Source organism: Engystomops pustulosus, chromosome 5, assembly GCF_040894005.1.
Source record: "Engystomops pustulosus chromosome 5, aEngPut4.maternal, whole genome shotgun sequence".
Classification (NCBI taxonomy): Eukaryota; Metazoa; Chordata; class Amphibia; order Anura; family Leptodactylidae; genus Engystomops; species Engystomops pustulosus.
In genome coordinates this window covers 201389892-201461980 of record NC_092415.1, presented here as the reverse complement: position 1 = coordinate 201461980, position 72089 = coordinate 201389892, and the positions used below count along the sequence as shown (strand labels likewise).

Here is a 72089-nt window from a genome sequence, read left to right as displayed (position 1 = left end):
AGTCTCCAAAAGACATTATTAGTTCTAAGCTAAAATTTACGCCTGGTCAGGGGCATCCATAGATTTTGTTTTTTTAGAAAAGTTGCAACTTTCACATATGGATTCAGGGGAATCATATACACAGAAGAATAGTCAAGACCGTGAGCCAAATATCGAAAAAGTAGAAGTATAGACGTGTAGCCAGCGAAGCACCGACAAGAAAACTAGTAAGAAAATCTTTAACCAGTAATCAGGATAACACAAGGAGTAGGGAGCCTGCTCCAGGTGAGAGGGGCGGAGCTCTGAGAATTAGAGTGTTAACCCTTGATAGTTCAAGTTTTCAGCTGCCGGGCCAGGTAGATTCAACCAGAAGCCATAGAGCACTGTTCACACTGCCCACTAGAAAGAACCAGATCGAATTCAGCACCTTCTCAGACTCATGGTAAGAACTGCAGAAGACCCAGACACAGATGTAATGAAAGGAATATACTGTAGATAGATAGATATGAGATAGATAGATAGATATGAGGTAGATAGATAGATATGAGATAGATAGATAGATAGATAGATAGATAGATAGATAGATATGAGATAGATAGATAGATAGATAGATAGATAGATAGATATGAGATAGATAGATAGATATGAGGTAGATAGATAAATATGAGATAGATAGATAGATAGATAGATATGAGATAGATAGATAGATAGATATGAGATGAATATGAGATAGATATGAGATAGATAGATAAATAGATAGATAGATAGATATGAGATAGATAGATAGATAGGAGATAGATAGATATGAGATGAATATGAGATAGATATGAGATAGATAGGTATGCGATAGCTAGATAGATTGATATAGATAGATAGATTGATATAGATAGATAGATAGATATAGATAGATATGAGATAGATAGATATGAGATAGATAGATAGATAGATATAGATAGATAGATATGAGATAGATATGAGATATATAGATAGATAGATATGAGATAGATAGAAAGATTGATATAGATAGATAGAGATAGATAGATATGAGATAGATAGATAGATAGATAGATAGATAGATATGAGATAGAGAGATAGATAGATAGATATGAGATAGATAGATAGATAGATAGATAGATAGATATAGATAGATAGATATGAGATAGATATGAGATATATAGATAGATAGATATGAGATAGATAGAAAGATTGATATAGATAGATAGAGATAGATAGATATGAGATAGATAGATAATAAGTAGGAGATTATAGATATGAAATAGATAGTAAAGAAAGACAGATATATAGATAGATTCTGTACATAGATAATTTGCAGTTCATTGTTGCTCTGCGTTTCCTCTCCTTCTTACACCAGTTCCTATTAATTAGCCGTCCACCTTGGTATAAGTGCATCTTATTTGCATATTAATGGGATATTGGGTGATTGCCATAGTAATGTATCCCGGCTCGGGGCCCGGAGGAGAAGTCTGGAAAGCACTTAATTAGATGGGCTATTTCTTCTCCTTGTTGTGTAGCACAGCAGGCCGGGGATTCTTCAGCCGGAGCCTCGGATATACTGACATATGTCTGTGCACAGATCTTCTCTAGGACTATTCTGTCCCATGACATGGCTTGTAGGAGAAGCACCATATGTGGTCCGTGCTGTAGGGGCTGCTGGACATATGGACATACGGTGAGGTGTGGGCTCCGCGTGTTACATGTATCCGGCTTTTATATGGAGGAGGTTGTGGTTTCCCAGAAACACACGGATACAATGTAACTTTCCATGTAATGTTAATTACTGTATAGGAACGTCTGATCTGCCGCCCGGCCAAGCGTTACAAGGAAACCTGTCATATCTTCAGCTAATTACCTCGTTACATATGCGCCGTGTAAATTAACAATTATTACAAATAAATTCCTATTATTCGATGTCGAACAATCCAGAAATTTAGCAAATCGGCAAGAAAGGTCTGGGGCAGAATCAGCAGATCTTATTTTGCTCTTGTGTGATGTTCTACTATGACTGATCCATAATCCAGGATATTTGATAATCCAGAACCTAAGGAATTAGTGCAGAATTACTTTCCATCAGGGCCGGCGCAGCACTAGGTATACCCGGGGCAACTGCTGGGGCCCAGGGCTGTTGGGGGGCCCACATGACTGATCTAAGTATATCATATAACCATGTAGGGCTGTATATAATTAATCTTTGAGGAGGCTGCATACAATATTACCATGAGAGGGCTGTATATAACATAGCCACAAGGGGCTGTATATAACATAGCCACAAGGGGCTGTATATAAAATAGCCACGAGGGGCTGTATATAAAATAGCCACGAGGGACTGTATATAAAATAGGCAGGAGGGGCTGTATATAAAATAGCCATGAGGGACTGTATATAAAATAGCCATGAGGGACTGTATATAAAATAGGCAGGAGGGGCTGTATATAAAATAGCCATGAGGGACTGTATATAAAATAGCCACGAGGGACTGTATATAAAATAGGCAGGAGGGGCTGTATATAAAATAGGCATGAGGGGCTGTATATAAAATAGGCAGGCGGGGCTGTATATAAAATAGGCATGAGGGGCTGTATATAAAATAGGCAGGCGGGGCTGTATATAAAATACCCATGAGGTGCTGTATATAAAATAGCCATGAGGTGCTGTATATAAAATAGCCATGAGGGGCTGTATATAAAATAGCCATGAGGGGCTGTATATAAAATAACCATGAGGGGCTGCATATAAAATAACCATCAGAGGGCTGTATATAAAATAGCCATGAGGGGCTATATATAAAATATCCATGAGGGGGCTCTATATAAAATAACCATGAGGGGGCTGTATATAAATTAACCATGAAAGGCTGTATATAAAATAACCATGAGGGGCTGTATATAAAATAACCACGAGGGGCTGTATATAAAATAACCATGAAAGGCTGTATATAAAATAACCATGAAAGGCTGTATATAAAATAACCATGAAGGGCTGTATATAAAATAACCATGAGGGGCTGTATATAAAATAACCATGAAAGGCTGTATATAAAATAACCATGAAAGGCTGTATATAAAATAACCATGAAGGGCTGTATATAAAATAACCATGAGGGGCTGTATATAAAATAACCATGAGGGACTGTATATAAAATAACCATGAGGGGCTGTATATAAAATAACCATGAGGCGCTGTATATAAAATAGCCATGAGGGGCTGTATATAAAATAACCATGAGGGGGCTGTATATAAAATAACCATGAGGGGCTGTATATAATATAACCATGAGGGGCTGTATATAAAATAACCATGAGGGGGCTGTATATAAAATAACCATGAGGGGCTGTATATAAAATAACCATGAGGGGGCTGTATATAAAATAACCATGAGGGGCTGTATATAAAATAGCCATGAGGGGCTGTATATAACATAACCATGAGGGGGCTGTATATAAAATAACCATGAGGGGGCTGTATATAAAATAACCATGAGGGGCTGTATATAAAATAGCCATGAGGGGCTGTATATAACATAACCATGAGGGGGCTGTATATAAAATAGCCATGAGGGGCTGTATATAACATAACCATGAGGGGGGCTGTATATAAAATAACCATGAGGGGCTGTATATAACATAACCATGAGGGGGGCTGTATATAAAATAGCCATGAGGGGCTGTATATAACATAACCATGAGGGGGCTGTATATAAAATAACCATGAGGGGCTGTATATAAAATAACCATGAGGGGGCTGTATATAAAATAGCCATGAGGGGGCTGTATATAAAATTGCCATGAGGGGTAAGTTTAGGTATCAGGAGACTGTTTTAGTTGCTGTATTCTTAATGTTGCCACATAAGTTCACTACAAAGGGGCCCACTGAGGCTCCGTCACCCAGGGGCCTCCTTGTTTCCAAACCAAATTGAATATTTGGAGTATATTTAGTCTCCTCCTGATGAGATCCAAAAGATTAGATTCTTACCTCTAATATGACACCAGCAGCTTGTTTCTAGATGGCACAGAAGCGGACATAAGGAAGTGTGAAGTGACCCTCCCCTTGCAGCCTCTAAACGTGACTCATCTCTGGCAAAATATGACTCTTCTCAGCTCAAATGGGTTACATTTCACATAAGAGAGAAAATTCTACAAAGGAAAAATGTTTCTGTAGTGGCAATGATGAAATTAAATATGATAATAATAATAATAAAAACAATAATAATAATAGTAGTAATAATAATAATAAATACTATACATTAATAATTAGGTGAATAATCTGGATACAGATACAAATCCTCTCCTTTGTACCATCATAGAGTTAAACAATAAATTTCCTTCGGTCTATCACAGCCACAAGGGAGAAAACATTGTAAATTTAATTAATTCTCCTACATAAAGAGCTCCCCCTAGTGGCAAGAATTTAGTCTGTGAATTCTATGGTTATTTTTTGGCATCTTTGAGATTCCATGTAGCATGTATGAGTGTGTATCAGACAGATATGTCAGCACCGGGTATTGTGCGCTGTATACAGTGTATTCTCCGTACTGTAATGGCGGATGATGAAATCCTAACACCCTCAGAGAAATTGTCCTTATTCCCTGAGTCTCCCGGCACACGCACATTCCCTTTATTGCGTCTCCGTGGAAGAATTGGATCATTCTTATCTCCCTCCTCCCCGGCTCGCAGATAACGTCCTCTCCATTCTATAAATATCTTCACTCCTTCCCAACAAAAAGCCGCCGTGATTCTCGCCAATCGCACATATTACCGACCATTGATGATCCGGTGTCCCTCCCCCCCCCATTCATCTCGTAATATAAAAGTCTCATTGTGCCGGCTCTCATCTTCAACAGGTGTTATGTAGATAAGCTCCTTTAGTGGGCGGCAAAATAAAGACACAAAATATGAAATATGAGCCGAGTTCTCAGGATCAGGAGGTGGCACAAAAGCCACTGTATCAGACGGACTCCATGAAACCACCAGCGCAAAATGTCATAGATGGATGTTATTGGTTGGTCATGGTGCCAAAACTCCTTGAAGGTTGAAGGTAATGGACGATGTTAGCTGATTAGTATCTTTCATAGCGTAGTAGTGACAGGTCTTCAATCATTGAAGGAAGCAGCTTGTTGCCTCTAGCACAGCAGAAGTCACAGCATTCTATCCAGCAGTGACTATAGGATCTGGGTATTGTAAATGAACAGCATTGCATGAAAAATAATAATTCCTAGTGCAACAGATTTAACCAGCAAGGTGATGATTTCTCAGTGTCCTTCAGTGTGTAATCTTGATCTCTTTCCAGACATTGTAGAAAGCAGACTGCTGCCTCTAACACAGCAGAAGTCACAGCATTCTATCCAGCAGTGACTATAGAATCTGGGTATTGTAAATGTGCAGCATTGCAAGGAAAATAATAACTCCTAGTGAAACGGATTTAACCAGCAAGGTGATGATTTATCAGTGTCTCTTTCCTGACATTGTAGGAAACAGACTGTTGCCTCTAGCACAGCAAGAAGTCACAGCATTATATCCACCAGTTACTTTAGGATCTCAGTATTGTAAATGTAAATCACCACCAGAGAGTTATTAATTCCTAGTGCAGCTGATTTACCATAAAGGCCAGCATTTATTGGTATCTTTCAGTGTATAAACTTAGTTTCTATATAGACTTTGAAAAAAGCATTTTTTTCCTCTAGCACAGCAGGAAGTCAAGGCATTATATACAGCCGTGAGATGGAAATATTAACTCCTAGTGCAGCAGATTAATTCACAAAGGTCAAGATATGTCAGTATCTGTGAGAGCGTAGTTAGGATATGTGTTCAATTATTGTAGGAAGCAGCTTGTTGCCTCTAGCACAGCAGAAGTCACAGCATTCTATCCAGCAGTGACTATAGGATCTGGGTATTGTAAATGTGCAGCATTGCAAGAAAAATAATAAATTCTAGTGCAACAGATTTAACCAGAAAGGTGATGATTTATCAGTGTCCTTCAGTGTGTAATCTTGATCTTTTTCCAGGCATTGTAGGAAGCAGACTGCTGCTTCTAGCACAGCAGGAAGTCACAGCATTGTATCCACCAGTTACTTCAGTATCTCAGTATTGTAAATGTTCAGCACCACAAGAGAGTTTCTAATTCGTAGGGCAGCTGATTTACCCGGAAGGACAGCATTTATTAGTATTAGTAGTATTCCTCTAGCACAGCAGGAAGTCACAGAGTTATATCCACCAGTTACTTCAGGATCTCAGTATTGTAAATGTACAGCACCACCAGAGAGTCATTAATTCCTAGTGCAGCTGATTTACCAGGAAGGCCAGCAATTATTAGTACCTTTCAGTGTATAAACTTGGTCTCTATTTACACATTGAAAAAAGCGTTTTTTTCCTCTAGCACAGCAGGAAGTCAAGGCATTATATACAGCCGTGAAATGGAAATATTAACTCCTAGTGCAGCAGATTAATTCACAAAGGTCAATATATATCAGTATATGTGAGAGCGTAGTGGGGATATGTGTTCAATTATTGTAGGAAGCAGCTTTTTGCCTCTAGCACAGAAGAAGTCACAGCATTCTATCCAGCAGTGACTATAGGATCTGGGTATTGTAAATGTGCAGCATTGCAAGAAAAATAATAAATTCTAGTGCAACAGATTTAACCAGAAAGGTGATGATTTATCAGTGTCCTTCAGTGTGTAATCTTGATCTTTTTCCAGACATTGTAGGAAGCAGACTGCTGCTTCTAGCACAGCAGGAAGTCACAGCATTATATCCACCAGTTACTTCAGTATCTCAGTATTGTAAATGTGCAGCACCACAAGAGAGTTATTAATTCCTAGTGCAGCTGATTTACCAGGAAGCTCAGTTTTTTTGTTTCTTTCAGTGTATAAACTTGGTCTCTATTTAGACATTGAAAAAAGCATTTTTTTCCTCTAGCACAGCAGGAAGTCACAGCATTATATACAGCTGTGACATGAAAATATTAACTCCTAGTGCAGCAGATTAATTCACAAAGGTCAGGGTATATCAGTATCTGTCAGAGCATAGTTAGGATATGTGTTCAATCATTGTAGGAAGCAGCTTGTTGCCTCTAGCACTGCAGAATTCACAGCATTCCATCCAGCAGTGACTATAGGATCTGGGTATTGTAAATGTGCAGCATTGCAAAAAAAATAATAAATTCTAGTGCAACAGATTTAACCAGAAAGGTTATGATTTATCAGTGTCCTTCAGTGTGTAATCTTGATCTTTTTCCAGGCATTGTAGGAAGCAGACTGCTGCTTCTAGCACAGCAGGAAGTCACAGGAAGTATCTCAGTATTGTAAATGTTCAGCACCACAAGAGAGTTTCTAATTCATAGGGCAGCTGATTTACCCGGAAGGACAGCATTTATTAGTATTAGTAGTATTCCTCTAGCACAGCAGGAAGTCACAGAGTTAAATCCACCAGTAACTTCAGGATCTCAGTATTGTAAATGTACAGCACCACCAGAGAGTCATTAATTCCTAGTGCAGCTGATTTACCAGGAAGGCCAGCAATTATTAGTACCTTTCAGTGTATAAACTTGGTCTCTATTTACACATTGAAAAAAGCGTTTTTTTCCTCTAGCACAGCAGGAAGTCAAGGCATTATATACAGCCGTGAAATGGAAATATTAACTCCTAGTGCAGCAGATTAATTCACAAAGGTCAATATATATCAGTATATGTGAGAGCGTAGTGGGGATATGTGTTCAATTATTGTAGGAAGCAGCTTTTTGCCTCTAGCACAGAAGAAGTCACAGCATTCTATCCAGCAGTGACTATAGGATCTGGGTATTGTAAATGTGCAGCATTGCAAGAAAAATAATAAATTCTAGTGCAACAGATTTAACCAGAAAGGTGATGATTTATCAGTGTCCTTCAGTGTGTAATCTTGATCTTTTTCCAGACATTGTAGGAAGCAGACTGCTGCTTCTAGCACAGCAGGAAGTCACAGCATTATATCCACCAGTTACTTCAGTATCTCAGTATTGTAAATGTGCAGCACCACAAGAGAGTTATTAATTCCTAGTGCAGCTGATTTACCAGGAAGCCCAGTTTTTTTGTTTCTTTCAGTGTATAAACTTGGTCTCTATTTAGACATTGAAAAAAGCATTTTTTTCCTCTAGCACAGCAGGAAGTCACAGCATTATATACAGCTGTGACATGAAAATATTAACTCCTAGTGCAGCAGATTAATTCACAAAGGTCAGGGTATATCAGTATCTGTCAGAGCATAGTTAGGATATGTGTTCAATCATTGTAGGAAGCAGCTTGTTGCCTCTAGCACTGCAGAATTCACAGCATTCCATCCAGCAGTGACTATAGGATCTGGGTATTGTAAATGTGCAGCATTGCAAAAAAAATAATAAATTCTAGCGCAACAGATTTAACCAGAAAGGTGATGATTTATCAGTGTCCTTCAGTGTGTAATCTTGATCTTTTTCCAGGCATTGTAGGAAGCAGACTGCTGCTTCTAGCACAGCAGGAAGTCACAGGAAGTATCTCAGTATTGTAAATGTTCAGCACCACAAGAGAGTTTCTAATTCATAGGGCAGCTGATTTACCCGGAAGGACAGCATTTATTAGTATTAGTAGTATTCCTCTAGCACAGCAGGAAGTCACAGAGTTATATCCACCAGTTACTTCAGGATCTCAGTATTGTAAATGTACAGCACCACAAGAGAGTTATTAATTCCTAGTACAGCTTATTTACCAGGAAGGCCAGCATTTATTAGTATCTTTGAAATTATAAACTTGGTCTCTATTTAGACATTGAAAAAAGCATTTTTTTCCTCTAGCACAGCAGGAAGTCACAGCATTATATACAGCTGTGAGATTGAAATATTAACTCCTAGTGCAGCAGATTAATTCACAAAGGTCAAGATATATCAGTATCTGTCAGAGCGTAGTTAGCATATGTGTTCAATCATTGAAGGAATCAGCTTGTTGCCTTTAGCACAGCAGGAAGTCACAGCATTAGTGTTCCAGTACTGACTATCGGATCTCAGTTTTGTAAATGTACAGCATTGCAAGGAAAATGCAACAGATTTAACCAGGAAGGTGATAATTTATCAGCATTTTCAATGTGTAATCTTGATCTCTCTCCAGACAATGAAACAAGTATGTTGTAGCCTCTAGCACAGCAGGAAGTCACAGCATTATTTCCAGCAGCTGCTTTACATCAAGCCAGCGAGCTACGTGCAAACAAACCCTATGAGTCTGTCCACACATTATCCTGTGAATGTATCATTCTGCCTATTGGCTCCAAACAAAAGTCTCAATGAAGTGAACATTATAGATATGACTAATCGTTTATGTCCCATTGATGATGTCTTTGGTGGTTGTACCTCTTCATTACAAGATTCTGCAGCCAGGAAACACTTCTGTGCCCAGAGGCGGCACAAATAAAGAAAAACATATTCACTATACAATTGTCTGTGTCTTGGCAGTGGCCTGACAGCCCGAACCATCCGGATATTGGAAAGATATAATATACAATGAACCGTGTGTGAATTGTAACCGAGCTGTAACATAAACCATGGCCGTCCCACTGATCTCATCAAACCCAACGTTATGTGACATTACAAGCCCGGTGCCATCAGCGTGACATTTATTCTTTCCAGAGCGAGGACATAATCGCACCCCAGACAGCACTATGACACCGGCTTCATGTGCCCGGCCCGAGCCGCCGGCTCCATCACATCTACACATTAACATTTAACTGTCCGACCACCAAATTAACACTGGGAAAGTCAATGCAGGGACATATGTCTACAAGAATGTCCGATATCTGCCAATAATAGCAAAGGTCACCTGTGCCAAACGCCATAATCCCAAATCAACATGAGACTATAAAGACGTCCGTGAAACAATAATATAACTACTATAATACTGCCCCCTATGTACAAGAATATAACTACTATAATACTGCCCCCTATGTACAAGAATATAACTACTATAATACTGCCCCCTATGTACTAGAATATAACTACTATAATACTGCCCCCTATGTACAGGAATATAACTACTATAAAACTGCCCCCTATGTACAGGAATATAACTACTATAATACTGCCTCCTATGTACAAGAATATAGCTACTATAATACTGCCCCCTATGTACAAGAATATAACTACTATAATACTGCCCCCTAAGTACAAGAATATAACTACTATAATACTGCCCCCTATGTACAAGAATATAACTACTATAATACTGCCCCTATGTACAAGAATATAACTACTATAATACTGTCCCCTATGTACAAGAATATAACTACTATAATACTGCCCCCTATGTACAAGAATATAACTACTATAATACTGCCCCTATGTACAAGAATATAACTATTATAATACTGCCCCTATGTACAAGAATATAACTACTATAATGCTGCCCCCTATGTACAAGAATATAACTACTATAATACTGCCCCCTACGTACAAGAATATAACTACTATAATACTGCCCCCTATGGACAAGAATATAACTACTATAATACTGCCCACTATGTACAAGAATATAACTACTATAATACTGCCCCATATGTACAGGAATATAACTACTATAATACTGCCCCCTATGTACAAGAATATAACTACTATAATACTGCCCCCTATGTACAAGAATATAACTACTATAATACTGCCCCCTATGTACAAGAATATAACTACTATAATACTGCCCCCTATGTACAAGAATATAACTACTATAATACTGCACCCTATGTACTAGAATATAACTACTATAATACTGCACCCTATGTACTAGAATATAACTACTATAATACTGCCCCCTATGTACAGGAATATAACTACTATAATACTGCCCCTATGTACAAGAATATAACTACTATAATACTGCCCCCTATGTACAAGAATATAACTACTATAATACTGCCCCCTATGTACAAGAATATAACTACTATAATACTGCCCCCTATGGACAAGAATATAACTACTATAATACTGCCCACTATGTACAAGAATATATCTACTATAATACTGCCCCCTATGTACAAGAATATAACTACTATAATACTGCCCCCTACGGACAAGAATATAACTACTATAATACTGCCCCATATGTACAGGAATATACCTACTATAATACTGCCCCCTATGTACAGGAATATACCTACTATAATACTGCCCCCTATGTACAAGAATATAACTACTATAATACTGCCCCCTATGGACAAGAATATAACTACTATAATACTGCCCCATATGTACAGGAATATACCTACTATAATACTGCCCCATATGTACAGGAATATACCTACTATAATACTGCCCCATATGTACAGGGATATAACTACTATAATACTGCCCCCTATGTACAAGAATATAACTACTATAATACTGCCCCCTATGTACAAGAATATAACTACTATAATACTTCCCCCTATGTACAAGAATATAACTACTATAATACTGCCCCCCATGTACAAGAATATAACTACTATAATCCTGCCCCCTATGTACAAGAATATAACTACTATAATACTTCCCCCTATGTACAGGAATATAACTACCATAATACTGCCCACTATGTACAAGAATATAACTACTATAATACTGCCCCCTATGTACAAGAATATAACTACTATAATACTGCCCCCTATGTACAAGAATATAACTACTATAATACTGCCCCCTATGGACAAGAATATAACTACTATAATACTGCCCACTATGTACAAGAATATAACTACTATAATACTGCCCCCTATGTACAAGAATATAACTACTATAATACTGCCCCCTATGTACAAGAATATAACTACTATAATACTGCCCCCTATGTACAAGAATATAACTACTATAATACTGCCCCCTATGGACAAGAATATAACTACTATAATACTGGCCACTATGTACAAGAATATAACTACTATAATACTGCTCCCTATGTACAAGAATATAACTACTATAATGCTGCCCCCTATGGACAAGAATATAACTACTATAATACTGGCCCATATGTACAGGAATATACCTACTATAATACTGCCCCCTATGTACAGGAATATACCTACTATAATACTGCCCCCTATGTACAAGAATATAACTACTATAATACTGCCCCCTATGGACAAGAATATAACTACTATAATACTGCCCCTTATGTACAGGAATATACCTACTATAATACTGCCCCATATGTACAGGAATATACCTACTATAATACTGCCCCCTATGTACAGGGATATAACTTCTATAATACTGCCCCCTATGTACAAGAATATAACTACTATAATACTGCCCCCTATGTACAAGAATATAACTACTATAATACTTCCCCCTATGTACAAGAATATAACTACTATAATACTGCCCCCCATGTACAAGAATATAACTACTATAATCCTGCCCCCTATGTACAAGAATATAACTACTATAATACTTCCCCCTATGTACAGGAATATAACTACCATAATACTGCCCACTATGTACAAGAATATAACTACTATAATACTGCCCCCTATGTACAAGAATATAACTACTATAATACTGCCCCCTATGTACAAGAATATAACTACTATAATACTGCCCCCTATGGACAAGAATATAACTACTATAATACTGCCCACTATGTACAAGAATATAACTACTATAATACTGCCCCCTATGTACAAGAATATAACTACTATAATACTGCCCCCTATGTACAAGAATATAACTACTATAATACTGCCCCCTATGTACAAGAATATAACTACTATAATACTGCCCCCTATGGACAAGAATATAACTACTATAATACTGGCCACTATGTACAAGAATATAACTACTATAATACTGCTCCCTATGTACAAGAATATAACTACTATAATGCTGCCCCCTATGGACAAGAATATAACTACTATAATACTGGCCCATATGTACAGGAATATACCTACTATAATACTGCCCCCTATGTACAGGAATATACCTACTATAATACTGCCCCCTATGTACAAGAATATAACTACTATAATACTGCCCCCTATGGACAAGAATATAACTACTATAATACTGCCCCTTATGTACAGGAATATACCTACTATAATACTGCCCCATATGTACAGGAATATACCTACTATAATACTGCCCCCTATGTACAGGGATATAACTTCTATAATACTGCCCCCTATGTACAAGAATATAACTACTATAATACTGCCCCCTATGTACAAGAATATAACTACTATAATACTTCCCCCTATGTACAATTATATAACTACTATAATACTGCCCCCCATGTACAAGAATATAACTACTATAATCCTGCCCCCTATGTACAAGAATATAACTACTATAATACTTCCCCCTATGTACAGGAATATAACTACCATAATACTGCCCACTATGTACAAGAATATAACTACTATAATACTGCCCCCTATGTACAAGAATATAACTACTATAATACTGCCCCCTATGTACAAGAATATAACTACTATAATACTGCCCCCTATGGACAAGAATATAACTACTATAATACTGCCCACTATGTACAAGAATATAACTACTATAATACTGCCCCCTATGTACAAGAATATAACTACTATAATACTGCCCCCTATGTACAAGAATATAACTACTATAATACTGCCCCCTATGTACAAGAATATAACTACTATAATACTGCCCCCTATGGACAAGAATATAACTACTATAATACTGGCCACTATGTACAAGAATATAACTACTATAATACTGCTCCCTATGTACAAGAATATAACTACTATAATGCTGCCCCCTATGGACAAGAATATAACTACTATAATACTGGCCCATATGTACAGGAATATACCTACTATAATACTGCCCCCTATGTACAGGAATATACCTACTATAATACTGCCCCCTACGTACAAGAATATAACTACTATAATACTGCCCCCTATGGACAAGAATATAACTACTATAATACTGCCCCTTATGTACAGGAATATACCTACTATAATACTGCCCCATATGTACAGGAATATACCTACTATAATACTGCCCCCTATGTACAGGGATATAACTTCTATAATACTGCCCCCTATGTACAAGAATATAACTACTATAATACTGCCCCCTATGTACAAGAATATAACTACTATAATACTTCCCCCTATGTACAAGAATATAACTACTATAATACTGCCCCCCATGTACAAGAATATAACTACTATAATCCTGCCCCCTATGTACAAGAATATAACTACTATAATACTTCCCCCTATGTACAGGAATATAACTACCATAATACTGCCCACTATGTACAAGAATATAACTACTATAATACTGCCCCCTATGTACAAGAATATAACTACTATAATACTGCCCCCTATGTACAAGAATATAACTACTATAATACTGCCCCCTATGGACAAGAATATAACTACTATAATACTGCCCACTATGTACAAGAATATAACTACTATAATACTGCCCCCTATGTACAAGAATATAACTACTATAATACTGCCCCCTATGTACAAGAATATAACTACTATAATACTGCCCCCTATGTACAAGAATATAACTACTATAATACTGCCCCCTATGGACAAGAATATAACTACTATAATACTGGCCACTATGTACAAGAATATAACTACTATAATACTGCTCCCTATGTACAAGAATATAACTACTATAATGCTGCCCCCTATGGACAAGAATATAACTACTATAATACTGGCCCATATGTACAGGAATATACCTACTATAATACTGCCCCCTATGTACAGGAATATACCTACTATAATACTGCCCCCTATGTACAAGAATATAACTACTATAATACTGCCCCCTATGGACAAGAATATAACTACTATAATACTGCCCCTTATGTACAGGAATATACCTACTATAATACTGCCCCATATGTACAGGAATATACCTACTATAATACTGCCCCCTATGTACAGGGATATAACTTCTATAATACTGCCCCCTATGTACAAGAATATAACTACTATAATACTTCCCCCTATGTACAATTATATAACTACTATAACACTGCCCCCCATGTACAAGAATATAACTACTATAATCCTGCCCCCTATGTACAAGAATATAACTACTATAATACTTCCCCCTATGTACAGGAATATAACTACCATAATACTGCCCTCTATGTACAAGAATATAACTACTATAATACTGCCCCCTATGTACAAGGATATAACTACTATAATACTGCCCCCTATGTACAAGGATATAACTACTATAATACTGCCCCCTATGTACAAGAATATAACTACTATAATACTGCCCCCTATGGACAAGAATATAACTACTATAATACTGCCCACTATGTACAAGAATATAACTACTATAATACTGCCCCCTATGTACAAGAATATAACTACTATAATACTGCCCCCTATGGACAGGAATATAACTACTATAATACTGCCCCATATGTACAGGAATATACCTACTATAATACTGCCCCCTATGTACAGGAATATACCTACTATAATACTGCCCCCTATGTACAAGAATATAACTACTATAATACTGCCCCCTATGGACAAGAATATAACTACTATAATACTGCCCCATATGTACAGGAATATACCTACTGTAATACTGCCCCATATGTACAGGAATATACCTACTATAATACTGCCCCCTATGTACAGGGATGTAACTACTGTAATACTGCCCCCTATGTACAAGAATATAACTACTATAATACTGCCCCCTATGTACAAGAATATAACTACTATAATACTGCCCCCTATGTACAAGAATATAACTACTATAATACTGCCCCCCATGTACAAGAATATTACTACTATAATACTGCCCCTATGTACAAGAATATAACTACTATAATACTTCCCCTATGTACAAGAATATAACTACTATAATACTGCCCCCTATGTACAGGAATATAACTACTATAATACTGCCCCCTATGTACAGGAATATAACTACTATAATACTGCCCCCTATGTACAAGAATATAACTACTATAATACTGCCCCCTATGTACAGGAATATAACTACTATAATACTGCCCCCTATGTACAGGAATATAACTACTATAATACTGCCCCCTATGTACAGGAATATAACTACTATAATACTGCCCTCTATGTACAGGAATATAACTACTATAATACTGCCCCCTATGTACAGGAATATAACTACTATAATACTGCCCTCTATGTACAGGAATATAACTACTATAATACTGCCCCCTATGTACAGGAATATAACTGCTATAATACTGCCCCCTATGTACAAGAATATAACTACTATAATACTGCCCCCTATGTACAGGAATATAACTGCTATAATACTGCCCCCTATGTACAAGAATATAACTGCTATAATACTGCCCCCTATGTACAAGAATATAACTACTATAATACTGCCCCCTATGTACAGGAATATAACTGCTATAATACTGCCCCCTATGTACAAGAATATAACTACTATAACACTGCCCCCTATGTACAAGAATATAACTACTATAATACTGCCCCCTATGTACAAGAATATAACTACTATAATACTGCCCCCTATGTACAAGAATATAACTACTATAATACTGCCCCCTATGTACAGGAATATAACTACTATAATACTGCCCCCTATGTACAGGAATATAACTACTATAATACTGCCCCTATGTACAAGAATAAATAGATATTTATCTAAAAATAAAATTTATACAACCTGTCCATATTCTGAAATACCTGCTATTGCCGCTGGGGGGCGCTTGGAGTTTTATTTATAAAATACATGCAGTTAGCGCCTCCCAGTGGAGAAGAAGTTGATATACACTCAATCACAGCAATTGTATGGTGTTACTTTCTGTTCTGTGATGATTATTAGGGTGATCTAATGCTCAAGTAAAGGAATTTCCTTGATCCTACACACTGAGCCATGGGGGACTGGTGCGCTGGGGGAGATAAATAAAGCAACGGTTTATTGGCATAAGGGGTGAATAAGTCAAAATTCCTGACTGTACAGCAATACAAAACTTGATACATTGTAGGAAAAGTTATCGCTGTAGTTACCCTGATTGACCACAAGGTGTCAGTATAGGATCAGAAAATAATAGAAGGAAAAGTTACTTTGTCTCATATTTATCTTTTATTTATTTTCTATCTTTTTATCCTTGTATTTTTCTATCGTCTCTGAGTTAAACGCTTCAGCAGCACAACTCTCCCTCCCGTACTAATAGTTTGTTACATTATATAAGCACAAGTTACATTTTTTTAGGTCCTGGTTATTCCTAGCAGACATGATGGTGTCAGGATGGCCGGCAGTGTGAGGCTCAAGCAAACAAATCTTAAAGGAATCTAACATCAAAATCCTTCATGATAAACCAGGGGCACTTACTCATAGATCCAGACACCATGAAGAGCTCCTGGGGGGTGTTACTAAAGCCCCTCCATGCTGTAGCTTCACGGGTTGTTACACGGTCTCCTCCTTCCCTCTCCTCCCTCTGCCAGATGTAATCTCACACAGTGGGAGGGGGAAGTGCTCCTGCACAGTTAAACAGCCTTTGAAGCTGCAGCAGGGGGGGGGGGGGCTTAGGTAACACCCTCTCATTTGCATAATTTTAAGAGTTGATTTTAGAAGAATGAAGACCATGTATAACAAATATAACTAGATTCCCACAGTCATGGTGCCTGGATCTATGTGTCTCTGGATTATCATGAAGGATTTGATGGTAGATTTCCTTTATGCACATTTTTTTTTGTGTTTTTTCTCTGGATATCAGAAGCACGAGGCAGAGACATGGACATTCTCTACTCTTCCTCATATTCATCAGTGAGGATAAGTGGCAGTAGAGGTGGTAGACTCCCCCTTACCTCAAACCTCCTGTTTTTAAAGATCACGGCTATTAATGCTCTGCTATATCTGACCAACTAAGCTCTGCTACGTCTGACCGCTTCAGCTCTGCTACGTCTGACCGCTTCAGCCCTGCTACGTCTGACCACTTCAGCTCTGCTACATCTTACCAACTTAGCTCTGCTATATCTGACCAACTAAGCCCTGCAATATCTGACCAACTAAACTCTGCTACATCTTACCAACTTAGCTCTGCTATATCTGACCAACTAAGCCCTGCAATATCTGACCAACTAAGCTCTGCTACATCTGACCAACTAAGCTCTTCTACATCTGACCAACTAAGCTTTGCTACATCTGACCAACTAAGCTCTGCTACATCTGACCAACTAAGCTCTGCTACATCTGACCAACTAAGTTCTGCTACATCTGACCAACTAAGCTCTGCTACATCTGACCAACTAAGCTCTGCTACATCTGACCAACTAAGCTCTGCTACATCTGACCAACTAAGCTCTGCTACATCTGACCAACTAAGCTCTGCTACACCTGACCAACTAAGCTCTGCAATATCTGACCAACTAAGGTCTGCTACATCTGTCCAACTAAGCTCTGCTACATCTGACCAACTAAGCACTGCTACATCTGACCAACTAAGCTCTGCTACATCTGACCAACTAAGCCCTGCAATATCTGACCAACTAAGGTCTGCTACATCTGTCCAACTAAGCCCTGCTACATCTGACCAACTAAGCTCTGCTACATCTGACCAACTAAGCTCTGCTACATCTGACCAACTAAGCTCTGCTACACCTGACCAACTAAGCTCTGCAATATCTGACCAACTAAGGTCTGCTACATCTGTCCAACTAAGCTCTGCTACATCTGACCAACTAAGCACTGCTACATCTGACCAACTAAGCTCTGCTACATCTGACCAACTAAGCCCTGCAATATCTGACCAACTAAGGTCTGCTACATCTGTCCAACTAAGCCCTGCTACATCTGACCAACTAAGGTCTGCTACATCTGTCCAACTAAGCCCTGCTACATCTGACCAACTAAGGTCTGCTACATCTGACCAACTAAGGTCTGCTACATCTGACCAACTAAGCTCTGTAATATCTGACCAACACAGCTCTGCTACATCTGACCACCTCAGTCCTGCTACATCTGACCAACTCAGCTCTGCTACATCTGACCACCTCAGTCCTGCTACATCTGACCACCTCAGTCCTGCTACATCTGACCACCTCAGCTCTGCTACGTCTTGCCAACTAAGCTCTGCTATATCTGACCACCTCAGCTCTGCTATGTCTTACCAACTAAGCTCTGTCACATCTGACCATCTAAGCTCTATTATGTCTGACCAGCTAATACCATGTGCAGCGCTGTCTCTGCTGTGTGAGCCCTTGACATCACGAAGAATCATGTGACTCCTCCCATCTCAGTGAACCTGCTGGTGTGGGGGGAGGGGAGCAGTCATCTGGGTGACATCAGACACCTGGGGACAGGTGGGAGGAAGAGACATCCCTGCACCTGCGGGAGATCCAGACCTTCCAGTGAGGTAAGTGGGTGAGAGGAACCACCATAGTGTAACAGCGCTGTCCAATATACAATGTATACATGATATAAAGTTACAAAACCGCATGACCGTCCCTTTAACTGGGTAAATAATTTCTAGAGAAATTCACATATCCCAATGAGTAAGATTAAGTGTCTAACAGTGTAGTTTAGCATTGCACTGCTTAAAGGGTCACCAGTTATGGTGTGTTGGGCATAGGGGTAAGGCAGGAGATCTCTCTGGGGCCCATAGTGATAAGGGGCCCGGCACTGAGCTGTTTCCCTGCTTGTTATAACCTGATTATAATCTCTATCCAAAGTTGCCACCAGGTGGAGCTCAAGGCAAATAGATTTACAAAGTTACCATAGAGTTGCCCGTTAGGGAGCCAAATCCAGATGCAGTTAGCTCCCCTTAGTGGTGCCTATAAAATGACAGAATTATACATCTCTATGAACATAAATGAAGAAGTCAGAGCAGAACTTTGCTGATGGTGTAGAATATTTGTGACATAATGTGAATATTCCTCAAATGTCAGGAAGTAAGAATTCTCCTTATGGAGACTTTGCCATTTTAGGCCGCCTTACAGGTGTGTGGAGATTTATAGCCATTGATGCTCCACTAGGGGATTCTGGGAAATATGAAAATTTGTTTTCTAGGATGGGACAAGGAAAGCAGATGTCATTAGGCTGAAGTCATGCTTGGTGTTAAAGGGGCGGACTATCAAGATAACAAAAAGAGGCTTTGTTTTCCTTGTCCCATCCTGAAAAACGTGTTCACGTATTTTCTCACATGTCTTTTTCAGACTCGTGGTGTCTTTGCCTTTAAATGAGCGGCTGCAGAATAAACAGGAGCCGCTTATCTCTCCTGGAAGCCGATATCTCCTGGAAGTGTTTTATGGCTCCTGGGAGAAGGTCATAAACACCAGATAAAGGCTGGAATGTGCACGAGGATTTCTAGCATAAAACCTTTTACAGCTTTCTCCATGGGCTCCAGGTGACTGCAGGAATATATATAAGTGACCACTAGGGGGAGATCACTACATACAGATTATACACCACCACTAGGAGGAGATCACTACATACAGATTATACACCACCACTAGGGGGAGCTCACTACATACAGATTATACACCACCACTAGGAGGAGCTAACTACATACAGATTATACATCACCACTAGGGGGAGATCACTACATACAGATTATACACCACCACTAGGGGGAGCTCACTACATACAGATTATACACCACCACTAGGAGGAGATCACTACATACACATTATACACCACCACTAGAAGGAGATCACTACATACAGATTATACACCACCACTAGGGGGAGATCACTACATACACATTATACACCACCACTAGGAGGAGATCACTACATACAGATTATACACCACCACTAGGGGGAGATCACTACATACAGATTATACACCACCACTAGGAGGAGATCACTACATACAGATTATACACCACCACTAGGGGGAGCTCACTACATACAGATTATACACCACCACTAGGGGGTGATCACTACATACAGATTATACACCACCACTAGGGGGAGCTCACTACATACAGATTATACACCACCACTAGGAGGAGATCACTACATACATATTATACACCACCACTAGGGGGAGATCACTACATACACATTATACACCACCACTAGGAGGAGATCACTACATACAGATTATACACCACCACTAGGGGGAGATCACTACATACAGATTATACACCACCACTAGGAGGAGATCACTACATACAGATTATACACCACCACTAGGAGGAGATCACTACATACAGATTATACACCACCACTAGGAGGAGATCACTACATACACATTATACACCACCACTAGGGGGAGATCACTACATAAAGATTATACACCACCACTAGGAGGAGATCACTACATACAGATTATACACCACCACTAGGGGGAGATCACTACATACAGATTATACACCACCACTAGGGGGAGATCACTACATACAGATTATACACCACCACTAGGGGGAGATCACTACATACAGATTATACACCACCACTAGGGGGAGATCACTACATACTGATTATACACCACCACTAGGGGGAGATCACTACATACTGATTATACACCACCACTACGGGGAGATCACTACATACAGATTATACACCACCACTAGGAGGAGATCACTACATACAGATTATACACCACCACTAGGGGGAGCTCACTATACACACAGATTATACACCACCACTAGGAGGAGCTCACTACATACAGATTATACACCACCACAAGGGGGAGCTCACTACATACAGATTATACACCACCACTAGTGGGAGCTCACTACATACAGATTATTAAGCCACCACTAGGGGGAGATCACTACATACAGATTATACACCACCACTAGGAGGAGATCACTACATACACATTATACATCACCACTAGGAGGAGATCACTACATACAGATTATACACCACCACTAGGGGGAGATCACTACATACAGATTATACACCACCATTAGGGGGAGCTCACTACATACAGATTATACACCACCACTAGGGGGAGATCACTACATACAGATTATACACCACCACTAGGGGGAGATCACTACATACAGATTATACACCACCACTAGGGGGGGATCACTACATACAGATTATACACCACCACTAGGAGGAGCTCACTACATACAGATTATACACCACCACTAGAGGGAGCTCACTACATACAGATTATACACCACCACTAGAGGGAGATCACTACATACAGATTATACACCACCACTAGGAGGAGCTCACTACATACAGATTATACACCACCACTAGGAGGAGCTCACTACATACAGATTATACACCACCACTAGGAGGAGCTCACTACATACAGATTATACACCACCACTAGGGGGAGATCACTACATACAGATTATACATCACCACTAGGGGGAGCTCACTACATACAGATTATACACCACCACTAGGAGGAGATCCCTACATACAGATTATACACCACCACTAGGAGGAGCTCACTACATACACATTATACACCACCACTAGGAGGAGATCACTACATACAGATTATACACCACCACTAGGGGGAGCACACTACATACAGATTATACACCACCACTAGGGGGAGCACACTACATACAGATTATACACCACCACTAGGAGGAGATCCCTACATACAGATTATACACCACCACTAGGAGGAGCTCACTACATACACATTATACACCACCACTAGGAGGAGATCACTACATACAGATTATACACCACCACTAGGGGGAGCTCACTACATACAGATTATAAACCACCACTAGGGGGAGATCACTACATACAGATTATACACCACCACTAGGAGGAGATCACTACATACAGATTATACACCACCACTAGGGGGAGCTCACTACATACAGATTATACACCACCACTAGGGGGAGATCACTACATACACATTATACACCACCACTAGGAGGAGATCACTACATACACATTATACACCACCACTAGGGGGAGCTCACTACATACACATTATACACCACCACTAGGGGGAGCTCACTACATACAGATTATACACCACCACTAGGAGGAGATCACTACATACACATTATACACCACCACTAGGAGGAGATCACTACATACACATTATACACCACCACTAGGGGGAGCTCACTACATACAGATTATACACCACCACTAGGGGGAGATCACTACATACAGATTATACATCACCACTAGGGGGAGCTCACTACATACAGATTATACACCACCACTAGGGGGGATCACTACATACAGATTATACACCACCACTAGGAGGAGCTCACTACATACAGATTATACACCACCACTAGAGGGAGCTCACTACATACAGATTATACACCACCACTAGGAGGAGCTCACTACATACACATTATACACCACCACTAGGAGGAGATCACTACATACAGATTATACACCACCACTAGGGGGAGCACACTACATACAGATTATACACCACCACTAGGGGGAGCACACTACATACAGATTATACACCACCACTAGGGGGAGCTCACTACATACAGATTATACACCACCACTAGGGGGAGATCACTACATACACATTATACACCACCACTAGGAGGAGATCACTACATACACATTATACACCACCACTAGGGGGAGCTCACTACATACACATTATACACCACCACTAGGGGGAGCTCACTACATACAGATTATACACCACCACTAGGAGGAGATCACTACATACACATTATACACCACCACTAGGAGGAGATCACTACATACACATTATACACCACCACTAGGGGGAGCTCACTACATACAGATTATACACCACCACTAGGGGGAGATCACTACATACAGATTATACATCACCACTAGGGGGAGCTCACTACATACAGATTATACACCACCACTAGGGGGGATCACTACATACAGATTATACACCACCACTAGGAGGAGCTCACTACATACAGATTATACACCACCACTAGAGGGAGCTCACTACATACAGATTATACACCACCACTAGGAGGAGCTCACTACATACACATTATACACCACCACTAGGAGGAGATCACTACATACAGATTATACACCACCACTAGGGGGAGCACACTACATACAGATTATACACCACCACTAGGGGGAGCACACTACATACAGATTATACACCACCACTAGGGGGAGCACACTACATACAGATTATACACCACCACTAGGAGGAGATCCCTACATACAGATTATACACCACCACTAGGAGGAGCTCACTACATACACATTATACACCACCACTAGGAGGAGATCACTACATACAGATTATACACCACCACTAGGGGGAGCTCACTACATACAGATTATACACCACCACTAGGGGGAGATCACTACATACAGATTATACACCACCACTAGGAGGAGATCACTACATACAGATTATACACCACCACTAGGGGGAGCTCACTACATACAGATTATACACCACCACTAGGGGGAGATCACTACATACACATTATACACCACCACTAGGAGGAGATCACTACATACACATTATACACCACCACTAGGGGGAGCTCACTACATACACATTATACACCACCACTAGGGGGAGCTCACTACATACAGATTATACACCACCACTAGGAGGAGATCACTACATACAGATTATACACCACCACTAGGGGGAGCTCACTACATACAGATTATACACCACCACTAGGGGGAGCTCACTACATACAGATTATACACCACCACTAGGAGGAGATCACTACATACAGATTATACACCACCACTACATACAGATCATACAACACCACTAGGGGGAGATCACTACATACAGATTATACAACACCACTAGGGGGAGATCACTACATACAGATTATACACCACCACTAGGGGAAGATCACTACATACAGATCATACACCACCACTAGGGGGAGCTCACTACATACAGATTATACACCACCACTAGGGGGAGATCACTACATACAGATCATACACCACCACTAGGGGGAGCTCACTACATACAGATTATACACCACCACTAGGGGGAGATCACTACATACAGATTATACACCACCACTAGGGGGAGGTCACTACATACACATTATACACCACCACTAGGGGGAGGTCACTACATACACATTATACACCACCACTAGGGGGAGATCACTACATACAGATTATACACCACCACTAGGGGGAGATCACTACATACAGATTATACACCACCACTAGGAGGAGATCACTACATACAGATTATACACCACCACTAGGGGGAAATCACTACATACAGATTATACACCACCACTAGGGGGAGATCACTACATACAGATTATACACCACCACTAGGGGGATTTTACTGATTTATATAGACCTGATTAGGTGGCTCCCCCAGTCAGCTACCCAAGTGGTAGCTGCAGGTAATGGTGTGTCCTAGTTGTGCTTTAGTTCTGTGCACTGCTCCATAACCCTCTGTTCTCAGTGATAGTAACATAATCTCAGATCCTGCTACAGCATTCACTCCAAGCAAATGTCAAGGACTGTGAAACAGTTCCGTGCACAGAGTACAGAAGTGTGAGGACACACTGCAACCCTTAGGAATAAAAATCTACAATTCAGAGTCCTGCTATTACTAACAACATGCACAAAGTTCTGATTACACATCTCTCCAGGGACAATACCTAACACCAGCTGCAGAGAGCACAGAGCACAGCAGTGTGAGGACACATTCCCCAGTGCACTTGGAGAAGTTACAATCCTGGAATATAAATCCATATATCACAGTCCTACTGCTACTAACAACATACACAAAGGTCTGATGACACATCTCTCCAGGGACAATACATTACACTGGCTGAAGAGAGCACAGTGCACAGCAGTGTGAAGTCTGATTACACATCTCTCCAGGGACAATACATAACACCAGCTTCAGAGAGCGCACAGCACAGCAGTGTGAGGACACATTTCCCAGTGCACTTGGAGAAGTTACAATGCCGGATTATAATTCCATATATAACAGTCCTGCTGCTACTAACAACATACACAAAGGTCTGATTACACATCTATCCAGGGACAATACATGACATTGGCTACAGAGAGCACAGAGCACAGCAGTGTGAGGTCTGATTATACATCTCTCTAGGGACAATACATAACACTGGCTGCAGAGAGCACAGTGCACAGCAGTGTGAAGTCTGATTACACATCTATCCAGGGACAATACATGACATTGGCTACAGAGAGCACAGAGCACAGCAGTGTGAGGTCTGATTATACATCTCTCTAGGGACAATACATAACACTGGATGCAGAGAGCACAGAGCACAGCAGTGTGAGGTCTGATTACACATCTATCCAGGGACAATACATGACATTGGCTACAGAGAGCACAGAGCACAGCAGTGTGAGGTCTGATTATACATCTCTCTAGGGACAATACATAACACTGGATGCAGAGAGCACAGAGCACAGCAGTGTGAGCTCTGATTACACATCTATCCAGGGACAATACATGACATTGGCTGCAGAGAGCCCAGAGCACAGCAGTGTGAGGCATGATTACACATCTCTCCAGGGACAGTACATAACCCTGGCTGCAGAGAGCACAGAGCACAGCAGTGTGAGCTCTGATTACACATCTATCCAGGGACAATATGCAACACCCTCGCCGATGCAATGGCGAGTGGGTGCTTGCGAATAAGCCCCATAACAATGTCATCACCTGACACCACATCACAAAGGGGAAATTGCAGTGGTTAATCCTGCCTGGCAAGGCAGATGTTAATCTGTGATGTAATAATGTCAATCAATATCTGTGTTACATCCTGTCTCTGTGAACTGAGAGGTAATTGGAGGAGCAGCCACCACCTGACCAAAGGGAGGTAATAAAACCCCCTGGCCAGGAATGTTCTAGAGAACACTCCGAGAGAAGCCTCTCTCAGGAGAGAGAGGAGAGCAGTCTCTCCCAGAAGGGAGAAGAGACCAGTCCTAGTCAGGCCCTCTGGGTCTGCAGGACGCAAGCAGAGAGTAGTTAGCTGAGCAGCAGCTCAGGAGTCTCTAGCATACCAGACCAGTGCAGGAAGAGCCTAGCCCCTGCCTGAAGTGGAGAATAAGAATAGAGTTAGTGTAGTGAGGAAAGGGGTATCATCCTACCTTCAAGGGTGATACCTGAAGAGATCCAGGACCGAGCTGAAGCCTCCTCTAAGGACCCAGCTGCCTCCCAGCCTGCCCTATACATCCAGGCTGGTGAACTACATCCTGTGGCTCCCTCCAAATACCTCTCCAGTACTCCACCATCTTGTTAAAGGCACGTTTGCTGCGGTTCCTGCGGTTCCAATAAAGAACTGTAAGGCCCCTTCTCCACTGGCGTTTTTCACGCGCGAGTTCTGCGCGTGCATTTGACGCGCAGAACTTGCATTGCACTCTGTCCCATTGTATTCAATGGGTCTTTCTTCATTTGCGTTGTTTTGCACGCGCGTGCTTGCGTTCGTTTGCATGCGCGTCAAAATCGCAGCATGCTCTATTTTTGCGATTCACGCGCATTTTTCACGCCCCATTCAAGTCTATGGGGACGTATCAAAAACGCATTGCACTCGCAAACATTGCAAGTGCAATGCGAGTGCAATGCGTTTTAAACGTAAGGGTTGCTAGGTGACCAGTATAACAGTATTTCCCCTGCTCGCGAACGATCATTTAATTAAAAAAACACAATGAAGAACAGTGAAGAATAGAATAAAAACAGTGAACACAGTGAACACAGGATCATTTAAGATAAAAACACAGTGCAGAACACAGTGCAGAATAGATTACAGATGTTCGGCACATCTGCTTACTTGTCGGGAGATACGCGCGGAGCGGTGCGAACAAAATAGCATGTGAAGAACAATATATATGTGTGAAGAAGACATTGCAGATGTATGGAAACATCTGCAATGTGTTCTTTACACACATATATATTGTTCTTCACATGCTATTTTGTTCGCACCGCTCCGCGCGTATCTCCCGACAAGTAAGCAGATGTGCCGAACATCTGTAATCTATTCTGCACTGTGTTCTGCACTGTGTTTTTATCTTAAATGATCCTGTGGTCACTGTGTTCACTGTGTTCACTGTTTTTATTCTATTCTTCACTGTTCTTCACATCTGCTAACTTGTCGGGAGATAATATACGCGCGCGGAACAGTGAAGAATAGATCGCAGATGTTTGCAACTTATCAGAAGACATTATTTTTCAATTAAATAAAACATTTTATTCCCGAACCTTGGTCCCTTTGAAAAAGTCCCATTGACTTAAAAAAACGCGCGTGAAAAACGCACCGAAAACGCAAAAAAACGCGAACAAAAATGAAACAAAAACGCAGCAAAAACGTCAGTTTTTCACGCATTGCACCCTGACGTGAAACGCAACGCTAGTGTGCAAGAGGCCTAAGTGTTTCTGTTCAACCTCTGCCTCCGTCTGGTCCCTGCTACTACCCCTGCCTTCATCACCGGCACCCTGTCCATCACCCAGAGACTCACACTCGGGACATTAAGGGGTTGCCCCAGGGAGATCCGCTATAGCAGCCTCTCCCTCATCATTTCTTGCCAACACCACCCTGCTGGAGACCTGCCAGGCTGTAGGACAGCCCTCCGGTTCCCCCGTACCAAGCACCGTGACAATAGCGTGCTTAGGCCGCAACCGCCAGCCACTCCGGTACAGCGGGCCCCGGCTGACTCCAGGCCTCACCGCAAAGGGCTAGGCCCCGGTGGGGGATGTTGCAAATACATAACACTGGCTGCAGAGAGCACAGAGCACAGCAGTTTGAGGCCTGATTACACATCTCTCCAGGGACAATACACAATACTGGCTGCAGAGAGCACAGAGCACAGTAGTGTGAGGTCTGATTATACATCTCTCTAGGGACAATACATAACACTGGCTGCAGAGAGCACAGAGCACAGCAGTGTGAGGTCTGATTACACATCTCTCCAGGGACAATACATAACACTGGCTGCAGAGAGCACAGAGCACAGCAGTGTGAGGTCTGATTATACATCTCTCTAGGGACAATACATAACACTGGCTGCAGAGAGCACAGAGCACAGCAGTTTGAGGCCTGATTACACATCTCTCCAGGGACAATACACAATACTGGCTGCAGAGAGCACAGAGCACAGTAGTGTGAGGTCTGATTATACATCTCTCTAGGGACAATACATAACACTGGCTGCAGAGAGCACAGAGCACAGCAGTGTGAGGTCTGATTACACATCTCTCCAGGGACAATACATAACACTGGCTGCAGAGAGCACAGAGCACAGCAGTGTGAGGTCTGATTATACATCTCTCTAGGGACAATACATAACACTGGCTGCAGAGAGCACAGAGCACAGCAGTGTGAGGTCTGATTACACATCTCTCCAGGGACAATACATAGCACTGGCTGCAGAGAGCACAGAGCACAGCAGTGTGAGGTCTGATTACACATCTCTCCAGGGACAATACATAGCACTGGCTGCAGTCTGCATGGTCACACCTGTGGACAGGTGTATGAGTCTCCTGTGCAGCTCCTCCTGTTCCCTGTGTATGTACCCGGAGTCTGGGCGTATATGAGGAGGAGTGTGCGCTCAGGCTCAGCTGACGTTGCATGGGATACACTCTGCTACTTCCTCCCCTGCACAGGATAAGCTCAGGGGATATAACCCGTCCCACCTGATGTCATCGCCCTGTGTGGCCCCCCAGGCAGCCGATATTAAGGTAATGGGGGTCATTCCTCTATGTAGATCATTATATATCACCCTATTAGCTGTGTCCCGTCCCTTTAAGAGTCATGTTACTGTGTGGGAAAGGTCCCGCCAGGTGTAATCTCACCTGCAATGTGGTCGAGCCAGTCGGGCAAACAAGAGCGGTGAGGACAGGTGCACATACAGACCGGGGGAAGGAGAAAGTGACGCTGCACCTCTTACGTGTTACCGGGATGATCCATGTTGGAGGTACGCTGCAGGAAATATTAGGGAATCGCTAAAATAGTGATTACCTGCAAGTTAATATCGGAATAGTGTCAGGTGTTTACTGGATATGATATCAAGATGGCCGCTGGAGAGTTTTGCTGAGTCCCATTCTCAGGATTACAGGACTGCTGCAGACTGATCCGTATCATGGCCACTTACAGGAACCGCATGGGAGCCGGGAGAAGGTAAGTATCACTAGGATTGAAGTTATTGGGGAGTGCGCCGGGTGCCACTGTCACTGGATGATGGGTGTTCTCTCTTTGGATGACTCTTTAAGTATAGTTACAGGTGAAATATTGTAATTCCTGTTATGGCCGTCATTATTTAGGGGGTGTCTATCATCAGCGTTATAAAGTGCGGGGGAGGGGGAGGTCATTACTGGGGTTATAGAAGAACAGCTCCCTTCTCTATATTGTGTTAAACTGAATGGGAGCTGAGCTGCAATAACCCCACCTGGCCACTACACAGCGATCGGAGCTCTGCTTCTTCCGGCTTTGTTCTGTGAGTTACTTCCAGCACCTGAGGAAGACAGAATCAGCTGATTGTTGGGGATGCAGAATGTTGGGTGCCCTCTGGTATCAATGAGTTACATTATGGATACTATAGAATATTAATGAGCCGCCAAATCACTTTAATTGGAAAATGCAAATATCACTCCAATCAGAGAACTGATTTTTATAGGACAATCACATGACGAGGGGCTTAAAGTTTTCATAGATGTAGAGGTACGTTGGCTGGCGCCCTTGCAGATGTACGATGGTTGGCACCCCTTGCAGGGATACATTGGCTGGCGCCCTTGCAGGGATACATTGGCTGTTCTATAATTACATGTCCTATATTTTACAAAGTGGCCGAACATCTCCGTCCTGGTGCAGTGAGACACAGTGTGCTTACCTCACCATGACTGGTGCCATAGACCTTTGGGGGGCCTGGATCCCATGGTCTTGGCCTCCTTGTCCATTAGATGTCCCTCATGACATTAGATATAATGGGGCAGGTTTACTTACCCGGTCCCATCACGATCCCGCGGTGCGTTGTCCGACGAGGATTCGGGTCCGGCGCGATTCACTAAGATCGTGTGCCCGAGTTCCTGCATGTGTCGCTTGTGCGCCGAGGTCCGCCGGAGTTCACCTTCTTTGTCCTGGTGCATGTGAGTGCTTGATCTTGCAACACATTTCCTTTTTAAATTCCTCGGTTTGTCCGAATCCGTCGGGTTGTCCAACGGCCAAGGCCCCCAATTTCTGTTGCATGCAAGCCGCCGCGATGCGCCACAATCCGATCACGTGTGCCAAAAACCCGGGGGCAATTCAGGGCAAAAGAGAAATATTCGGGAAACCCGACGAAAGTGCGTCCGACGGACCCTTAGTAAATGTGCCCCATTGTGCCTTGGGCACAGCAGCTGAAGAAGTAGCTAGTGGCGCAAGATGGAGGCTAAAGCCGTGTAAGTACCACAATTTCTAGAAGACCCCTGTGAAGGAAATCTACCATCAAAATCCATCCTGATAAACCAGGGACATTACTCCTAGATCCAGGCACCGGGACTGTGTATCTTCATATATTTCTTATACATGGCCTCCTTCCTTCTAAAATCAATGTTTACAATTATTCTATTGAGCCGTAATGGCTCCCCCATCCCTTGATGTGATCTAGCTTCACAGGCTGTTACACTGTCTTGCCCTTCTCCCTGCTCCTTCAAAACTGCTGTGTAATATCCTGTGAAGCTACCACATGGAGGGCCTCTGGTAACACCCCTACCCCCCTAAAGCCATTTAGACTCATTAGTATAATTTTAAATGTTGATTGTAGAAGGTAGGACAACAAATATAAGACGATTACCACCGTCTAGGAGTAAGTTCCCCTGGTTTATAAGGTTGGATTTTGATGGTAGATTTCCTATAGATGTTTATTCTAATTCCACTGGATAAAGTATAACAAACTGGTGGGGTCCTCAATGATAACCGTGACAGGGGGGTTGTTGCCCGGACTGAATGGTGGCGCTGTCCGAAATAGTCAAATACTGCCGGTCCGAGCGGCAGGGAACCCAATGATCAGCAGGTTCTCCCTCATCCTGTGGCTGTAGTGTCCTCTGTGCAGTATATGGCGGTATAAATGATAAATGACTTTATAGACCTTCCCCACGGCGTGTAAACACTGCACACGTCTCTGTGTACCGTGCACAACATTAACTCCTTGTTTGCTCATGAGTCATCTGATCGTGTGATCTACAAAGTCTCCTCAAGGGAGATTCTTCCCAAGATCTCCGTTTTGCCGGAGTCTGATTTGGTGTAAGATGCACCAAATTTGTTAAAAAGTTGCAAAAAATTTGATACATTTTGTAACACTTGTGTCTTGTAATGTTACTCCACTTCCTATACCGGAGCCTCACTGGGACTCGATCATCTGATCCACATCAAATTGTGCAAAGTGTCATAAAATTTTGAGAATAAGCCCGAAAAGTTGCAAATTTTATGTCTAAACTTCCCTGACAATTTGAAGTATCGTCGTACAGCATCATCATATTTCATTCAAAGCTGTCACTGCAATGTATGGCAGTATTATGTGGGCACTATATGGTGGTGCTGTGTGCAATGTATGGCAGTATTATGTGGGCACTATATGGTGGTGCTGTGTGCAATGTATGGCAGTATTATGTTAGCACTATATGGTGGTGCTCTGTGTGCAATATATGGCAGTATTATGTGAGCACTATATGGTGGTGCTGTGTGTGCGGTATATGGCAGTATTATGTGAGCACTAAATGGTGGTGCTCTGTGTGCGGTATATGGCAGTATTATGTGAGCACTATATGGTGGTGCTGTGTGTGCGGTATATGGCAGTATTATGTGAGCACTAAATGGTGGTGCTCTGTGTGCGGTATATGGCAGTATTATGTGAGCACTATATGGTGGTGCTGTGTGTGCGGTATATGGCAGTATTATATGAGCATTATATGGTGGTGCTGTGTGTGCGGTATATGGCAGTATTATGTGAGCACTATATGGTGGTGCTCTGTGTGCGGTGTATGGCAGTATTATGTGAGCACTATATGGTGGTGCTGTGTGTGCGGTATATGGCAGTATTATGTGAGCACTATATGGTGGTGCTGTGTGTGCAGTATATGGCAGTATTATGTAAGCACTATATGGTGGTGCTGTGTGTGCTGTATATGGCAGTATTATGTGAGCACTATATGCAGGTGCTGTATGAAGGCACACAATGTATGGCTGCCTCCCAGTGCTGCATGGGGTAGCGGTAGTATTGTACATACATGTGACGGGCAGGGTGAGGTGTATCTCCAGGACCTGCCCGCAGTACACACAATCCTGGGAGATCCACGTCATGTCGGACACCTGCTCATTGGGCTGCAGCGGCCACGCAGGGATCAGGCGCAGATAATGCGGCTCTGCACACACGTATAACCTGACCGCACCGAGTGACACTATAGTTTAATTGGAGATAAGTGATAGTGTAGAAAGCGGTGATTTTTAAAGTATTTATTTATGAAAAAGAAGAAAATGAAAAAAAAAAACCATAACTTTGGTTTCTCTGTAATCGCAGAGAAGTTTTGATGTTGAGTATCAGAACATGTTTTAAACTACAACCTTAAAGAGAACCCGACCTTACAAAGCTGCAGCCAATGCCATGTGCTGTCCCTGCTGAGCTGTGTAATCCACATGTTGTTAGTAGCAGCAGGACTGTGAAATATGGATTTATATTCCAGGATTGTAGCTTCTCCAAGTGCACTGGGGGTGTGTCCTCACACTGCTGTGCTCTGTGCTCTGTGCATTCAGTGTTGGGTAGTGTCCCTGTAGAGATGTGGAATGATATGTTTGTCTATATTATTAATAGCAGCAGGACTATGATGAAGGTCTGATTACACATTTCTCCAGGAACAATACCTAACACTAACTGCAAAGAGCACAGAGCACAGCAGTGTGAGGATACAGGGCACTTGTTGAAGCTACAATCCTGGAATAGAAATCCATATTTCACAGTCCTGCTGCTACTAACAGCATACACAAAGGTCTGATTAGACAACTCAACAGCGTCAATACCTAGCACTGACTATAACTTTGTTAGGTGCAAACTGCTGATGGGTTCCCTTTGAAGAGGTTTTATCATTATACCACTTCCAGGTCTGATTGTTGGCTGCCACGAGATACTACAAGCCCCATGAGCTGCATTATACTCTATAGGACTTCTGGGACCAGCCTGTAATAGCCTGCGCTCTAATGTCGGATGTCCTATGCAGTATCGGGCATCGAATGGGGACTGTGGTCCCCTGTTCTGCTAATGGCTGGGGGGTCCCATCTGTCAGACCGCTAGTGGTCACCAATCCCAAACAAAACTTACTTAAAAAAATGCAGACACAAAGAACAGGAAACACATGTTAAAGGATAAACCTGATTTTTCAGCTTAACAATATGCAAATGTGACTTTAAAATCAAATCCTCAAGCGTAGGGGGGGGGGGGGATCCGATTTCCCTGCAGACTCCTACACTTTGGGGCAGATTTATCAAGCTGCCTAACAGGGTGATGCCACACGTGGTGTTTTGAAATCGTTTTTGGTCCTTTTTTAAGCAGTCCGTTAAAAAAACGCATCCGTTTTTTGACCAGTTTTATTTAAGATAATTGGTAAAACCTGTCAAAAACGGATGCGTTTTTTTAAGGGACTGCTTAAAAACGGACCAAAACTGGTTTCAAAACGCCATGCGTGGCATCACCCTAAGAATGTGCTTAGGTACCCGTGGCAAGCAATCATAGCTCAGCTTTTATTTTACCAGTGCTCATGAATATTTTAAAGGGAGGCAGTAATTGGCTGCCATTAAGCACATTCTTGATAAGCTTCAAAGTTTGATAAATCTGCCCCTTTAGTTTAGGATTTTTGGAAAACCGTTTTAAGCATCCATCTTCATGATCTGCAAAAAAAATTTAAAAAAATCAAGGTGAGTCATTGCCTTTAAGGGATTATCTGGGGAATATAAAGGTCTGAATGACGGGATTTAGCAATGTGCTTCCCCCTTCCTGGTTTCTCCACACTTGATGATTCATCTGCTCTGAGGGACCTGGAAGCAGAGTCTTTACAGTCAGAGCATCAGCATAAGGCAGTGTAAAGTCACTGCTTCCCCAGGTCCCACAGACCAAATTCATTACTTTAACCCCTGAGCACCCGGGAAGGGAAAAACAAGCTAGTGAAGAACAAAAAAAGTTTGTATGAAACTTGAAACCCCTTTAATGAACATCTGTATGGAATCTGACGCAGTGAATGAAAAAAAACTAGACGTGTTTTATCGATTTCCTCATTGTAAAAATAAAATCTCTGCCCTCTACATGTGATTTACAGGATCCTATTTACTTCTACAATATTATGTTAGGCATAATACCTATGTAATCTGCACGTAATACGCTAGCGCTTTAGACTGTGAGCTCTTGGGTACAGCGGCTTCTCCTTCTATATGATGATTATTATCTTTATGCATTAATTATTATGTTTTTTCCATTATTAATAATCACCTTTGGATTATGAGCGTCTCCCTATTATAATCTCCCAGCACCCAGACAAGGCGACACCTGCCGGCCGGACTCTAGTAACGCAGCTAGGCTTCCTGCGCATGCGCCCCGGCTATTCCCCCTTACGGTTTATAACCCTAAACTGCGCACGCGCATCAGGGAGACGTCGGAGGTGATAGTGACGCTCAGCTTCTACAGGCCGGCGCCGTGCCGCGCATGCGCGCCGATCGATTTCCATCCTCGTATGTAATATCCGTACACTATGGCGTTTCTATAACAACTGCGTCAGCGCTGACATGACGGGGCGCTCCCCTCACTCTGCTCTGTTTCCTCCCTCAGCTCCGTGACGAGAAGGTGAAGGATGGACCGACACAACTAGTGAGTATTCCTCCGTGTTATCTGTGTGCTGTCACCTGCACATATATGGGGGGGATGTTGTCAGATTTGTATAAAATGTCTTATTTATGTGATATTTTAGTCATTTAGGTGATAATATTTGGCGCTGGTGACCTGCAGCGATTATCCTGGAGCGCCAGATGGGATTGGCCGGGTGCAGGTGGGCGCCATCGCCTTTAAGGAGGCCTTTACAGTCCTCTATAGGGGGATATGGCTGCACATTGCTCTATGTTGGTATCTAGCGTATGGAAGAAGCCGCCGTACAGCTGTCACCCGACGGACCCTTTACCATAGAGATCTGTGGTGGTATATGGCTGCACACTGCTCTATGATGTGCTCCAGCACACGACAGCTGTCACCCATTGCTGATGCCCGTGTAGCTGTACATTGATCACCAAGTCCTTGTTGGCCACCATTGTGCGTAATGGACCTATTACCAGGGCACACAGCTTCTGTGTATGGCTGCACACTGCTCTATGCTGTGCTGCAGAAGTCACCGTACAGCTGTCGCCCATTGCTGATGCCTGTATAGCTGCACATTGATCACTAAGTCATGGGCAGCCACCATTGTGCATCATGGACCCAATACCTTGTCACACAGCTTCCCACGTGGTGATATATGGCTGCACACTGCTCTATGATGTACTCCAGAACACGCCAGAAGTCACCATACAGCTGTTGCCAAGATTTTCTCATTGCTGATGCCCATGTAGCAGCACATTGATCACCAAGTCCTTGTCAGCCACCATTGTACATCATGGATCTATTACCAGGTCAACCATTTTTTGTGCAGCATGGACTCATCATGTACTCAGGTCGCACAGAGCCCTCCATGCTGTATTGTCGCACAATGCTCTATGATGTGTTCCAGAAGTTACCCAGTGGCATCATCCAGGTTTGCCCATTGTTGACATCCATAGAGAAGCAAATTGATCACCAGGTCACGGGCAGTTCCCGTTATATGTCATGGAGCCTTAAATAAGTTGCACCGCCTCCTCCGTGGTGGCACATGGGGGCATAATGCGCCTGTGAGTAACTTGTATGTGTGATCCATATCACAATCCTCTATGGTGGTGTTGCAGACACTAGATGTTGCCCTTCAGCCATCTCCTATGGACTCAAAGACTCATCATGGATTTAGGGCGCACAGATTCCTTCAGGTCTATGGGTCCTTTTGGTCCTTGCTCTGTCCCAGCTCTCAATCGTATTGGCATCCTGAGGACACCAATACAGTAGATCGAATCTACTGTATCTTCCGTCCAGGGTCCCCCAAACAGGGAAAATGGGGCAGAGAGTGGGATCTCCAATGATAATCCATCTCTGTCCCCGGTCCTCGCACATCCTGGACTTCCTTGGGCAGCAGGAGGAGGCCTTGAGGCCACCTCTGGCACCCCTAACATGCGTTCTCCACCACTGCTCTATAATGTGTTCCAGCAGACGGCTGAAGTCTCCCTACAGCCCATCTTTGATGTCTATTGATCACTAAGTTGCAGACAGCCGCCATCGTGCACCATTGTACATCACGCGCCCATTTCTATATGGGGACTATGGGGGTATATGGGTGCACTGTGTTCCAGCAGATGGCAGAATTCACCCTACAGCTATCGCCCATAGTTGATATAGTTGGAGCAGCATATTGTCATATCACCAAGTCATGGGCACCACCATTGTGTATCATTGATCTATCAACAAAATCCTAATATATATGGGCCTCCTGGTCATAACCCCCCTCCTTCCTTGTAGCTTTCCCCCAGGTTTACCCACTATTGACGCCAGCGGAGCAACATATAGATTAGCAAGTCACAGGCGGCCACCATTGTGCATCACAGACTCCTTACCATAGTTTCTTATCGGGTTATATGGGCGCACAATGCTCTATGCTGTGTTCCTCGGGGTGCAGGAGTCGCCCAGGTTCACCCATTGTTGGAACTATTAACGAGCTTGAGCGCTGAAGACTTGTGGTCGGCAACCACATCGCATCCCAGACCTGTAGCTGTCATCCCCATCATGGGCATATTAAGGTGTACAATGCATGGAGGGCATGAGATGTCACCCGTTATCCGATAGCCGGTAGGATAAGGGTACACAACACTCCTCCGTATTAGTATATAGCACAGTGCTGTATGCTGCTTATCTCTAGGCACCTGGAGGCACCCAGGAGTCAGTAACAGGTGATCGGTGGGGGTGCACGCTACAGATTGTGCACACTAGTGTAGCTACTACGTGTCCGGAGGATCCCTAAAAGCTCATCGGAGAGCGCAATGACTTGGAGTAGCCACTACGATCCGGACAAAGACGTCTGTTTCTACCTCACATCAGCTACTTGGTGAGGATTCTGGGGGCTAAAGCCTGTGAAACCAATTCAACTCTTACCCTGGGCTGTAATATAGCATTGTACAGGGGTATGATGTCAGATTTTGTGTGTTTGATAACTTTTATTATTTGCACCCATGTGACTCTCTCTAATCAGTTTTGACCCCCTATTTCTCCCAGTCATTACTCCAGGGAGTTCTACGACCGCTACGCTCAGGGTCAGGACAAGTCTGTGGTGAATAAGATGCAGCAGAAGTACTGGAAGACCAAGCAGACGCTGATAAAAGTCACTGGGAAGAAGGAAGATGAGCACGTGGTGGCCTCCGACTCCGACCTCGATGCTAAACTGGAGGTAGGTGGTTGGTTGATACATTATTGGTTGGCTGCATTTTCTCATGTGTCTTTTGGACACGTCCTCAGCACATATTCTGAACAGGTTCATAGACGTTTACTGGCAGGTGGGGGTGTCCTTTTTTTTGCCTCTGTCTGCACAGTATACATCACATACTGCAGAAAACACTTGATGGAAACACAAAGCAGTCTGTGTAATATCATCCTGCTACATGCACCTACCTCCGGCCTCCACTGAGAGAACACGGTGGGTGTTTCTCTGGTGATGCGACACCAGCGACCAATGACTGGTAACTTCAATGTTTACTCATCCTTCCGCTTTCTAAGGGGGAGGAGCCCAAACTAGAGGTTGTACCCCATTGTTTGAGCAAACGGTGGGATACACAGCTGACCTCTGTTGTAGGATCCCCGATATATCCTTACAACAGACTCTTTGATGTGATTCTAATAATAATTTCTTTATATAGCACTGACAGATTATGCAGCGTTAGACAGAGCTTGCCAAATCATTCTAGCCTTAAAGGGATTTTCCATCTAATTGATACTGATGACCTCTCTATAGGCCCAGTACCTATAAGTAACTTCTGCACATCATGTGTGTGGTTTTTGGGGTACATGCGGGGCCGGGCGTGCCTCATGTGCTGTCTGTGATTCATTATTTCAGGGCTTTGCTTGTTGACTTTGAGAAAATCTCTGTCCAAGGTAAATAGAGAACATCCTTGGGATTTCCTGTTCTGATACAGAACCGATCCGTAGCCATGACATTGCGTGTGACATATTCACTGACTCACCTTACATTACTAGTAACAATTACTTTAGTAACAATGACCCCCACTGCACAGTTTAGTAATGGAGGACAAGTTCAGCTTTGATGTCTGTAGGATTTTCACTGCAGCTCTGGATTATAATACTGACTATAACTCCGGATCAGAACCTGATAAATGCTGTAATGGAGAACAGTGAACCACGATGTTGGCGAGGAATCTGCACATGACAATGCAGTGTTATATATCTATATCTTGCTACATTTTTTTTTTCCTTTTGTTTTTCCAGCTCTTCCATTCGATCCAGCGGACGTGTATGGAGCTGCTGAAGGTTATTGAGCAGTACCAGAAGAGGATTTGTTGTAAGTTATTACATATATATACTACTGGGTTATACAATGCAGACATTGCCCCCACCCCCCTGGTGGATGAATTAAGCAATGCACTTTCCTAAGATTTATCAAAGCCTTACACACCAGCAGTGTATAGCAGAGGCCTCTTCTGTTTGTGCTGATCCATTTTGTTTGATTGAACATATGAATAGGAGAACATATGTACTGACTGAGCTGTGTTGCTTCTAAGGATTAATGTGTCCTTCTGTATAGTGATGAGTCTCCATGCCTTTCAAAGAGATTGAGCAACAAATGATGCATCCCCTGGGGTATGCGACCACTGGGATCCCCATTTGTCACAGGAACAGGGACCACAAGTCCTTAAAAGTTCCCTATATGAATAAAGCTAGACCTGCATCTCATTCACTTCTGTGGGACATCTAGGACCAGTAAATGTCCTATATCTGTATCCAGTATGTACATGGTCACGTATGGCCCCTGTTTTCATGACCACAGGGAGAGCATTCAGCCAGACACTTCACCCCAACATAGATTTTATTATTTTATTTCCATTTACTTATCATGAGCTTCTCATCCGCGTATGATATGATCTCCGGCAAGCCGTGCATGCTGGGGGTTGTAGTTTCAGCTTGCATACCACTCATGCACTTTTTTATTTATTTATTTTTCTTGTCCAGTTCTAAATAATTTTTCCACCTCTTCTCTTTTCCTGTAGTTTTATCCCAAGAAGAGAATGAACTGGGAAAGTTTCTCCGTTCCCAAGGATCTCAGGATAAAACGAGGGCTGGAAAAATCATGCAGGCCACGGGGAAAGCCCTCTGCTTCTCCTCACAACAGAGGTAAGTGGGGTGGTGGAAGGTGCTGCTGGGATTAAGAAGACTTGTCATTGTGAGTGGATGATGACAGGAGTCTTCATCTAAAAATATTAATTGGATAAAGAATGTTGTAGTGGGAACCCTTTAACCAAAAGAGGGTGTCCACGGATTTATAATTGTTCTGCATAATACAAGGGGTCGTATAAAGTTTGCAGGAGAAGCAGCAGGTTGAGCATGTGTCCTGTCTCTCCACTTAATACTATACTGACTCACAGGATTCCAGGATTCCAAGAGTGTGGAACTAACATTAGAGCTGAAAGCTCATCCCCTCACCAGAGATATGGGAATACTGATGATAGTGGGGGGTGTCATAGCTAGGAGCTTATCCCTCATTGCCCACCAGGGATATGGGAATACTGATGATAGTGGGGGGTGTTGTAGCTGGGAGCTTATCCCTCATTGCCCACCAGAGATATGGGAGCACTGATGATAGTGGGGGGTGTCGTAGCTGGAGCTTATCCCTCGATGCCCACCAGAGATATGGGAATACTGATGATAGTGGGGGGGTGTTGTAGCTGGAGCTTATCCCTCATTGCCCACCAGGGATATGGGAATACTGATGATAGTGGGGGGTGTCGTAGCTGGAGCTTATCCCTCGATGCCCACCAGGGATATGGGAATACTGATGATAGTGGGGGGTGTTGTAGCTGGGAGCTTATCCCTCATTGCCCACCAGGGATATGGGAATACTGATGATAGTGGGGGGTGTTGTAGCTAGGAGCTTATCCCTCATTGCCCACCAGGGATATGGGAATACTGATGATAGTGGGGGGTGTCATAGCTAGGAGCTTATCCCTCATTGCCCACCAGGGATATGGGAATACTGATGATAGTGGGGGGTGTTGTAGCTGGAGCTTATCCCTCATTGCCCACCAGGGATATGGGAATACTGATGATAGTGGGGGGTGTTGTAGCTGGAGCTTATCCCTCATTGCCCACCAGGGATATGGGAATACTGATGATAGTGGGGGGTGTTGTAGCTAGGAGCTTATCCCTCATTGCCCACCAGGGATATGGGAATACTGATGATAGTGGGGGGTGTTGTAGCTGGAGCTTATCCCTCATTGCCCACCAGGGATATGGGAATACTGATGATAGTGGGGGGTGTTGTAGCTGGGAGCTTATCCCTCATTGCCCACCAGGGATATGGGAATACTGATGATAGTGGGGGGTGTTGTAGCTAGGAGCTTATCCCTCATTGCCCACCAGGGATATGGGAATACTGATGATAGTGGGGGGTGTTGTAGCTGGAGCTTATCCCTCATTGCCCACCAGAGATATGGGAATACTGATGATAGTGGGGGGTGTTGTAGCTGGGAGCTTATCCCTCATTGCCCACCAGGGATATGGGAATACTGATGATAGTGGGGGGTGTTGTAGCTGGAGCTTATCCCTCATTGCCCACCAGGGATATGGGAATACTGATGATATTGGGGGGTGTCATAGCTAGGAGCTTATCCCTCATTGCCCACCAGGGATATGGGAATACTGATGATAGTGGGGGGTGTTGTAGCTGGGAGCTTATCCCTCATTGCCCACCAGAGATATGGGAGTACTGATGATAGTGGGGGGTGTCCCTCTTAGCAACATAGAAAGATGAAGGGAACACAGAAAAATTATGAGGCAAAAAAGCTGTGATGGAAGCTTAGAAAAAAATGGGGGGTATATAAAAATATAAGGGGGTCAAATTAGATGCGATCTGTAGGTATATAGCATCCGCATGTTCACACTGACAAGTCTCTAATCCCCTCTGTGCCTCCTGCAGGTTGGCTCTCAGGAGTCCATTATCGCGCCTTTATCAGGAGGTGGAGACCTTCCGCTACCGAGCAATATCTGACTGCTGGCTGACCGTCAACAGGATGGAGCAGGCCAGGACCGAATATCGAGGTGTCCTGCTGTGGATGAAAGACGTCTCCCAGGAGCTGGACCCGGATATATACAAACAGATGGAGAAATTCAGAAAGGTGATGTCTGCATACACCCCAAATATGATATTCCGGTGTATCGGCAGTGGTCCAACCTTACAGGAAGGTGGTCCGATCACTGCAATCCCCTAAACTCAATAGAACTGGGTAATCAAGTCCCCCTGCGAATGAAACGGGGGTGTACAAATGTGGTGCATCTATGGTGCTGGTGGGACCACGATTGTCTGCAGCCTCATAGAAGTGAATGTAGTCCACACGACGTGTGTGGTGCGGCAGCTGAGCTCCGTCAGAACCGAGCTGCCGTGTTACACAGAACAGGTCAAGGGGCGCAACAGTGTTTCTAGAAGAAAGTAACTTTGTTGCCCCCATTAATTGCTCCTGTTGAAAAAAAAAATGCTCCCCCTAGTGGTGCCTGCAGGCAGCAGAGATTGTATAAGTCGGCTTTATTCATGCAGGGGATTTAGAGTTGTACAAGGTTTCTCTTCTTTGTTATATTTTTAGGCATTTTAGTAATCGGTCTCGTGATATTGAGATATTTCTGTTGGATTTGTGCAGTCACTAGTCGGGTCATGTCAAGGTTCACCTTGCTGTGTGCATGGCTATAGATGTTTGTTGACCGTAGGTGCAGATCGTGGCAAGGTCAGCACCTCTTCAACTGGCTGATAACGGAGAGCAATATGTTACATCTTCAAGTTTGATGGCCCTTTAATTTGTAATGTGTAAAATCGGGCTTAGAGTCAGGCCTGCTGTGCAGCCGCACCACCCGGGCTTTTACATGATCATTACTATTCATAGACATTGCTGTAGTATTCGTATCTACAACCAGACATTTCTGAGTATCTTGGCGCCTCCAATTCTCTCATCCATAAATTATTCAGTCCAGACAAGTTTCTAAGCGTCTGCGTTCTGCAATGTGGACAGCAGGTGGCGATGGCGGCCTAGAGTCTTCTCTTGTAGATTTTCTCTATTTGGCCCCATACATCATCTCTGGAGGTCCTGATCATACTACAGCTTCCATCTGAGCTCCCACAATGCACTGCTCATTGGTCCTGCTAAATTTAGCTTTGGAAGAGAATGTGTTATAGAGCCGAAATAATGTGAAAACGGGAAATTTGGGAAACTTATGACTGGTGTAATACAGAATGCTAAGGCAGTGGTCCCCCAAGTTTTTGGCTGTGCAGCTTTTGGGGCTGCTGAGAGTCGTCGTAGTTTTGCATGCTGAGAGTCGTCGTAGTTTTGCATGCTGAGAGTCGTCGTAGTTTTGCATGCTGAGAGTCGTCGTAGTGCAGCAGCTATGTGATGGAGATCACTCCCATAAGAGCAGGAGTTTGCAGGCTGATAGGGGGGTGTGAATGATGACTGGCAGCAGACATGGAGGTGCCGGACCCCCCCCCCCACACACATGAGCTCAGTCCTCTCTGCTCGTAGGTGCGTTGATGGAGCGCCAGGTTTATATATAGAAAGGGATGACGTCAGCGCTCGCAGATTGATGCCTCTCCCTCCGAGATGCCTCTTCATCTGCTCAATTATTCAGGAGAGGGAATTGGAGGTCACCCCAGAGGAGTGCGAATTACCGGAGAAATTACAGGTCATGTGACAGACGAGGGATGCGTCTGCCTGGCGCGGTGTTATACGACCGGTCACATCGCTGAAGCTTGTGTCAGTCTTTGGACATTTTGGCAATAATCCTTCGCCACAGAGAGGGTAATGCGTATCTGCCACTAGGGTGGGCCATTAACCCTTTCACAAATCCCACATTGTGAATTGGCTGTCACAGTAGCAATGGGATTTCATTTGAAGCCAAGGGTCACTCTACAAGAACGTTACACGGGCACTCGGCCTCTGGCTGCTGATGACTATGGGATGCGAGCTACGGACTACCAGCATATTTGATTGGACAAACCAACCTGGGTTGTTTTAATAATCTGGAAATCCTGCTAATGTGAGGCTACAGTCCAGTCCTAATCTGTAGTATAATGTGAGTAGAGAGAAGCCGATATATTCCCGCTTTATGTAGCCCTTCCCATTATAATCTGCCATAGGTTAGTAGCGTCTTCCCCCCCCCCCCCCCATGGTCCATCATCTACGTGACCGCACTCTCTACAGGGGGCGCTCTTTCAAGGTCACTTCTCTCTTCGTGTGGGGATTGTGTGCCAGGAAAGGGTCACTCCATGGACCCCCCCCATCGCTTGGGCAGCCGGTCCTCCTCACAGGAACATTTGGTCACACAGCACTTGGCATCGCACGTCCATGATTCGATTTTACATGAGACTGGTGCGGCGCCGGCTGCCCCCGTGCCAGGACGTTCACTGCTGAGTGATTTTTGGATTTGTGCCGTCCTTGTGCTTGTAGGGACGTTACGGGGGGAGGATAAGCAGCTTGTGCCATATCGTCCTTTTCTAATGTTGATGGCGAGAGACCGAAACTAAAACCGTCTAAAAGTTACAGTAGAAAGTCTTCTGCTGCGGCATAAGAAATGTGGCGCAGTATAAAGAGACCTGATTAAAAAGTGTCTAAAAGATGTCCTAGGCTCCACCAGGTGATTAGAATCACTAGTACTCACTGATGGGTTTGGAGTAGTTGAAAATGTCTAGTCCAACTTTATGCCTCCCATCACTTGGCTTCCCTTAAAGTGAACCTGTTACCCGGTTTTACCCCCCCCTAACCTACCAGCCCATTCAGGTCAGGGATGAAATATTCTTTCTAGAATTCCTCCTTTTATATAAAATCTCATACGTTTTCCTCTATAAAATCTTCCCCATAGTCGGGCAAATTATCTATGGTTCTTTAGCACCTAGAGACATGCTGCTGGTGCTATATTACAGATCAGAAACTTTTCACTTAAACCAGGCTTGAGGCTACAGAACTTGACATATAAGCCATTTAAAGGACATTTTACCACCAGGATTAAGCAAGCACACTGACATACTGGTGTGCGCCCCCCTCTGGCAAGATCTGCCCTTCTTTAAGCTTCCTATGCCCTTGGTTTAAGAAAATAAGGCTTTCAGAATTATGCAAATGAGCCTGAGGGGCTCCAGATCCATATATGTGCAGCACACACCAGTGTCAGTGGGCATGGTTTACAACCCTTCATCCTGGTGGTAAATGTCCTATTAAAAAAAAACGGACGGGAACTGGATCTTTTATATGCAGCTTTCATTGCTTTTCTTTTTAATAAAGTAATTTTTATTAATATTTTAGAATTTTTTTTGAAATATATATATATATATATATATATATATATATATATATATATATATATATAATGCATGCTACATTCATCACCAGCACTATAAGCAACCTGCAGACCCCCATGACTACAGGAGCATCGCCACATCACGGCAGACCAGGTGTAAGAAGATGCTACCGCCGCTGTTTTCAGAACTTCTTCATATTGTCTCGCCTACATTGTACTTTTCCGTGCTGATGACGTGATTAGCTCTGTAAATTTGGGAGGAGATGCGTCTAACCCGCGTGACGTCACCAATTTCTTTGCCTTTTATATAATATCTAAGTGTAGTCAATTTTTGAGCCGTTGTGATGTGGAGCTCGGATACATTTCCCAATATACCAACCAGCGGTGACACTGGGATATCAACCTCCAAAAGTTTCTCGAGTAGATCAAAGTTTTTAGCCCCTAAATTTTTGCAGCAATGGAACCCCCCCCCCCCCTCCCCCCCCCAGAACATCTGCAAAAAAATCTACTGGATCCACCGGACACCGCAGACCTTTGGTGTCCAAGCGATGGCCCGTTCTCTGCAACACGGCCTGTGCAGTATAAATAGTTGGTACCCCCCTGTGTTTAATATTAAGGGACACCTCAATAGTGCACATGTGGTCCTTGTATAAAAACTAATAAAAATGTGTAAATGTGTGTATATATATTAAAACAGCAGAACTTGTGACTGAACATGAGATGCTCGGATGCAAAGCCTAGAACTGTGACAAATAGTCCATCCAAGTCCAAAAAAAAAGAGACGGCAGGGCACTCCAAGGTTCAAAAACTAAAACTGTACGATTATTGCCACATGTCAGACCGTAGGAATCCTAGAGAGGTCCTCCTTCCACACCTCCTCTGTAACGCCCTCTATCTCCTGCAGCTTTCATTTTAAATTTTATGTCTTTAGCTGTCTGTATCTTTGGTTCTGTAACCATAAACCTGATGTCGTCTGGAAGATGAGTTTCGTATCTTTAAAATGACACCAGCAGCATGTTATGTTGGGTGCTATGGAATAAAAGGTGGGGAGTTCTGAAGTGACGCTTCCCCCTGTAACCACTAAACTTGACTAGTCTCCTGAAAAAGGGGTGAGAAGAGTCCTATTTGCCTTATTTTTTTTTTTTTAATTTGGTTAAAATTGCACATAATGGAGGGAATTCTAAAGAGGACATTTCATCCCCCACCGAGTAGTTTAATGGGGGTAAATGGAATTTAGTGTTTGTCACTGATCTCTCTAGTTCACGAGAATCCATTAAAAACGTATGGCGGACGGAGACAGATCGGTCAAGAGAAATTGATTTTATCGTCAGTTTCTCCTGGATGACAATTGGCTGGTTGAGGCCTTTAAACCTGAGGTCAGGGACGGACCAGTTGGAATCGTTGAGCGATAAGTCAGATGCGGGTTCAAAACACGGAGAACTCGGCGTCACTACAGGTTGTTACCACAGAATACGGACTGGATTTGGTATATACCTCACCCCTCATGGACACGACCGTGTTATGGGACTGTGAGCTAACAGTCTAACTCGCGACCCCAATATTTCCCATTTGGGATAGGGGCAGTGCACCTCAAAAGATGGCTCAGGACCTATTCCTGCCCATCTTTGCTGTCCAGGCAGTCCCTCCCTATTCGCAGTGTCAGCAGATAGGTCATAGACAAGGGATCGCGTGCCCCTTGCTTGCGGCCCACAGAGTGCAGGCCACGCTTCCCTGTGGGACTTCTGGCTGTGCAGCCTATATAGTCGACATTTGGAGGGGTGTGGCTTAGGCTAGCTCCACCCATTATGACCCAACCACATGATTCCCAGGGGAAGTCATAGCCCTGGGCATACAAGGAACCTACAGAGCAGATCGGCAACAGCCTCGACACCTCAGCTCCTGCGCCTCCTCTCCAGTGCCCATGTGTCAGGAGATGTCTGGAGCTGCAGAGAGTGCTGCCATCCTCATTGCCCGGCAAGTACAGGGTAACTCTGTTTTGTTTTTAGACACCTCAGGCTTTTGTGGAGGGGTAAAACTGCCCGCGCAAGAGTCTTGACACTTTCTAAGCACACAAGCGTCTATGACCCTTGTATAGGCGTAAATACGACCAAATGAGTTTAAAACAAAGTGTTCTTGATCACATCAGGTCAATTGGTTCCGATACTTCAGATCCCACCAATCTTCTACAATGCCAGAATGCACACCATAGACGCCATTCCACAGCTCTACCCCCATTCACATGATTAGCTCCTCTATATTTATGTGCAGTTTTGGCTTATTCCATCAGGTCCAGGCACAAGTGCGACACACCAAAAATGCTTTTGATAGACTGAAAACCGACGTCTGTGAAAAGGTCGATCTACTGAGAGCCAGCAGATGTAACCTGCTATCCCATGTGCTGACTACATATCAGGTAACACATCAAGGGTTATTATAGGGGGCAGTATTATAGTAGTTATATTCCTGTACATAGGGGGCAGTATTATAGTAGTTATATTCTTGTACATAGGGGGCAGTATTATAGTAGTTATATTCCTGTACATAGGGGGCAGTATTATAGTAGTTATATTCTTGTACATAGGGGGCAGTATTATAGTAGTTATATTCTTGTACATAGGGGGCAGTATTATAGTAGTTATATTCCTGTACATAGGGGGCAGTATTATAGTAGTTATATTCTTGTACATAGGGGGCAGTATTATAGTAGTTATATTCCTGTACATAGGGGGCAGTATTATAGTAGTTATATTCCTGTACATAGGGGGCAGTATTATAGTAGTTATATTCTTGTACATAGGGGGCAGTATTATAGTAGTTATATTCCTGTACATAGGGGGCAGTATTATAGTAGTTATATTCTTGTACATAGGGGGCAGTATTATAGTAGTTATATTCCTGTACATAGGGGGCAGTATTATAGTAGTTATATTCTTGTACATAGGGGGCACTATTATAGTAGTTATATCCTTGTACATAGGGGGCACTATTATAGTAGTTATATTCTTGTACATAGGGGGCACTATTATAGTAGTTATATTCTTGTACATAGGGGGCACTATTATAGTAGTTATATTCTTGTACATAGGGGGCAGTATTATAGTAGTTATATTCTTGTACATAGGGGGCAGTATTGTAGTAGTTATATTCTTGTACATAGGGGGCAGTATTATAGTAGTTATATTCTTGTACATAGGGGAGTAGTATTATAGTAGTTATATTCTTGTACATAGGGGAGTAGTATTATAGTAGTTATATTCTTGTACATAGGGGGCAGTATTATAGTAGTCATTTTCTTGTACATAGGGGGCAGTATTATAGTAGTTATATTCTTGTACATAGGAGGCAGTATTATAGTAGTTATATTCTTGTACATAGGGGGCAGTATTATAGTAGTTATATTCCTGTACATAGGGGGCAGTATTATAGTAGTTATATTCCTGTACATAGGGGGCAGTATTATAGTAGTTATATTCCTGTACATAGGGGCAGTATTATAGTAGTTATATTCTTGTACATAGGGGTCAGTATTATAGTAGTTATATTCCTGTACATAGGGGGCAGTATTATAGTAGTTATATGCCTGTACATAGGGGGCAGTATTATAGCAGTTATATTCTTGTACATAGGGGGCAGTATTATAGTAGTTATATTCTTGTACATAGGGGGCAGTATTATAGTAGTTATATTCTTGTACATAGGGGGCAGTATTATAGTAGTTATATTCTTGTACATAGGGGGCAGTATTATAGTAGTTATATTCCTGTACATAGGGGGCAGTATTATAGTAGTTATATTCCTGTACATAGGGAGCAGTATTATAGTAGTTATATTCTTGTACATAGGGGGCAGTATTATAGTAGTTATATTCTTGTACATAGGGGGCAGTATTATAGTAGTTATATTCCTGTACATAGGGGGCAGTATTATAGTAGTTATATTCCTGTACATAGGGAGCAGTATTATAGTAGTTATATTCTTGTACATAGGGGGCAGTATTATAGTAGTTATATTCCTGTACATAGGGGGCAGTATTATAGTAGTTATATTCTTGTACATAGGAGCTGTATTATAGTAGTTATATTCTTGTACATAGGAGCTGTATTATAGTAGTTATATTCTTGTACATAGGAGGCAGTATTATAGTAGTTATATTCTTGTACATAGGGGGCAGTATTATAGTAGTTATATTCTTGTACATAGGGGGCAGTATTATAGTAGTCATATTCCTGTACATAGGGGGCAGTATTATAGTAGTTATATTCCTGTACATAGGGGGCAGTATTATAGTAGTTATATTCTTGTACATAGGGGGCAGTATTATAGTAGTTATATTCCTGTACATAGGGGCAGTATTATAGTAGTTATATTCTTGTACATAGGTACAGTATTATAGTAGTTATATTCTTGTACATAGGGGGCAGTATTATAGTAGTTATATTCTTGTACATAGGGGCAGTATTATAGTAGTTATATTCTTGTACATAGGGGGCAGTATTATAGTAGTTATATTCCTGTACATAGGGGGCAGTATTATAGTAGGTATATTCTTGTACATAGGGGGCAGTATTATAGTAGTTATATTCTTGTACACAGGGGGCAGTATTATAGTAGTTATATTTTTGTACATAGGGGGCAGTATTATAGTAGTTATATTCCTGTACATAGGGGGCAGTATTATAGTAGTTATATTCTTGTACATAGGGGGCAGTATTATAGTAGTTATATTCTTGTACATAGGGGCAGTATTATAGTAGTTATATTCTTGTACATAGGGGGCAGTATTATAGTAGTTATATTCTTGTACATAGGGGGCAGAATTCTCCGGTTTTCTCCCACACTCCATAACATACTGGAAGGTTGATTAGATTGTGAGCCCCATGGGGACAATGAGTGATTTGGCAAGCTCTGTGTAATTCTTCTTAATCTGTAGGCGCTTCATAAATATAATTACTGATCTCTTTTTTCATCTGTATTTTTAGAGTTGTCATTACTGTATTAAATTATTCTAGGAAAAACCTGTATTCTTGTAACACTTTTTTTTTTTTTTTTTGGTTGTTTTACTTTTTGGCAGACTACACTACTTTACTTTTGGGAGAAAACATCCCACACAATGGCTGCCATTCATGAAAGCTTCAAGGGCTACCAGCCATATGAATTCACAACACTAAAGGTGAGTTATCAGCTTTTCATGTCTGGAAAATTGAGTCTTTGATCCCGGACTATGACTGGAAGATATAAAGAAGTAATTGTGAAATCTAAATGGCACTCCCTTTGCTCTCGTCTTGTTTTAATTTTGAGCAGTGTAGTATACAGAGGATGTGTCTCCTGTGTGGTGTAGTATATAGAGGATGTGTCTCCTGTGTGGTGTAGTATATAGAGGATGTGTCTCCTGTGTGGTGTAGTATATAGAGGATGTGTCTCCTGTGTGGTGTAGTATATAGAGGATGTGTCTCCTGTGTGGTGTAGTATATAGAGGATGTGTCTCCTGTGTGGTATAGTATATAGAGGATGCGTCTCCTGTGTGGTGTAGTATATAAAGGATGTGTCTCCTGTGTGGTGTAGCATACAGAGGATGTGTCTCCTGTGTGGTGTAGTATATAGTGGATGTGTCTCCTGTGTGGTGTAGTATATAGAGGATGTATCTCCTGTGTGGTGTAGTATATAGAGGATGTGTCTCCTGTGTGGTGTAGTATATAGAGGATGTGTCTCCTGTGTGGTGTAGTATATAGAGGATGTGTCTCCTGTGTGGTGTAGTATATAGAGGATGTGTCTCCTGTGTGGTGTAGTATATAGAGGATGTGTCTCCTGTGTGGTGTAGTATATAGAGGATGTGTCTCCTGTATGGTGTAGAATATAGAGGATGTGTCTCCTGTGTGGTGTAGTATATAGAGGATGTGTCTCCTGTGTGGTGTAGTATATAGAGCAGGGGTCTCAAACTCAATTTACCTGGGGGCCGCTGGAGGTAGATTCTGGGTAAGGCTGGGCCGCATCAAGTTTTCCACACAAAATGCGCTTACAAAATATCATTATTCAGATTCAAATGTCATGGCGTCTCCCAGCGCAAGGAAAGCCCCGAGCGGGGAGACGTGTTTTCTCTATGAACGCGTCCTGTGCACCGAGGGGTCCCAAGCTCCTACCGCACTGAGCCCAGTCAGGGACACTCCATCCCCCCCTCCCCCCCGGTAATTGCCTCCCCGTGTCCCTCCCATCAAAGAAGATGAAGTCGCCGCTCTGACCTGCACCAAGTGCGTTCAGAGCGGCGACTTCATCTTCTTCAAGTACCGGAGGGAAGGGGATTAACCGGTTACGGGCCCTTTCCTGTTTTTTCATGTCCATTTTTCACTCCCCACCTTCAAAAATCTATAACTTTTTTATTTTTACTCGTAAAGAGCTGTGTGACGGCTTGTTTTCTGCGTAACAAATTGCACTTCATAGTGATGGTATTAAATATTACATGCCATGTACTCGGAAGCGGGAAAAAAATTCCAAATGCAATGAAAATGCATTCGTGCCATTTTCTTGTGGGCTTGGATATTACGTCTTTCACTGAGCGCCCCAAATGACATGTCTACTTTATTCTTTGGGTCGGTACGATTAAGGGGATACCAAATTTGTATAGGTTTTATAATGTTTTCATACATTTACAAAAATTAAAACCTCCTGTACAAAAATTATTTTTTTTTATTTTGCCAACTTCTGGCGCTAATAACTTTTTCATACTTTGGTGTACGGAGCTGTGGGTGGTGTCATTTTTTGCGAAATTTGATAATATTTTCAATGATATCATTTTTAGGACTGTACGACCTTTTGATCACTTTTTATAGATTTTCTTATATTTTTCAAAATGGAAAAAAAGTGCCATTTTCGACTTTGGGCGCTATTTTCCGTAACGGGGTTAAACGCATTGTAAAAAACGTTATCATATTTTGATAGATCGGGCATTTTCGGACGCGTCGATACCTGATGTGTTTATGATTTTTACTGTTTATTTACATTTATGTCAGTTCTAGGGAAAGGGGGGTGATTTGAAATTTAATGTTTTTTTATTATAATTTTTTTTTTTTAACTTTTTTTTATTTTTATTTATACTATTTTTCAGACTCCCTAGGGTACTTTAACCCTAGGTTGTCTGATCGATCCTATCATATACTGCCATACTATAGTATGGCAGTATATGGGGATTTTCCTCCTCATTCATTACAATGTGCAATCAGCACATTGTAATGAAGGGGTTAAAACGAAATAGCCTCGGGTCTTCGGAAGACCCGAGGCTACCATGGAGACGGATCGCTGCCCCCGGGGGATCGGCGATCCTAGGTAAGATGGCGGCGCCCATGCGCCGCTATCTTTTTGAGGCTGCCGGCAGCATTGCCGGCAGCCATCGCTGTGAAAGCACCCGCGATCGGTGCTGGCACCGATCGCGGGTGTTACCGGTAAGCCTTTGCTGCAATATGCAGCAAAGACTTACCGGCTATAGAGAGGGCTCAGCCCGTGAGTTTGAGACCCCTGATATAGAGGACCACCTGATATAGAGGACGCGGGCCACGAGTTTGAGACCCCTGATATAGAGGATGTGACTCCTGTGTGGTGTAGTATATAGAGGGTGTGTCTCCTGTGTGGTGTAGTATATAGATGATGTGTCTCCTGTGTGGTGTAGTATATAGAGGATGTGTCTCCTGTGTGGTGTAGAATATAGAGGATGTGTCTCCTGTGTGGTGTAGTATATAGAGGATGTGTCTCCTGTGTGGTGTAGTATATAGAGGAGGTGTCTCCTGTGTGGTGTAGTATATAGAGGAGGTGTCTCCTGTGTGGTGTAGTATATAGAGGATGTGTCTCCTGTGTGGTGTAGTATATAGAGGATGTGTCTCCTGTGTGGTGTAGTATATAGAGGATGTGTCTCCTGTATGGTGTAGTATATAGAGGATGTGTCTCCTGTGTGGTGTAGTATATAGATGATGTGTCTCCTGTGTGGTGTAGTATATAGAGGATGTGTCTCCTGTGTGGTGTAGTATATAGAGGATGTGTCTCCTGTGTGGTGTAGTATATAGAGGATGTGTCTCCTGTGTGGTGTAGTATATAGAGGATGTGTCTCCTGTGTGGTGTAGTATATAGAGGAAGTGTCTCCTGTGTTGTGTAGTATATAGATGATGTGTCTCCTGTGTGGTGTAGTATATAGAGGATGTGTCTCCTGTGTGGTGTAGTATATAGAGGATGTGTCTCCTGTGTGGTGTAGTATATAGAGGATGTGTCTCTTGTGTGGTATAGTATATAGAGGATGTGTCTCTTGTGTGGTGTAGAATATAGAGGATGTGTCTCCTGTGTGGTGTAGTATATAGAGGATGTGTCTCCTGTGTGGTGTAGTATATAGAGCAGGGGTCTCAAACTCAATTTACCTGGGGGCCGCTGGAGGTAGATTCTGGGTAAGGCTGGGCCGCATCAAGTTTTCCACACAAAATGCGCTTACAAAATATCATTATTCAGATTCAAATGTCATGGCGTCTCCCAGCGCAAGGAAAGCCCCGAGCGGGGAGACGTGTTTTCTCTATGAACGCGTCCTGTGCACCGAGGGGTCCCAAGCTCCTACCGCACTGAGCCCAGTCAGGGACACTCCATCCCCCCCTCCTCCCCCAGTACTTGCCTCCCCGTGTCCCTCCCATCGAAGAAGATGAAGTCGCCGCTCTGACCTGCACCAAGTGCGTTCAGAGCGGCGACTTCATCTTCTTCAAGTACCGGAGGGAAGGGGATTAACCGGTTACGGGCCCTTTCCTGTTTTTTCATGTCCATTTTTCACTCCCCACCTTCAAAAATCTATAACTTTTTTATTTTTACTCGTAAAGAGCTGTGTGACGGCTTGTTTTCTGCGTAACAAATTGCACTTCATAGTGATGGTATTAAATATTACATGCCATGTACTCGGAAGCGGGAAAAAAATTCCAAATGCAATGAAAATGCATTCGTGCCATTTTCTTGTGGGCTTGGATATTACGTCTTTCACTGAGCGCCCCAAATGACATGTCTACTTTATTCTTTGGGTCGGTACGATTAAGGGGATACCAAATTTGTATAGGTTTTATAATGTTTTCATACATTTACAAAAATTAAAACCTCCTGTACAAAAATTATTTTTTTTTATTTTGCCAACTTCTGGCGCTAATAACTTTTTCATACTTTGGTGTACGGAGCTGTGGGTGGTGTCATTTTTTGCGAAATTTGATAATATTTTCAATGATATCATTTTTAGGACTGTACGACCTTTTGATCACTTTTTATAGATTTTCTTATATTTTTCAAAATGGAAAAAAAGTGCCATTTTCGACTTTGGGCGCTATTTTCCGTAACGGGGTTAAACGCATTGTAAAAAACGTTATCATATTTTGATAGATCGGGCATTTTCGGACGCGTCGATACCTGATGTGTTTATGATTTTTACTGTTTATTTACATTTATGTCAGTTCTAGGGAAAGGGGGGTGATTTGAAATTTAATGTTTTTTTATTATAATTTTTTTTTTTTAACTTTTTTTTATTTTTATTTATACTATTTTTCAGACTCCCTAGGGTACTTTAACCCTAGGTTGTCTGATCGATCCTATCATATACTGCCATACTATAGTATGGCAGTATATGGGGATTTTCCTCCTCATTCATTACAATGTGCAATCAGCACATTGTAATGAAGGGGTTAAAACGAAATAGCCTCGGGTCTTCGGAAGACCCGAGGCTACCATGGAGACGGATCGCTGCCCCCGGGGGATCGGCGATCCTAGGTAAGATGGCGGCGCCCATGCGCCGCTATCTTTTTGAGGCTGCCGGCAGCATTGCCGGCAGCCATCGCTGTGAAAGCACCCGCGATCGGTGCTGGCACCGATCGCGGGTGTTACCGGTAAGCCTTTGCTGCAATATGCAGCAAAGACTTACCGGCTATAGAGAGGGCTCAGCCCGTGAGTTTGAGACCCCTGATATAGAGGACCACCTGATATAGAGGACGCGGGCCACGAGTTTGAGACCCCTGATATAGAGGATGTGACTCCTGTGTGGTGTAGTATATAGAGGGTGTGTCTCCTGTGTGGTGTAGTATATAGATGATGTGTCTCCTGTGTGGTGTAGTATATAGAGGATGTGTCTCCTGTGTGGTGTAGAATATAGAGGATGTGTCTCCTGTGTGGTGTAGTATATAGAGGATGTGTCTCCTGTGTGGTGTAGTATATAGAGGAGGTGTCTCCTGTGTGGTGTAGTATATAGAGGAGGTGTCTCCTGTGTGGTGTAGTATATAGAGGATGTGTCTCCTGTGTGGTGTAGTATATAGAGGATGTGTCTCCTGTGTGGTGTAGTATATAGAGGATGTGTCTCCTGTATGGTGTAGTATATAGAGGATGTGTCTCCTGTGTGGTGTAGTATATAGAGGATGTGTCTCCTGTGTGGTGTCGTATATAGAGGATGGGTCTCCTGTGTGGTGTAGTATATAGAGGACGTGTCTCCTGTGTGGTGTAGTATATAGAGGATGTGTCTCCTGTGTGGTGTAGTATATAGAGGATGTGTCTCCTGTATGGTGTAGTATATAGAGGATGTGTCTCCTGTGTGCTGTAGTATATAGAGGATGTGTCTCCTGTGTGGTGTAGTATATAGAGGATGTGTCTCCTGTGTGGTGTAGTATATAGAGGATGTTTCTCCTGTGTGGTGTAGTATATAGAGGATGTGTCTCCTGTGTGGTGTAGTATATACAGGATGTGTCTCCTGTGTGGTGTAGTATATAGAGGATGGGTCTCCTGTGTGGTGTAGTATATAGAGGATGTGTCTCCTGTGTGGTGTAGTATATAGAGGATGTTTCTCCTGTGTGGTGTAGTATATAGAGGATGTGTCTCCTGTGTGGTGTAGTATATAGTGGATGTGTCTCCTGTGTGGTGTAGTATATAGAGGATGTGTCTCCTGTGTGCTGTAGTATATAGAGGATGGGTCTCCTGTGTGCTGTAGTATATAGAGGATGGGTCTCCTGTGTGGTGTAGTATATAGAGGATGGGTCTCCTGTGTGGTGTAGTATATAGAGGATGGGTCTCCTGTGTGGTGTAGTATATAGAGGATGGGTCTCCTGTGTGGTGTAGTATATAGAGGATGGGTCTCCTGTGTAGTGTAGTATATAGAGGATGTGTCTCCTGTGTGGTGTAGTATATAGAGGATGTGTCTCCTGTGTGGTGTAGTATATAGAGGATGTGTCTCCTGAGTGGTGTAGTATATAGAGGATGTGTGTCCTGTGTGGTGGTGTATATAGAGGATGTGTCTCCTGTGTGGTGTAGTATATAGAGGATGGGTCTCCTTTGTGGTGTAGTATATAGATATTTTGTTCTCTCTTGATTCTTAGCTTTGCAGCAGTGACTGTGTTTTTTTCAACTACATTTTGTTCAATTTCTGTTCATTAATGTAACGTGTGACACAATCCTCCGCTGTATTTTAGTAATTATCGCAGTAATTATCGGCGTTGGGGGCGTCCTGCGATTAGTGCGTGGGGGGGGGGGGGTAGTGATATTGTTTACTATAGCGGCAGCTTCCAGGTCTGCTCCCGTTTACTTGCCGGTTATTTTTGTAGTCACGACAGAGAACAAACATGTCCAGGACGCGGCGTCTCTTCCGCACGCTCCGGGAACAGGTGGCACTTGTCTACAATTCTGGCATCGAGGGGGAACTGCACGGACCCTGAGCGTCCTCCTCCGCAGCCCCATTATTGTTCATTAATTACCGTGTAACCCCTTAGTGACTGTGACACATCCAGCTCTGTGTATACAAAGATAATCATTCCGGCTTCTCGTACACTTCCTTCTCTAGGATCATTGCTGAGGTCATACACTCTGCAGAGGTGGTCACACTGACCGATGATCAATATATCAAGAGAACTGACTTCTCAGCTTTCTGAATTTTTGACTAATTTGGACTTTTTTTTTCTTCTTCTATTTCACCACAGAGTTTACAGGATCCATTAGATAAACTGTGTCGTCAGTCTAAGAAGAAGGCGAGAGCCAAGGAGACTCCTCCAGAGACGCCGGACAACGACCAGTAAGGGGCAGGAATATCGCTCACTTTGGGGAACATAACATTGATTTTTAGTCCTCCCTCACTTCTACACCGAGATATGATCATTTCATGTTATAGGCCCCAAAGCCTGAGGCTGCACTGCTGGGACATGTACTAATAAACAGGACAGACCTAGGTACTTGTGGTAGATGTGACCAAATATTAAATAATTTGGCTCGCTTTTAGCCACACTATGCCGACTTTCTGGTACCTGATAAGCCACTCCTTTGTTAAGCCACACCCCTTTTCTTTTTCCGGTAAAACACTCCCCTTTCTGTTTAAGCCACACCCTTTCATGTTGGCCACACCTTTTTTTGCAGTAAGCAAAATTCCATACATTATTTGCATATACACACTACTGTAACAATATGTATGTCAGGCAGGATGTATAGATCCCAGCAGGGGGTGGAGGTCAGACCATGCCACCTGTTCCCTCACAGGTCACAGACCCCCATAGGTCACGGCCTCCACGGGTCACACACACACCACCCCCAGAGGTCACGGCCCCCACACGTATGGAAACCCAATATCCTCTTCTTCTCCTAGGTTGATTTCTCTGGACGACCAGCAGCCGAATGAGACCGAATCTGTGTCATCAGGTAGAGTCTTTATTTCATGTTTGTTTATACTTTATTTTTTCAAAATCATTGATTTTTATACATATATATATATAGTGGCAGTAAGAGCAGATGCAGTAACTATCCTGACCACCAGAGGCGCTATTTAAAGTAACACACAGAAGCAGATGCAAAGTATATTGAGCACATAGGGGCGGTGCACTTACATACAGGCAGAAAACAACAACTTATCCTGTTACGGGGGGGGGGGGGGGGGAGACGCCAGAGTGTAAAGTGCAGTTGATTTAAATGAGACAATTTGATTTTCTTTTTTATGTTCAAAGCTGAACTGGACAAGGAAAGTGCCATGATGTTTGATGGTAAGAAGGGGGCGACCAGATGTGTATAGTGGGGGTCTCTGCATTGTGACAGCCTTCTGATTGGGGTCTGTGCTTTATAGGGACATTGGAGGATTTGTTGGATCTGAAACAAGAGGAGAAGTTCATCTTCGGAGAAAGTGGTGAGTTACATTCCTATACATAGGGGGCAGTATTATAGTAGTTATATTCCTGTACATAGGGGGCAGTATTATAGTAGTTATATTCCTGTACATAGTGGGCAGTATTATAGTAGTTATATTCTTGTACATAGGGGGCAGTATTATAGTAGTTACATTCCTATACATAGGGGGCAGTATTATAGTAGTTATATTCCTATACATAGGGGACAGTATTATAGTAGTTATATTCTTGTACATAGGGGCAGTATTATAGTAGTTATATTCTTGTACATAGGGGGCAGTATTATAGTAGTTATATTCTTGTACATAGGGATCAGTATTATAGTAGTTATATTCTTGTACATAGGGGGCAGTATTATAGTAGTTATATTCCTGTACATAGGGGACAGTATTATAGTAGTTATATTCTTGTACATAGGGGCAGTATTATAGTAGTTATATTCCTGTACATAGGGGGCAGTATTATAGCAGTTATATTCCTGTACATAGGGGGCAGTATTATAGTAGTTATATTCTTGTAGATAGGGGGCAGTATTATAGTAGTTATATTCTTGTACATAGGGGGCAGTATTATAGTAGTTATATTCCTATACATAGGGGACAGTATTATAGTAGTTATATTCTTGTACATAGGGGCAGTATTATAGTAGTTATATTCTTGTACATAGGAGGCAGTATTATAGTAGTTATATTCTTGTACATAGGGGGCAGTATTATAGTAGTTACATTCCTATACATAGGGGGCAGTATTATAGTAGTTATATTCCTGTACATAGGGGGCAGTATTATAGTAGTTATATTCTTGTACAAAGGGGGCAGTATTATAGTAGTTATATTCTTGTACATAGGGGGCAGTATTATAGTAGTTATATTCTTGTACATAGGGGGCAGTATTATAGTAGTTATATTCCTGTACATAGGGGGCAGTATTATAGTAGTTATATTCTTGTACATAAGGGGCAGTATTATAGTAGTTATATTGCTGTACATAGGGGGCAGTATTATAGTAGTTATATTCTTGTACATAGGGGGCAGTATTATAGTAGTTATATTCTTGTACATAAGGGGCAGTATTATAGTAGTTATATTGCTGTACACAGGGGGCGGTATTATAGTAGTTATATTCTTGTACATAGGGGCAGTATTATAGTAGTTATATTCCTGTACATAGAGGGCAGTATTATAGTAGTTATATTCTTGTACAAAGGGGGCAGTATTATAGTAGTTATATTCTTGTACATAGGGGGCAGTATTATAGTAGTTATATTCTTGTACATAGGGGGCAGTATTATAGTAGTTATATTCCTGTACATAGGGGGCAGTATTATAGTAGTTATATTCTTGTACATAAGGGGCAGTATTATAGTAGTTATATTCTTGTACATAGGGGCAGTATTATAGTAGTTATATTCTTGTACATAGGGGGCAGTATTATAGTAGTTATATTCCTGTACATAGGGGGCAGTATTATAGTAGTTATATTCTTGTACATAGGGGGCAGTATTATAGTAGTTATATTCTTGTACATAGGGGGCAGTATTATAGTAGTTATATTCTTGTACATAGGGGGCAGTATTATAGTAGTTATATTCCTGTACATAGGGGGCAGTATTATAGTAGTTATATTCCTGTACTTAGGGAGCACTATTATAGTAGTTATATTCTTGTACATAGGAGGTAGTATTATAGTAGTTATATTCCTGTACATAGGAGGCAGTATTATAGTAGTTATATTCTTGTACATAGGGGGCAGTATTATAGTAGTTATATTCCTGTACATAGGAGGCAGTATTATAGTAGTTATATTCTTGTACATAGGGGGCAGTATTATAGTAGTTATATTCCTGTACATAGGAGGCAGTATTATAGTAGTTATATTCTTGTACATAGGGGGCAGTATTATAGTAGTTATATTCCAGTACATAGGGGGCAGTATTATAGTAGTTATATTCCAGTACATAGGGGGCAGTATTATAGTAGTTATATTCCTGTACATAGGGGGCAGTATTATAGTAGTTATATTCTTGTACATAGGGGGCAGTATTATAGTAGTTATATTCCTGTACATAGGGGGCAGTATTATAGTAGTTATATTCCTGTACATAGGGGGCAGTATTATAGTAGTTATATTCCTGTATATAGGGGGCAGTATTATAGTAGTTATATTCTTGTACATAGGGGGCAGTATTATAGTAGTTATATTCTTGTACATAGGGGGCAGTATTATAGTAGTTATATTCTTGTACATAGGGGGCAGTATTATAGTAGTTACATTCTTGTACATAGGGGCAGTATTATAGCAGTTATATTCCTGTACATAGGGGGCAGTATTATAGTAGTTATATTCTTGTACATAGGGGGCAGTATTATAGTAGTTATATTCCTGTACATAGGGAGCAGTATTATAGTAGTTATATTCTTGTACATAGGGGGCAGTATTATAGTAGTTATATTCCTGTACATAGGGGGCAGTATTATAGTAGTTATATTCCTGTACATAGGGGGCAGTATTATAGTAGTTATATTCCTGTACATAGGGGGCAGTATTATAGTAGTTATATTCTTGTACATAGGGGGCAGTATTATAGTAGTTATATTCTTGTACATAGGGGGCAGTATTATAGTAGTTATATTCTTGTACATAGGGGGCAGTATTATAGTAGTTATATTCCTGTACATAGGGGGCAGTATTATAGTAGTTATATTCTTGTACATAGGGGGCAGTATTATAGTAGTTATATTCTTGTACATAGGAGGCAGTATTATAGTAGTTATATTCTTGTACATAGGGGGCAGTATTATAGTAGTTATATTCCTGTACATAGGGGGCAGTATTATAGTAGTTATATTCCTGTACATAGGGGGCAGTATTATAGTAGTTATATTCCTGTACATAGGGGGCAGTATTATAGTAGTTATATTCTTGTACATAGGGGGCAGTATTATAGTAGTTATAATCTTGTACATAGGAGGCAGTATTATAGTAGTTATATTCTTGTACATAGGGGGCAGTATTATAGTAGTTATATTCCTGTACATAGGGGGCAGTATTATAGTAGTTATATTCCTGTACATAGGGGGCAGTATTATAGTAGTTATATTCCTGTACATAGGGGGCAGTATTATAGTAGTTATATTCTTGTACATAGGGGGCAGTATTATAGTAGTTATATTCTTGTACATAGGGGCAGTATTATAGTAGTTATATTCCTGTACATAGGGAGCAGTATTATAGTAGTTATATCCTTGTACATAGGGGCAGTATTATAGTAGTTATATTCTTGTACATAGGGGGCAGTATTATAGTAGTTATATTCCTGTACATAGGGGGCAGTATTATAGTAGTTATATTCCTATACATAGGGGGCAGTGTTATAGTAGTTATATTCTTGTACATAGGGGGCAGTATTATAGTAGTTATATTCTTGTACATAGGGGGCAGTATTATAGTTGTTATATTCTTGTACATAGGGGGCAGTATTATAGTAGTTATATTCCTGTACATAGGGGGCAGTATTATAGTAGTTATATTCCTGTACATAGGGGGCAGTATTATAGTAGTTATATTCTTGTACATAGGGGGCAGTATTATAGTAGTTATATTCTTGTACATAGGGGGCAGTATTATAGTAGTTATATTCCTGTACATAGGGGGCAGTATTATAGTAGTTATATTCTTGTACATAGGGGGCAGTATTATAGTAGTTATATTCCTGTACATAGGGAGCAGTATTATAGTAGTTATATTCCTGTACATAGGGGGCAGTATTATAGTAGTTATATTCTTGTACATAGGGGGCAGTATTATAGTAGTTATATTCTTGTACATAGGGGGCGGTATTATAGTAGTTATATTCTTGTACATAGGGGGTAGTATTATAGTAGTTATATTCCTGTACATAGGGGGCAGTATTATAGTAGTTATAGTCTTGTACATAGAGGGCAGTATTATAGTAGTTATATTCTTGTACATAGGGGGCAGTATTATAGTAGTTATATTCCTGTACATAGGGGGCAGTATTATAGTAGTTATATTCTTGTACATAGGGGGCAGTATTATAGTAGTTATATTCTTGTACATAGGGGGCAGTATTATAGTAGTTATATTCCTGTACATAGAGGGCAGTATTATAGTAGTTATATTCCTGTACATAGGGGGCAGTATTATAGTAGTTATATTCCTGTACATAGAGGGCAGTATTATAGTAGTTATATTCCTGTACATAGGGGGCAGTATTATAGTGCACTATATGATAATTATAAGTTGACAGAGTTTTCTGCTTTTAGCCTCCTCTAAGGACCCCCTGGGTGACCCCCTGGAGGTGGACGCTCTGGAGAAGGATGAGATGCAGCTGTTGAATGAAATTTTGGGGGCCTCGTCGTTGGATAGCGGGGACCTGGGGAAGGAGTGGACGGCTGTATTCGGGGAGCCCCTCTGCAATGCTCAGCCTCTAAGCCCAGCACCTCCGGAGCAGAACCCTGAACCCTCCTCTGGTTTCCTTCCTTCACAATTGTTTGACCAAGAATTCAGCGGCTTCCAGGCGGCTTTTCATGGTTTGTAGTCGTCTCTTAAAGGGGAAATCCACACATTCTGTATAGAGGAAAGACTATGGCATTGGCTCAGGTTTTCTCATGTACAGTCACTGTCTCATGAGCCAAGATCTCTGCTTGTTGTCAGTGATTGGGAGCGTTCCATCTGATACACTGATATACGCTCATTCCGTCTCATAGAGAATTTGATACAGTTTTATGTGGCTGCTTTGGGGCAGTTATCACAGGAAGTTGTCTACATTGTAACAGATCCTCAGCTGTGAGAAGTATCAGGTGTGTACACATGTCCAACCTCTCTAAACATAATAACAATCTTTATTTCTATAGCGCCATCCTATTCCGTAGCGCTTTACATCTCATAGGGGATACATATAAAGCAATGGAGCTTAGGAGTGAGGGCGATGCACATCAGGTGAATAGAGACTGAAACCAGTTTATAGGGTCCGATCAGTTTATAATGTGTATAGACACTCTGGACTGTCCTCCTAATCGGGGGCAAATGGAACATCTCCCATTACCTCCCAGGGTTTTATTTAACAATTCCCTCTTTCTATGGACAACACATGCATGCTCAGCCGAACAAAGTGTACATGTCTATGGAGGAGTCAAAAGGAATAAATGTTTCCCAAACAAGTATTCACACAGCTACCCCTTCAACAAATGGGGGAGGGGGAGAGATTGTTGGGGTCGGTATCAGGAGAACGGGGGTCCGTGAGTCGCCTGGAGTTCCCCTGTGTGATTTGGGTGCTGGTGCATCCTCTGCTTTCCTGCATTCACTGCTATGTGACTGACAATGGGAAGTGAATGGAGCGCTGGCTGAGCGTGCACCAAGTGGGGTTAGTCAGACCCCCCTCCCTCTCCTGTAAGTAGGGGAATGTATGAGTGAGAAGACCCCTTTAAGATTGGTTCCCATTGGCTGATCCCCAGCGGGGGATCTGCAGTCGCCGCCGACTGATGGATCTAATAGTTGATGTCGGTCCATGATTGTCATGAGTTTGTCCTTGTATTACAGACTGGTCGGCTAACAGCGGGGGGGCCTCATCATCATCACCCTCATCATCCGGCCTCCCTGCCGCACCCAGCACCCTCAACCAGAACAGTACCAGGACTCCGGTGAGAGGTAAGTCCTTCGCCTGCCGCCATTCTCTGCTCAGTCATGCATCTCTCTTATCTCTTGTACCTGGTGGATGCTGTAAAATCTGTACTCTTAAAGGGATCCTGTTACTGCGGCCCTTGGCCTATCACAGTTCATGCAAAATTACACACACAAAAATCCCCCTCCCCTTTATGTGCCCATACAACTGGGTCAGGTAAGTGGGCAGGACAGGCCGCTTACTGCTTCTTATGAAGTCATGTGACACCTTGCGCCTCCTCTGAATGGCTGGGAGCACCCAGGGGGAGGAGGATAAGAGACAGGACCGGTTTCTAACACCTAGTTAAAGGGGGTATTAATAACAGAAAATACAACTAAGATGCTTTACTGTATAGACTGGGGCAGAACAGCAGAGTCATCACATTATTATTTGAAAGTTGGTTAAGGGGCTTTCTGGGAAGAAGCAAATTTCACCAATCCCCTGCCATACTAGTGGTGGTCTAGCTGCTAGAATGGGGAACCCAGTCCTCACTCAAAGATAGCTGCTGGCTGGACTATCCCTTTAATAGAGGCCAGATAAAGCAGGACAGCAGCCGATATGACTGGACTGGGAAGGAGGGGGCTGTAGTCTCCAGACACGTTTAGGTCCTTTAACTTCTATTCACTGCAGCTGCCATAAAGCGCTCACTCCCTGCTGCGCTGACTATACAGACAGCGTCTCCAATATGGCCGCCTCCACATGTATAAAAATAAAGCACAAGAAAGTTACAAAAGTTAAGAAAAATAAGAACTGGGTGATGTCTCTTCTACAGACTAAAGAAGACTTCCCCTTTAAGGGATTGGAGGAGCCTCTTAAAGGGATAGGGGTCATCCATTACTAGTGAGAGAACGCTCAAAAAGTTACCGGATAGGAAGTTGTGGGAAGAAGTTGCACAATCCTTGAGTTTGAGTGATGTGTTTTTTTTGTTTTGTTTTTTAATAGTTTTACTTTTTTTACTTTTTTTTAGATACATCAAAAAGCACAAAAGATCTGTCCACCTGGTACAACCTCTTCGCCGACCTCGATCCTTTATCCAACCCGGACGCCGTAGGGAAGACGGATAAGGAACACGAACTCCTTAATGCCTAAAAATAATCTGCCTGAAGGAGGGAGCGCAGCACAGGTGCCACTGATTAATAAAGGGGGGGGGGGGGGCACGTCTCATTGCCAAAAAGTCTGCCGCACTCTTAAAGGAACACTCCTATTTTTCTACTGGTCATATCGTTACCGCGCCACCACTGAGCACCGGACACGGGATGAATGTGACTGAGCTGCTTAGAATAATTTATAAGGATCACAGGAAGGATCGGCTACCCAGAATGCATTGGTGTCTGAATTGTGGGAGGAGTTATTTAAAGGGGCAAATCTCCCGCTGTCGTCTTCAGGATGATGAGCGGTAGGGTCACTGATTCAGATCTCGCAGGTGCTGTCACCCAACATTTCTATAGTTTCCTGGAGCCAAGGAATGGGGAATCGGCCTCACTAGTCAGTAACGAGAACATATCTCATAGGTCTCATATCTTGGAAAGTTGGGTGACCATTACTCAAGTTGTCACCCTACTTTCCTAAAATACTAAATGGTAAAGCTGCTTAGATAACCAGGATCGTAGTCTCGGAAAGCTGAATGATGCCCCTTTAATTGCTGCAATATACCCAGCTTTCCCAAATTCAGATAGAAGATAAGCCGATCTCATCTCCTATATATTACACTGGAAGGACTGGCTACGGGTGGACACAGTGTCGGGGGCTGCCCCTCTATGTGAAGGGGATGTGGGGGGTACCAGGATCTCATTTCTTCTGGCCGCGTTTTATTGGTTTAGTTTTTAGGATGAAGTATTATTCCCCTCCTCGCTGCGCATGTCTGCAGCGGCCGCTAATAAACCTTCTGTTCTCATTTTTTTTTTCTGCCAGATGAATCCGTGTCATTATTTTATGTGATAAGGCATCCAATCTACATAGAGAGGAAGCTTCTCTCAGGGGTCCTGATTACCCCGCCCACACACAGTGATTGGCAGCCAGTGTCCTGATTACTCCGCCCACACTCGTCGATTGGCAGCCAGTGTCCTGATTACTCCGCCCACACACAGTGATTGGCAGCCAGTGTCCTGATTACCCCGCCCACACACAGTGATTGGCAGCCAGTGTCCTGATTACTCCGCCCACGCTCAGCGATTGGCAGCCAGTGTCCTGATTACTCCGTCCAAGCTCAGTGATTGGCAGCCAGTGTCCTGATTACCCCGCCCACACACAGTGATTGGCAGCCAGTGTCCTGATTACTCCGCCCACACACAGTGATTGGCAGCCAGTGTCCTGATTACCCCGCCCACAAACAGCGACTGGCAGCCAGTGTCCTGATTACCCCGCCCACGCTCGGCGATTGGCAGCCAGTGTCCTGATTACCCCGCCCACGCTCGGCGATTGGCAGCCAGTGTCCTGATTACCCCGCCCACGCTCGGCGATTGGCAGCCAGTGTCCTGATTACTCCGCCCACGCTCGGCGATTGGCAGCCAGTGTCCTGATTACTCCGCCCACACTCGGCGATTGGCAGCCAGTGTCCTGATTACTCCGCCCACACTCGGCGATTGGCAGCCAGTGTCCTGATTACTCCGCCCACACTCGGCGATTGGCAGCCAGTGTCCTGATTACTCCGCCCACACTCGGCGATTGGCAGCCAGTGTCCTGATTACCCCGCCCACGCTCGGCGATTGGCAGCCAGTGTCCTGATTACCCCGCCCACGCTCGGCGATTGGCAGCCAGTGTCCTGATTACTCCGCCCACGCTCGGCGATTGGCAGCCAGTGTCCTGATTACTCCGCCCACACTCGGCGATTGGCAGCCAGTGTCCTGATTACTCCGCCCACACTCGGCGATTGGCAGCCAGTGTCCTGATTACTCCGCCCACACTCGGCGATTGGCAGCCAGTGTCCTGATTACTCCGCCCACACTCGGCGATTGGCAGCCAGTGTCCTGATTACTCCGCCCACACTCGGCGATTGGCAGCCAGTGTCCTGATTACCCCGCCCACGCTCGGTGATTGGCAGCCAGTGTCCTGATTACCCCGCCCACACACAGTGATTGACAGTGAGCTCAATTTCAGACAGTGACCTCACATTCTGCACCTCCCAGTAGAGGGACCTGACCACCCTGCAAAAGATCGGAATTTGTGCTCATAACATCAAACCTGGACGTCCAGAATATTGATACAACGTTTGGATATAACCCGCAATCGGCACCCTGCACTATACCGCACCCTGCACTATACCGCACCCTGCACTATACCGCACCTCTACTTGTATGATGAAGGCAAAAGGGTCATGAGACGGTAGCGGGAGTGAGGACAAGGCGCCAGCGCTGGTACCTACAAGATACAAAGGCCGATGCCACATCCAGCGCCAGCAGCTGTTATATTCCACCGGCAGCGAGATAGCGGAATAAATTATCAGATCACCCAGAAGAAAATGTTCACTGAAAAGAGAACATTAAATATTTAACCTGCGCTCATTATACAGAACTGCAGGAACAGGACAAATCCATCAACATTAACCCCACGAGCTGCCACTCACATCCTGTGTACAGAACATCTGCACCCAATGTGCGGGAACCCGGGCCTAGTGATGTACCCTCTGTACAGAGTATTGTATAATACATCCCCCCTATGTACAAGAATATAACTACTATAATACTGCCCCCTATGTACAAGAATATAACTACTATAATACTGCCCCCTATGTACAAGAATATAACTACTATAATACTGCCCCCTATGTACAGGAATATAACTACTATAATACTGCCCCCTATGTACAAGAATATAACTGCTATAATACTGCCCCCTATGTACAAGAATATAACTGCTATAATACTGCCCCCTATGTACAAGAATATAACTACTATAATACTGCCCCCTATGTACAAGAATATAACTACTATAATACTGCTCCCTATGTACAGGAATATAACTACTATAATACTGCCCCCTATGTACAAGAATATAACTACTATAATTCTGCTCCCCTATGTACAAGAATATAACTACTATAATACTGCTCCCTATGTACAGGAATATAACTACTATAATACTGCCCCCTGTGTACAGGAATATAACTACTATAATACTGCCCCCTATGTACAGGAATATAACTACTATAATACTGCCCCCTGTGTACAGGAATATAACTACTATAATACTGCCCCTATGTACAGGAATATAACTGCTATAATACTGCCCCCTATGTACAGGAATATAACTACTATAATACTGCCCCCTATGTACAGGAATATAACTACTATAATACTGCCCCCTATGTACAGGAATATAACTACTATAATACCGCCCCCTATGTACAAGAATATAACTACTATAATACTGCCCCTATGTACAGGAATATAACTACTATAATACTGTACTGTTCCCTATGTACAAGAATATAACTACTATAATACTGCCCCCTATGTACAAGAATATAACTACTATAATACTGCTCCCTATGTACAGGAATATAACTACTATAATACTGTACTGTTCCCTATGTACAAGAATATAACTACTATAATACTGCCCCCTATGTACAGGAATATAACTACTATAATACTGCCCCCTGTGTACAAGAATATAACTACTATAATACTGTTCCCTATGTACAAGAATATAACTGCTATAATACTGCCCCCTATGTACAAGAATATAACTACTATAATACTGCCCCCTATGTACAAGAATATAACTACTATAATACTGCCCCCTATATACAGGAATATAACTACTATAATACTGCCCCCTATGTACAGTAATATAACTACTATAATACTGCCCCCTATGTACAGTAATATAACTACTATAATACTGCCCCCTATGTACAGTAATATAACTACTATAATACTGCCCCCTGTGTACAGGAATATAACTACTATAATACTGCCCCTATGTACAGGAATATAACTACTATAATACTGCCCCCTATGTACAGGAATATAACTACTATAATACTGCCCCTATGTACAAGAATATAACTACTATAATACTGCCCCTATGTACAGGAATATAACTACTATAATACTGCCCCTATGTACAGGAATATAACTACTATAATACTGCCCCCTGTGTACAAGAATATAACTACTATAATACTGTTCCCTATGTACAAGAATATAACTACTATAATACTGCCCCCTATGTACAAGAATATAACTACTATAATACTGCCCCCTGTGTACAGGAATATAACTACTATAATACTGCCCCTATGTACAGGAATATAACTACTATAATATTGCCCCTATGTACAGGAATATAACTACTATAATACTGCCCCCTGTGTACAAAAATATAACTACTATAATACTGTTCCCTATGTACAAGAATATAACTACTATAATACTGCCCCCTATGTACAGGAATATAACTACTATAATACTGCCCCCTATGTACAGGAATATAACTACTATAATACTGCCCCCTATGTACAAGAATATAACTACTGTAATACTGCCCCCTATGTACAAGAATATAACTACTGTAATACTGCCCCCTATGTACAAGAATATAACTACTATAATACTGCCCCTATGTACAGGAATATAACTACTATAATACTGCCCCCTATGTACAAGAATATAACTACTATAATACTGCTCCCTATGTACAGGAATATAACTACTATAATACTGTACTGTTCCCTATGTACAAGAATATAACTACTATAATACTGCCCCCTATGTACAGGAATATAACTACTATAATACTGCCCCCTGTGTACAAGAATATAACTACTATAATACTGTTCCCTATGTACAAGAATATAACTGCTATAATACTGCCCCCTGTGTACAAAAATATAACTACTATAATACTGCCCCTATGTACAGGAATATAACTACTATAATACTGCCCCCTGTGTACAAAAATATAACTACTATAATACTGTTCCCTATGTACAAGAATATTACTACTATAATACTGCCCCCTATGTACAGGAATATAACTACTATAATACTGCCCCCTATGTACAGGAATATAACTACTATAATACTGCCCCCTGTGTACAAAAATATAACTACTATAATACTGTTCCCTATGTACAAGAATATTACTACTATAATACTGCCCCCTATGTACAGGAATATAACTACTATAATACTGCCCCCTATGTACAGGAATATAACTACTATAATACTGCCCCCTATGTACAAGAATATAACTACTATAATACTGCCCCCTATGTACAAGAATATAACTACTATAATACTGCCCCCTATGTACAAGAATATAACTACTGTAATACTGCCCCCTATGTACAAGAATATAACTACTGTAATACTGCCCCTATGTACAGGAATATAACTACTATAATACTGCCCCCTGTGTACAAAAATATAACTACTATAATACTGTTCCCTATGTACAAGAATATAACTACTATAATACTGCCCCCTATGTACAGGAATATAACTACTATAATACTGCCCCCTATGTACAGGAATATAACTACTATAATACTGCCCCCTATGTACAAGAATATAACTACTATAATACTGCCCCCTATGTACAAGAATATAACTACTATAATACTGCCCCCTATGTACAGGAATATAACTACTATAATACTGCCCCTATGTACAGGAATATAACTACTATAATACTGCCCCCTGTGTACAAAAATATAACTACTATAATACTGTTCCCTATGTACAAGAATATAACTACTATAATACTGCCCCCTATGTACAGGAATATAACTACTATAATACTGCCCCCTATGTACAGGAATATAACTACTATAATACTGCCCCCTATGTACAGGAATATAACTACTATAATACTGCCCCCTATGTACAGGAATATAACTACTATAATACTCCCCCCTATGTACAAGAATATAACTACTATAATACTGCCCCCTATGTACAAGAATATAACTACTATAATACTGCCCCCTATGTACAAGAATATAACTACTATAATACTGCCCCCTATGTACAAGAATATAACTACTATAATACTGCCCCCTATGTACAAGAATATAACTACTATAATACTGCCCCCTATGTACAAGAATATAACTACTATTATACTGCCCCCTATGTACAAGAATATAACTACTATAATACTGCCCCCTATGTACAAGAATATAACTACTATAATACTGCCCCCTATGTACAAGAATATAACTACTATAATACTGCCCCCTATGTACAAGAATATAACTACTATAATACTGCCCCCTATGTACAAGAATATAACTACTATAATACTGCCCCCTATGTACAAGAATATAACTACTATAATACTGCCCCCATGTACAGGAATATAACTACTATAATACTGCCCCTATGTACAGGAATATAACTACTATAATACTGCCCCCTATGTACAAGAATATAACTACTATAATACTGCCCCCTATGTACAAGAATATAACTACTATAATACTGCCCCCTGTGTACAAGAATATAACTACTATAATACTGCCCCCTATGTACAAGAATATAACTACTATAATACTGCCCCCTATGTACAGGAATATAACTACTATAATACTGCTCCCCAAGTACAAGAATATAACTTCTATAATACTGGCCCCTGGTGCAGAAAGCCATTATATGTGTGGGGGGTTATGGAGATGTTACATTGCCCTATAAGGTGATAAGTCTATGCAGCCTTTTCCTTATATCAGTGACATACACTCACCGGCCACTTTATTAGGTACACCATGCTAGTAATGGGTTGGACCCCCTTTTGCCTTCAG

General features: G+C 42.3%; 1 protein-coding gene across 3 annotated transcripts; it reads left to right on the top strand.

Moving 5' to 3' along the window:
* Window positions 1-29448: 29448 nt before the first annotated feature.
* ICA1 (islet cell autoantigen 1) lies at window positions 29449-66247 on the top strand. 3 transcript variants are annotated; one of them, XM_072154367.1, is made up of 15 exons: window positions 29449-29585; window positions 35690-35728; window positions 38240-38411; window positions 39464-39536; window positions 40243-40366; window positions 42168-42366; window positions 47811-47936; window positions 50595-50693; window positions 57475-57566; window positions 58131-58183; window positions 58486-58521; window positions 58602-58661; window positions 62949-63215; window positions 64225-64332; window positions 65313-66247. In XM_072154367.1, exons 2-15 carry the CDS (start codon window positions 35712-35714, stop codon window positions 65432-65434), a joined length of 1548 nt encoding a protein of 515 aa, XP_072010468.1. In that variant the 5' UTR covers window positions 29449-29585; window positions 35690-35711; the 3' UTR covers window positions 65435-66247. The 3 variants fall into 3 exon arrangements, with proteins under 3 accessions (XP_072010468.1, XP_072010470.1, XP_072010471.1); XM_072154369.1 differs by lacking the exon at window positions 29449-29585 and adding an exon at window positions 29715-29821; XM_072154370.1 differs by lacking the exon at window positions 29449-29585 and adding an exon at window positions 35542-35592.
* Window positions 66248-72089: the final 5842 nt, after the last annotated feature.

Bases quoted from the DNA above. Each gene is read 5' to 3' on its own strand.
- ICA1 (XM_072154367.1), top strand. The intron at 42,367-47,810 runs GTGATGTCTGCA...TTATTCCATCAG, and splicing joins AGATGGAGAAATTCAGAAAG to GTCCAGGCACAAGTGCGACA. The intron at 57,567-58,130 runs GTAAGGGGCAGG...TTCTTCTCCTAG, and splicing joins GAGACGCCGGACAACGACCA to GTTGATTTCTCTGGACGACC.